A 59,822-nucleotide genomic window follows, 5' to 3' on the forward strand; every position below is an offset into this window, starting at 1 on the left:
TTTAAACAGTGGGCATGTACGCTGTGTCACTGATGAAATCATCTGCACACATGGTTGATATGAAAGGGCAACCTGAAGATGTTGTGTGTATGTAACGATGCTAGTCTAACACAGGACCCATTTCTCAGAATGGGCCAACAGTTGCCTTCAAGAACTGTGGAGAGTTTGGAATCAGGAACGTTCTGGACAGCATCAGGTCTCCTCTCAGTGCCTGATATGCAAATGAGGACACTGGGCCTGAGAAGGAGGTGACGGTGTCTGAACAAAGTCCTGAGGGCAGTCACAGTGAGCTGAGTACAGGCTGAGAGCATTCTCCTAACATGGCCGGAAAAAGGGAACTTTTGATGTTGGAGAACTTTATAGGTGGAAAATTTTTACCCTGTAACTCGTATATAGATTCTTATGATCCGTCGACAGGGGAAGTGTACTGCAAAGTACCAAACAGTGGGAAGGAGGAGGTGAGTCTATTCACTTGGGATGCTAAAACGGATTTACTGTGTTGACAAACTGTAGACGACTATTTTCTAAAAATAAAGGGGTGGGCTGAAGGGAAACGCAGCATTTTATAAGGCAATGTATCCTAGGACTGGACAGGCGTGAGCCAGGACAGCTCTCAGCTCACTATGTTCAGGAGGAAGCCATTAGCCGAGGACACAGTGCTTTTAATGTTTGAGGTTCTCAGACAGACTATAATAGTTATATAGGACAAAGTATTCAAAAGAATTCTTACTATATGAAGTTCATCCTTCTCTCTACAGAGTGCCTACTGGCTCTATGGATTTATAAAAATATGTTTTGAAAAAATACGTTTCAACTGAGAACAAAACAAAAACATAGCACACAACACTCTATTTTAGACCATTATCGGATAGTTCCTCGTATTTCCAAAAATACCCAGTGAAACAAAACCAGTCATTTGGGTGATAAAGCTGAAAAATTAAATTCTCATATTTTTTCATTATACTTAACAACTTAAAAAAGGATTGTTCACGTTCCTTTCTCTTTCCTTTTTCTTTCTTTTTTAGTTATGAAGAATTAAGTCACTTGGGGAATTTTGTAAAATGCCTGAAATATATTTGACTGAGAATAAAAATTGGTGTGCTAAGAGTGACTGATGTGTGCAGTTACCAAATACATGTTGCTTATTGTTTATTCTTAGCATGAAGAACTCAATTATAATATAATTTCAATATTCCTATATAAATATAAATGGAAAGTTTTTTTTTCTTCAAAATTCAGCTTTTTTCTTCACTATTAAACTTTAAATCTGTCTTCCAGAGGGGGGAAAAACCTTTAGACTCTGTACTAAAGTTTACAAATATTGGATAACTTGTTAGTTACATTGTAACCAGCAATTTTGTTTGCTTCCAATGACCCAAACTGTATGAGACCAAGGCTTCTCTCCTCCATCTCCTGGTGTTTCCAAAGTGAGGAGATACAGGTGGAGTGTGGTAACTTATGGCTGCCACTTCTTCAGAAAATAGAATAAAACATTTGCTTTTGCTTTTACAGTAGTACTATGTATGTTTTATTTTCTCAGCAATCCAGTTTGCAATTATTCTGTGTATTCCTCAAAAACTGTGTCTTTGTTGGCTTTACAGGATATGCGCCAAATTTTGTGTGTGTGTGTGTGTGTGTGTGTGTGTGTGTGTGTGTGTGTGTGTGTGTGTAGCAAACTGAGATATTACAGCCTGTGGACTTAGTCTGAACCATAGAGAAAGGCACAAAAGCACTCAGATGCATTCTGAGTGCATCACGTTTTGGCCACAAGAGGGCATCTGTTTTATCCTGGGAGCTCCACACTTTCTTTCCAACAAAGGCCTCTATCATGGGCGGGGCAAGGAAGCACACTCTAACAGTGAGGGGTTCAGTATTCGGGGAGAGGAGTTAGGAGAAGGGTTAAGTGCCTTGTGATTTTGGTTATATTCCCTCAGATACACAGATGAGTCTGTGAGTAACTGATGAGTCAGTCACTCCAAGTGCCAGTGGCAGCCGTAGGACATGATCACACAGCAGACACTTGACTTTATAAACCGTCGACTCTGAACTAAGAGCCTTAGAGGTTCGACATATTTAGATAACTTTCCTATCCCGCACTAGATCAAAACAGTCCATCCTCTGGGAAATGATTGAGAATGCTCATCTTTTAAAATTAAAATCACTCTTTCCAAATTACTTGACGGCTGCACTTTAGATACCTTGGTAGAGAGGATGCATGCTCCTCCTCCTGACCCTATCCTCAGTTCCTGTCTATGCCTTTGACTCTGAATTTGGAGATCGAGCATCTGATCTACCTGCTGCTGGGGCGGCAGTGTGTGTGTGAGTGTGTGTGTGTGTGTGTTCGTGCGTGTGTGCATGTGTGTGCAAGTGTGTGTGCATGTGTGTATGTGTGTGTGCATGTGTGTGTGCATGCGTGTGTCTGTGTGTGTGTGTGTGTGTGGTGGCTGCCTTTCAATCAGTCCCTTTTGAGATGCAGCCTTGTCCCCTCCTCGATCCCCATTCAGCCCAACTGGCTTAGTCCTTTGAGCCATGGTTGCTTTATCTGTAAAAGGAAAAGCTGCCCAGGTGAAGGCAGAGAGCTGCCCTTCTGTCAGCTCTGCAGACCCCTCCGTGGTAGGGCTGCAGCTTGCTCCGTTTAGTGCAGAGAAGGCTGCAGCTAGCATGTGTCTGCCACAGTGGCTACCCCTTACCCAGCAAAGGAGAGCTGGTCCCTTGCAGTCTGAGGCTCTAACTATCGCTGCTGCAAACGCTGGAGGGAGGGGAGGGGAGGGGAAAGAAGGGAAAGGGAGAGGCGTGAAAATAAACACTCCTTTCTCTGGGAGAAGTTCCCAGGAGGGTGTGACTGACTTGAGGGGTGGCTGCCTGACTGAGGTTCGGCACTGAATACCCGAATACCTGTTCAGGTATTTCCCCTAGGTCCAGTCATTCCGCCTATCCACCTTTAGGGGAGCCAGGTGAGCAGTTGTTCTGACGTCCCTGAGAGCTTCCATTCCATCTCTGGCACCACGACTGGCTCGCTCACAGGAACTGGCGTCATTCTCCGGCTTGCCTTGCACTGATGGATGTTCATGATAGAGCTTAGTCCAATCTCTCAGTACAGTGGCATGTGAGCCAGCCTGCTACTAGCTCTGAGATTAAATTCCTGAGGGAATCAGCGGAAAGGAAGAAAGGCTTTGGAAGAAAAGCTGACCAATCACTTAGAGCCCATGGTGCCTATGACTCGGAACTCGGATGACTGGATTTGCCTGAGGACAGTGGGAGGCAGACAGCAAGCACTCCTTCCTTCCTTTGTTTTAAGTCCTATTTTTGTTGGTTACGTGAACACTGTGTCGTCTATTCTGTGTGTAGTTCGGTACCAGGACCTGTGGAATCCCTGAAACTGGGCAGAATGGTCATCAGGTTTGAAGGGAACCATGGGCTCTGAGTGCTGCCAGCCCCTCAGGAACAATGGTGCTAACGTGACCATCTCTGGTTTGCTCCTCAAAGATCGAAGTTGCTGTGCAGGCTGCCAGAGAGGCCTTCCCGGCCTGGTCATCCCGGAGTCCCCAGGAACGTTCTCTCATCCTGAACAGGGTGGCTGATGTGCTGGAGCAGTCCCTGGAGGAGTTAGCCCAGGCAGAATCTAAAGACCAAGGTGACGGGTGTCTCTGGCAGGATCTGTCTGCCGTCCAAGATCTTTTGCCAACAGGGGTACAGACACGTGTGTCTCACCAGATGCTTCTGGAAACTGCAATACGCTACTTAGCTATTGGCTCTCAGACTCCCCCAATCCCCACCCTGTTCTAGTTTGTCAAATAATCTGCCTTTTAGTAAAATGGATCACACCAGGGGCAGGCTAGTCATGCCATCCTGTCTGAGGTGTCAAGGCGGCCTACACACTTGCTTCTCAAGGCAACCGGTAGCGATGGAGGCAAAAGCATGAGGGGTGCGGAAGGCCTTGTGGCTGACATGCTCTGCCCCACGGCAGCAAGTCAGTAGCTGAACCCAAAGCTAAATGGTGGGGGCTTCACTCTGTCTGTTCAACGTAAGGAGCTGCGAGGGTCTACAGCACAGCTTGGGCTGGGGAGACAGGAGGAACTAGGGCTGGCCATGCTATTGGCCTGTTCTAGTCAGAGGGCTCCCAAGGAAAGACAACAGGAAGACCTGCTTGTTTTCTGACGTATTCACCCCGCGTTTCCTCTCCCTCCCAAAGGGCAGAGGAATAGGTGGATATCTATACTTTTCATAATGTCTCTTAGGAAGGGTCATGCACTGTTGAAATATACCTGTCATGAGCCAACCTAAAGTTAGGAATCTGGTGACAGGCCCCTAGAGCAGATTTCTTCAAAGTCAACGTGGTAGTGCTTGCCTGAGATCACAGCGCTGGGGTCGGTAGCTGAGGCAGGGGGATTGTAAGTTCCTGGTAGCCTGACTCCCCTTCCCACTCTCCCCATACTGGGCACGCACAAAGAAGAAAGGAAGGGAGGAGAGGAGAGGGGGGAGGGGAGAGAAGGGGAAGGGAAGGACAATTTTTCTTTTGCTCTTGTTCTTGCGTCGGGGGTCACACTTCATCACTGAGGGGCACCTGAGAGAAGTTCAGGTCCCCACCCCCTGCTCCATGCAGAAACCCCAGCGTCCTGTGCTAAGGCTTCTCACGGGGAGTCTCCTCCGTGTGTTTGGAGGATGTTTAAGGACACACACAGTGATCTTAACACTCATTATTCCAACCCCGTCATTTCAAAGCTGTTAATGCCTCTGTGTGTGTGTGTGTGTGTGTGTGTGTGTGAGTGTGTGTGTGTCCCCATCCTCCACGTCATTCTACAACCTCACGCCTAAATAGTTCACTTGATCCACGCACGCGCGGTGAAGTGCCTCGGGCGGGCTGGAATTGAGCGAGCGTGGTGTCAGATGACTCCATTTTCTGCTGTTCATTTTCCACAGGGAAAACCCTCACGCTGGCAAGGACCATGGACATTCCTCGGTCTGTCCTGAACTTCCGGTTCTTCGCTTCCTCCATCCAGCACCACGTATCGGATTGCACAGAGATGAGCCACCTGGGCTGTATGCACTACACCGTTCGTACCCCCGTGGGAATTGGTAGGTGGCGTCCAGGGAGAACCTCGATCAGAAAGTTCAGAAAATTCTAGACACGGACTACTAGGGACAAAATAAGTAAACACAAGGGGTTGGTTTTTTCTACTTTGGCTGAAAATTCGTTGGCTTTAAAAATTTCTAGTTCGTTTTCGTCATGTCAAGTTCTTCCCCCTATGCAGAAACTCTGTCCCGGAAGATCACAGAGGGAGGGCATGTCGGGAGGGCTTTGTTGCTTGTAAATAGAGTAAGAAAACATCAAAACCAGACAGTGCCATTGCTTAGGCCTCAGGGTAGCATCCTCTGCACACTTCAGTACTCTGAAAAGCTGGGAAATTAGTTCCCCTTCATCTTTATATGATTCAATAAGGTAAGAAATTTGAGCAAATTAGTAAGCGTATAGTTCAGCGGTAGGGGAGGCAGGAAGAGAAGAAGAACGAGGTTATTCTTGGCTAAACGGTGAGTTTGGAGTCAGCCTGGACGACACACAAGACCCTGTCTTTAAAAAAAATAAACAAGTATGTGGCCCTTCAAGTAACGTCAGTTGTCTAGTAAATAAGGATTAACCGACAGTTATTTTATCTGCCTCTTGTCCTTTAAGCATCTGAAATGACTATAATCAGTAGATGTCGCTGTTGTCCTTTAAGCGTCTGAAATGACTAGGTATAACCAGTAGATGTCGCTGTTTCCCCCGAGAAGAGCAAATAAAACATTTCACTCCTGATTCCCTGAACCCTGTAGAAATTATTTCCCAAGGCACTGTGGGAAGTTTTAATTTCCTAAGAAGCATCTGAACATTTTTTTTTGTCGTGAATATATTCTGTTACTCTTAAAGACCAGATTTTTCTATGGGAAATTTAGTACAATAAAATATACTTCCTTCCACAGGGCAAATATATAAAATAAAATAAATCTATCTTTCAATTCATAAGGGAGACCTAATCTTTGTGTAGGCAGAGGATGGAAACTGAACAGTTTAAGAATACTTCAAAATTGGGGCTGGGGAGATGGCTCAGTGGTTAAGAGTGCTGGCTGCTCTTCTAGAGGTCCGGAGTTCAATTCCCAGCAACCATATGGTGGCTCACGACCATCTGTAATGAGATCTGACGCCCTCTTCTGGCACACAGGTGTACATGCAGATAGAGCGCTCATACACATAAAATAAAAACATGGTCTGTCTCTGAGGCAGACCGTGAGAGCTGTGCTTTTCTTCTTATCCTACAGCTGGTTTGATCAGCCCTTGGAATTTACCGCTCTACCTGTTGACCTGGAAAATAGCTCCGGCCATCGCTGCTGGGAATACCGTGATAGCCAAGCCCAGCGAGCTGACTTCTGTGACTGCTTGGATGTTTTGTAAACTCCTAGATAAAGCAGGTAACAGGATGTGGGGGCAGGGAGGAGACGTGGAACTAGGGCAAAACTGTTAGAAGCATTCCTCGCCCAAAGCTAAACTGGTTCTAGCGCTGTCTTGCCATTTTGTAAGCCTGATACTTCCTAGCCATGCCTTCATCAACAGTAGGGTTCTCCTTTACTGACTCGCTTGTCTCTTTAACCCCATATGGGTGTCATTGAAGAACAGCCTCACCCCATAGACTGAGAGCACTGTAGTAAATAATGCAGGCTTAGGGAGACATGGTCACATCAAAGGCGCCAACTACTTCAAGATAGTACCATCGACAGTCACTTTAAATTTAAGTTTGAGCTACTGGTCAGTCTTGGAAGTTGGGTATTCCTAGAGTTTGTATAGCCAAACCATGCCTAATAGAGTCTGCCATTTTCAAGGGATTTAAATATACACACTCCAGTTTCTCCCTGTTTTGGAACCCCACAAAAGTGGATGGGACATTACTTCTTATCAACATCCACCCATTTGTCTCTCATCCACTTTCAGCTGTCCACGCCTAGGTGGACTTCCTGGTTTCACGTGGGACATAACTCTGCATTGAGAAGCCTGACGTTGCCCTGGTGTTTAAACCCCGGCGAGCGACTTTTCTATTAGGATCCTCAGCTTATGAACCTCCTAGAGCTAGGATGGGAAAGATGACTAAGTTGTGGGGAAAGCGCTATCTCCCCCCTGTCTGTGTCAGCATGTGGCGTGCCTACCGCCTTTTGGCACAGAGAAGGCACTGTTGGGTGCTCCTGCCTCTGCTAGAATACGCAGGTAGAAGTCTATTTCTCCCTCTCTCCTGACGCTCTGCTTCTTGATGCCTCAGAAGCAAAAGGATGCATGTTGGCTTCTAGTGAGCCAGCTGTTCAGGATGGTGATGAAAGGTTAAATTCCAGCTTGTTTCGAGAGTGGCACTGGTCCTTATAGGCTTGGGAGTAAGGCCTCCCAACTGCAGTCTTTGAGGTGACCTATACAGATACCCTAGGCCTCGAGGAGCTGGGGACTACGTTATCTCTTCCATTTCCTATGATGTTCCCTTCCTTCCTTATAACACACGATGTTAATTCCATTCTTTGCAAAGCCAAGACTCTGGTGTGCACACAGGCCTTTTCTCGCCAGCTTGGTGACTGCAGGTTCCTAGAGTAGGTGAGGAGAGGAGCTGTGCCTGTCTGCTTCCTGTCATCACAGCACGCACCCGAGACAGGTTGGCCTCTGTTGATGTCCTCTCGCTTCTGCAAGTTTCATGGTCAGCTGACCCCATCATATCTCGGTCTGCTGTGAGGAAGCACGCCATGGTAGGAACATGTCTTGGAGGAAGATGCTTATGTCATGACAGGAAGGACAGAGAAGGAAGAAGTGCCAGCTGGGGCCACCAGATCCCTTCTGGGTCATGCATTTCTTCTAAATCCTTGCTGTTAAATGTTCCATCGAGTACAGCAGCACAATGTCTCAAGGACCAAGCCTTCAACCGTGGGCCTTTGAGTCTCTCAGATCCAAGCCGAGCAGGGCTTCACTCTGTTTGAATCCTAGGTAGGAACAGGGCCATGTTGGATATGTGTGTTCCTGTGCAGCTTTAGACGCACAGATCTTGATTTGTGATGGTTTTTCCTTCCTAATCTCCCCCTCTCCCCTTCTCTCCCTTCCTGTGTGTGTGTCTGCTGTCTGTCTCTCTCTCTCTCTTTGTGTCTGTGTGTCTGTGTCTGTTTGTTTTTCTCTCTGTGCCCATCTCTGTCTCTGTATGTATCTCTCTCTCTGCCTCTCTGTCTCTGCCTGTCTCTCTCTGTGTATGTGTCTGTCTGTCTTTCTCTCCATGTGTGTCTGTGTGTCCATCTGTCTCTCTCTCAGTGCCTGTCTGTCTCTGTCTCTGTGTATGTCTGTCTCTCTGTCTCTGTCTCTCCATCTCTGTCTCTCTGTGTGTGTCTGTCTCTCCATCTCTGTCTTTGTCTCTCTCTGTCTCTGTCTCTCTCTGTCTCTGTCTCTCTGTCTCTCTGTCTCTGTCTGTCTCTCCATCTCTGTCTCTCTCTGTGTGTCTGTCTGTCTCTCTCTGTGTCTGTCTCTCCATCTCTGTCTCTGTCTCTGTCTCTCTTTGTCTCTTTATCTCTCTCTGTCTCTCTGTCTCTGTCTGTCTCTCCATCTCTGTCTCTCTCTGTGTGTCTGTCTCTCCATCTCTGTCTCTGTCTCTCTGTCTCTGTCTCTCTGTCTCTGTCTCTGTCTCTCTCTCTCTCCCTCTTGTCATGAGCTGTTTCCATTTTCTGTGGTTTGCTTACGATTGCTCTCACTTCCTGGGAGCTCATGAGCCATCGCTGCATGGCAGCCTCCTCTCTCCTCGCTGTGCCGCTGTCACCAGTCTCCCCGATGAACCCTGTGCTGAATTGCAGCCTCTCAGCCCTTGGTCTCACGCTGGGATTGGACTGATGTGTGGGTCGAAGGGTGTTAGAGTGAGGGGTAGAGCGTGTTTTCTTGTTTACTCATGAGAGCTTCTACCAACGTGATCAATCATCATCCTGTAGAATAAAGCCATGGAGGAACACGCAGCAAAGATCTCTCTGGGAATTCTGAAACATTCCTTATTTTCTTGAGGCACTAAACCTTATTTCTGGAGAGGTTTTACGGCCCTTCCCACCGGTTTTAACCTGCTCCATTAAGTTTAAATTTCTTCGCCTCTGCATCAAGCCTCAGTTCTTAAAAAGTTTCGTTCTGGTGGGTTCCAGTGTTCCTGGCTTATCTGCTAGTCAGTCATTTACCCGTTTTATTTTGCAATTTCTGGGTTCCAACTAAACTGTTTGCTCTTCTTCTCTTGTGACTAGAGTCTCACGAGCTTAGAGGGCAGATGCCTGTGCAGATATTTTGTTTCTGCTGCCTCTTGCCACAGTAACATCAGACTTCAAGCAGAGTCAGAATGAGAATGTGTGTGGAAAGCAGTTGTCTGACAGAATGAACTCACTGTCCCGTGCTGGCATATACAGTGTTCCTGTGTTTTCTCTCAGCTTCTGTTAAAATATCACAGTAAACGTTAGACACAACTCAGTTCATTTTACCATTCAGGATTTACTAATATTAACAGACTTCCCTTATACCTTTAATCGCCTGTCCACCCAAAGATATGTCCCATCTTTAGAGCTGCAGGGCCTCAAGCAGGGATGGTGGGAAACACCACCTTGCTTTTGTCCCGTCAGTGATTGTCCTTCTAGACTCTTCTTCCACATAGCACATGGAGTTCTGTGACACTGTGACTATGAACCAATATTAACCTAGACTCAAAATATATGTACACTGAATATGGGCAGAGTGCTTAGATGTGTCAGTCTGACAGATTCATCACAATATTGACTTCCCAGCCGTCTCCTTTAGGGATCTGCCTGGTGATGGTGGGGAGGGAGAGGGGGCCACCCCCTCAAAGTGACCCATTCCTTTCACCATCCCCTCAAAGTGACCAGGCTTATGTTGTGGCTCCGTGGAAGTGAGTTCTGGATAATACTGGGTCATTAATGTGAAAGTATCATTTATACTTTAAGATCATATTCTTGAAGATTTGATTTGATTTGAAGAGAGATGTCTAACTGGGGAAGGGGAGGAGACAGGAGCTGCCAGGCTGTTCTGAAGGCTTCTCACGCAGGATTTCTGTACCTGCTGTAGTCACCTGAGGACACAGAGGGACCTTCTAGATACAAACACAGTGTGAACGTGTAAAGCTTCTTTACTTCTCAAACTTATTTCTGTGTGGATTCTGACTGCTAAGCATGGGTGAGTTCACTCCTCTGCTAACACTTGTTAACTTGCTCTGACCAGATTTCCTGATTATCATTGAACTTTACTTTGCCAAATTTCTCACCAGAAAAGCGAGCTAATAATAAATACTGAGTACCTTAAAGGGTTGTGAGGTCAAAACCCTGTAATCTCCCCTTGCAAGGGAGGGATGCTTTTCCAGATTGTGAACAAACACCTGAAACTGTGGATGACTTTGATCTCTCTATGTACACACACACACACACACACACACACACACACACACACACACACACAGAGTCTACCTGTGGTAAAGTTTAATTCATGAATTAGGCAAAATGAGAAGGTAATAATAAAATAGAAAAGGCATAGCAATATACTGCAATAAAATATGATGTCAGAGTGGTCTTTTTCTCCAAATGAAAAGACAAATACTTCAGACTTAAGTGACTTTGGGTAACAGAAACCATGAAAACAGAGAATGCCCACAGATTACAAACAACAACTAATGCTCACTAAACCGCCAATGTGTCACTTACTGGTGGCCCTGGGCACACAATGGAGAACAAACTTCAGAGTGTTCTTCTGCTTTTAGCCTGCAACTTGGTGCCCAGGCGTAGAGAAGTACATTCATAGGTCGAGAGGTATCTTAGTGAGTTAAGTGCCTGTCACATAGTGAGAGGATCTGAATTCAATCTGTACAGCCCAGGGAACAGGGCCAGGCGTGGAGGTACACACACGGGATATCTCGGTGCTGGGGACAGGGGAACAGTGGGTGCATGAATGCACGTTGATCTCAGATTCTCAGAGGCAATCAGTGTAACCCCCCCACATGTGTATGCACATGGACCCACACTCAGACACATTTGCATTCACATGAACACACACTCAGACACATGTGCACGCACGTGTATCCACTTGCATTCCCAAGAATATACACTCAGACACAAGTATACACACATGTGCACTCACATGAATACACACTCAGACACATGCACATACATGTGCCCACATGCATTCACGTGAATACACAGACACATGAAAACAACACATACACACACACACACACATACCCTAAAGAATTTAATCCTGAAAACAGGTAAATGTATACATATAAATTTGGGTCCAAAGGGTCTAGCAGTAGAAAAGATTGAGGCACCGAGGTTTGTATGCGCTTGGTGTTTGTCACGTGATCTTCAGTTGCGTCATCGCCCCCTCTGGGAAGTCTACCCTTGCTTCTCACCTACGAGAGTCGATCTCTTCACATTTCTGCAGGTTCAAACATCCGCTTCCATAACGCGGTCACCTTGGTCTGCCCTTCTGGGTGTTAAGTTGGAGCCTGCCCCTGCTCCACATGGAGTTTGATCTGCTCAATCTACATCAGCCCCAGAAGCTTAGTCAACGTCGTAGAGTTTCCTAGGATGTTCCCCACCCTGCATCTTTCTAGGCCAAAGCACCCAGAGAAACCCCGGCAGGTGGACTTTATAAACAGAGGTGACTTTGTGGATTGGCTTTGTTATCAACTGAGCTTGTCATAAGGTCTCCAGGTGGTCACACCAGCCTTGCCCATCCCCTCATGCCAGCTTTTGGACTCCCAGAGGAGAGTCTGCGTGTCCCCTTCAGGTGTCCTCGGTAACCCCGGGAGAATTACTACCACTGGTTTTACTTCCCGTCCAGGTGTGCCACCAGGTGTGATCAATGTTGTGTTCGGAACAGGGCCGAGGGTTGGTGAGGCCCTCGTGTCCCACCCAGAGGTCCCCGTGATCTCCTTCACGGGGAGCCAGCCCACAGCTGAACGGATTACCCAGCTAAGTGCCCCCCACTGCAAGAAGCTCTCCCTGGAGCTAGGAGGCAAGAACCCTGCCATCATTTTTGAGGATGCCAACCTGGAGGAGTGCATCCCAGCAACCGTGAGATCCAGCTTCGCCAACCAGGTATGAGTCTCGCTCACTCAGGCCCCGTCCGGTTGGATCTATTTTTATCATAATGCAGAGTCCAGGGGGTTGGCAATGGTCTGTCATTTTCCTGAAAATGGAATCAATTAAAGAGCTGTTCTAGCAGCGGGGAGTGCCTGGTACGGTCACGGATCCTTTCTGTCAAGTTCCTCCTCTTAAGTCACACAACTTTTCTCCGGTGCCAGCCACGGTAGAACCTTCAGCTTTGTTACTCTCAGTCACCGCTTTTATTTATTTGCACGGCTGCCTGTCTCTTCCATGCAGCCAGGCGTCTGATTGACAGTAAATTTCTTCTCTCCGGGAACGGGCCCTGGAGCCTACACAGGCCGAGTTCCCATTCCCGGTGACAAAGTGAGTTCCTGAGCCCGCAGTGACAGAACTTCAGGACATCTCTGCAGCTCCTGATATTAGTACCTCAGGGATGCTTCTGGGGGCTCTATCTTGTTTTCTCAGGGTCTTCAAAGGCACAGCCTGCCTCCTAGAGGATTAAGAACACTAGACCGGATGAACTAGAACTAGAACCAGATGAACAGCACCTGCTCACAGATGGGAACGATGTCTCTCTTTATAATCATTTGAACAATGCCGTGTTCCAAAGGGAGTCTGTGAATGTTTAATGTGAGAAACACGGCTTTCAGTATTCTCATGATAATTGGAATGATGCTTATTTCCTTTACCATCGTTCCAAAGGAAGATGGCTAAAAATTGATGGTTTGGGTTTTGAAAGGCAAGTTCACATTATATCACAACTGATTTAATCATCAAACCGAGCAGCTATCAAGCAAACCACTGAAATAACTGTACCAAGGGTTTCAGGACGAGAGGGACAGACCCTCTGAGAACTGAAATGAATGAACGGACAGGTTGACACATTGTATAAGGTAGCCATGTGCTAAGCAAGAAGACAGAGAGACTGTACGCTCTTCATCTACCAGGATTCTTTTCGGATTTGGGTTGGCCCATCAAACCTTCCTTTGGGAGGTGATGTTTTAAGGTATCAGTGAAAGAAAGGGTATGTTCAAGCCAAGGTAGCAGATGGATTTTAAGCAAACTGTCATGTCTCTCTGTATTTGCTTAGCTGATTGATGAGTCCCAGGCAGAACATATTTCTCTCCTAATTGAAGATACTTGGTTTCACGGGAGGTAGGGGTGTACTCTCAGGATGGCCTTGAGCATGTATGAATTCGAAGCTCTATTTCCTGAGCATGCACTGAGAATACGAACCCAGCACAGAGCTATCATGGAGAAAATATCCAAATCAGTGCCTGTTATGGCATGGAGATTCAGTGAATGAGGCTTTCTTTGGAGTTCTCGTTTCTGGGCTCTCAGTGGGACTTGTCTTCTCCTAGCACCAGCGATGGGAAGCTTGTTAAAACCTTCCTGTCTGTCCACCATGCCCTTCTATGGCCTAAGGAACGTATGCAAATGAACACAACAGGTGTTTGTCCATCTTCCATGTCACCGGGCAGGTGGTTCTTCTGATCGTTGTCCTGCTGGAGAAAGGATTTGTTATCTCAGAACATTAACTGCTTCTTATGAACAATTAACCTCTGACTAAATACCAAGATAATTAGAATCGTTCTGTTGCCCAGGACTGCTGTGGACATCAAACATAGATGTGGTGAAAGTGTTGTCAATACTTATGCATTCAGACACTTTCCTACTTTTTTTGAAATGTTTAGATGTGGTTCGGAAACTGCTGAATGTTATATTTAAATGGCAGCTAGGATTATTTTTTCTCTCCAAAACCTAGCAGGACCTTTCCCCTGGGCATTCAGCATCTCTATTTAGATGTCTAGTGGGCATCAGAATTTAAGATTCCCACAGCAAAACTCTTGATTCCCGCCTCCACCCACTGGAAAAGTGGCTCTTCTCTGCCCCCTTTTGCCTTCCCACAGAAAAGCATTCCATCCAAAGTGGGACAGGGCCCAAGGCTTGGATCAGCCCCGTTATGGCTTTCTCTTCTCCTTGTACCTATTCTGGTCTATAAACAAATCTTGTTGGCTCTATGATTAACACATATTCCAAACCATAACTTCTCTTATGTATCTATGTTGGTCTCCCACACTTTGGGGGTACCATGCTTCTTTAAGAGTTTTGAGTTCAGTGGCTTTTGGAATATTTTTCTTCACTCCTCACTCTAATTTTTGTTTTCTACACAACTTCAAGAATGTTCATCTAAGACTGTAACTCTCTGGGTCGGGGGAGACAGATCAGTTGGTACTGAAGTACTTGCCCCTCAGGTATGAGACCCTGAACTGAACCTAGAACTCACTTCAGAAAGCCACACTCTACAGTTCTAGGACTGAGGAGATGAAGACAAGCAGATCCTCTGGCTTAGTGCTCAGGCAGCTTGGCCTACTGAGAGAAGGCTAGGCCTCTGAAAGGATCCTGTTCCAAAACAAACGAACAAACAAACAAATAAACAAACAAAACCAAGCAACAACAGAAAGAAAACTCAAGGAGAACTGCTCCTGAGTAATGACACCTGGGGTTGCTTCTGCCTTCCACATGAACACACACACCACATACCTCTCACACACACACGCACATACACATATGTACACACATACCCATGGCACATGTACACATGCATATACACCTGTGCACACATGTGCACACATTTCACATGCATAAACATATGGCCACACATGCATTCACATATCACACACACCACACACCACACACACATATATACATATAACATACACCACACACACACACATGAAACACATAACACACAACATACCATGCACACATGCATACACATGTCACACATACATATATGTATCACACAACACACCACACACACATGCATACACATATCTCACACACCACACACACATGCATGCACATGACACACAATATACCATGCACACATGCATACACATGTCACACACCACGCACACACACATATATGTATCACACAACACACTACATACACATGCACACACATATGCATACACAGAGATTGTAAATCTGATCACATCACTCTGTGGCTTAAAAACTTTTCCTTTCTTCCCATGATGCTGAGTAAAGCAACCTCATCCTGAAGCTTTGAGAGGGTTGACCTGCTCCATTCCAACCTCATCTTTCCCCCTTCACACCTCACTCACATCCTTCATCACCCCACACCAACCTCAAGCCCACAGTAGGTTCCCTCCTCTTACCATTGAAACTCTCTCCTCTTGGTCCTTACTTCTCTAACTCCTTCATGTGGACCACGAGTCCCTTCAAACAGGCACTCTGCAAATAATTGCCCATGAATTCTTTCACTGAAATTCTTAATTTTATCATTTGCCTAATGTTCTTCTATTGTTTTGATAACTCTTTGAAGTCATATCGTGTAGTGAGTGTTTGTGTTTTTTGACTGTCTTCCTGTGAGATTACGTGGTCCCTGTGCTCAGGACTAGTCCTGTTGACAGCTGCATCTCATTGCCTGGACCAGTGCCTGATACATGGTAGGTGAACAGAACCATAGGGCATCTATCCGTGAAGAATGTCCCCAGCTTCATCACTGCCTTCATTTTTGACAGGGGGAGATCTGCCTTTGTACCAGCAGGATCTTTGTCCAGAGGAGCATCTATAATGAATTTCTGAAGAGGTTTGTGGAAGCTACCAGAAAGTGGAAAGTTGGCATTCCTTCCGATACATCAGCCAACATGGGTGCTTTAATAAGTAAAGCACATTTGGAGAAAGTAAGTGAATCTCTGCCATCTACTTTCCAGAAAGTTCTTAATTAAAGAGAAACTCAGAGGCTGGGTGTGGTGGCACACACCTTTGATCCCAGCAGTCAGGAATCAGAGGCAGGTGGGGCTCTGTGAGCTCAAGGCCAACCCGGTCTACATAGTAAGTTCTAGAACAGCCAGAGCTACATAGTGAGACCCTGTCTTGAAAAAGCAAGAGAGAGAGAGAGAGAGAGAGAGAGAGAGAGAGAGAGAGAGAGAGAGAAAGAAAGACTCTCAGAGAGAATCTTCCCTCAGGAGGGAGATCCTCAAGCCCCAATGACCAGTCCGAGTCCACAGGCTGCAATGTGCAAGAGGATTTTTATTGATCAGGAAACACAGGTATCTGTGGGCGTCCCAGTCAATTCGGAAGACTGGCGCGCCTAGCAGAACCAGGGTAGGCTTTTTATAGTATTTTGGGGAGCAGAAGCAGGCTTACAGAAGCAGATGCATAGTTACAGGGATGTGATTGGTGGAATAAATGAAACGTACATGTTCATTACCTATTTTGGCTATAATCATAACAATGAGTTAGCAAAAAGTACATGGTGGTCGGGTCTCCCGGGGGGTCAGGGACTGTTTCTTTCTCCCTGCCAGGTGGCCCATGGAGCAATGCCCATATTTTAGTCTAGTTTCTGCATTTTGTTTTCTTTTCGGGGCTATTTTGTCTCAATGCTGGGTCAGCTTGTCCCACAAAGCTTGGGACTCATATGAACTTCTTGAACTTTCTCATAAGGCTTATTTTAGTTTCAGGCCTGTGTATTAAAATTCATCTGTCATTTCTATGGTTGAGGGCCTAGGGATAGGCTTGTATAATCCCTTTTCTGGAAGGGGGTCTTTCATTCCCCCATTTTCTTTTTGTCCTTGAGTGGAATCTTTCACTCATTCATTGAGTCATTTAAGGTACTTTAGTCGGTTGTTGTTCTATTAATTGGTACTGTTGTCTTAACACAAAAGTTTGAATAACTGAAAGCCTATCTTTTATGAACTGTACTAATTTGTTTAGGATGCAGGGTCCAAATAGGAGAATCAGGAGGAGGATTATCAAAGGTCCCATCAAAGTTGATAGCAGGGTAGCAAACCATGGGGATCGATTAAACCACCCTTCAAACCATCCCTGCTGGGACTCAGACATCCTTTGCCTATGTGCTAAACGCTCACGGAGTTTGGCCATATTGTCCTTTACTATCCCAGTATGGTCAGCATAAAAGCAGCATTCTTCCTTTAGAGCAGCGCATAATCCACCTTCTTGGAGGAACATCATATCAAGCCCCCTTTTGTTCTGTAAGACCACCTCTGACAGAGATGTCAAAGACTTTTCTAAAGCACTTATAGATTCTTCGATTGCTTTCAAATCTGCATTCATAGCTGCTTGTAATTGACGGAAGTGGCCTGTCTCTATAAGGGCAGTCGTTCCTGTCCCTATCCCTGCAGCTACTCCTCCAAAGGTAATTCCTCCTATCAACAGGGCTAAAGTTAGAGTGATGGGCTCTCTCTTAATCCGTGGATGTTCCTCAAAATAAGAATACACATACTCAGGCTCATGATAGATGACTTTGGGCCAAATCTCTGTCAGTACACAATAATCAGATGTTTGATTTAAAATAATGGCTGAAATGCACGAAGTTAGTCCAGTATTACAGGCCCAATAAGTGCCTGGTGGGGCAGCCAAATAATATTTCCCAGTGGGAGCTTTTCTTGTGACATTGCAGAGTGCCTGATGAGTGGGTGGCACGGTTCCTATACAGAGCCCCTGTCCTGTGACCTCGGGCAGTGTCAATCTATGGTTGAGACTAGCAGAACATCTCTCTGGGGCTATAGTCTGGTTGGTGTAATTGCCTAAAACTGCTACTCCTTCATAGTAAGGTGGGCTGGAGACTAGACATAGCCAGCACTCTTGAGTTCTAAATGGATCTGAATAATTGAGAGTTAGATATGCACCCTTTACTAGATTAAGTAGCCGATCCCCTGTACCTGGGGCGTGAGTGGTCGGAGCGGCAGAATCTCTACTTGTGAAGGAGTGGGTTACTAGAGGGGTTTGAGTGAATCTAGGCAAATGGGCTGGAGCCGGAAGTAAGGGGGTTCTTTGATCCTTTAGGACTAGATTAGGTCCTACGGCTGGGGCAATTCGCTCTCGAACCAGTTGGAGAGAAAACAACAGGCCCGGATGGGTCTGCCCAGGGGTATTGAGGCGGAGACCCCACCGTACCCCAGATTTCCAATCATGTTTCTTTCCTGCCTCAGTGAACCTTATTTGGATGTTGGATTCCCCAGCTAAGCCAGTAAAAGTCACGAGATCTCCCCCTTTAGCTTTCCAGGGTCCATTAGTATGAGTCTCACACCCCCATTTAGCACAGTAAAAGGTTTCTGGCCCCCCACATTGGGCGGTCCTTTTCCCTCCCGGACAGACATACCAACTAGAATGTCGGCAAGGGGGGTAAGAATTGCGGGGAGATTTCGCAGTACGTCCCCATGAATCTTTTGCCAACTGACATAAATCAAAGGTTAGAGTAGGCCACCAGGTGCCTGGAGAGTGAGCACCGTTGGCTAACACCTGTGTCCACCCCGTCTCCAGGTTGCCTATAACCCAAGAAAGGTTGACAACCTGGTGAGGGCTTGGTTGTCCAGCAACCCCCTCCCTCCAGCACAAGCTCAGGGTGATTAGTGTCAGGAGTGTACGCGTGTGAGTCGCAGCTTTAAGGGGTTCCGGGTGCGTTGGGCTCTCCATGTCTGCTGTGCGGTGGCTTCCTCCGGTTGGGCTGCCTTGACGTGTGAAGAGTGGATCCACGCAGCAATTCCGTCCACCTTCAGGGCGGTTGGCGTCGTCAGGAGGACAGTGTAGGGTCCTTTCCACCGGGGCTCAAGATTCTTAATCTGGTGTCTGCGTACCCATACGAGGTCTCCCACCTGGAACGGGTGTGGCACAGTCGGCTGATCAAGTCTGTCCCGGTATGCCGCAGCTAGAGGTCTCCAGATGTCTCTTTGCACGAGCTGCAAAGCTTGTAGATGGGTTTCCAGGGAAGGGCTATTAGCAAGATTAGCAATATTGGAATTAAAGAAATCAATAAATGGGGGTGGTGCCCCATATACTATCTCAAAAGGAGTCAACCCATGAGAGCCCGGTGTGTTCCGGGCCCTGTAAAGAACTAAGGGGAGGAGGGAAACCCAATCCTTTGTGCCAGTTGCAAGCGTAAGTTTGGATAAAGTCTCCTTAATTGTTCTATTCATACGCTCTACCTGTCCTGAACTCTGGGGTCTGTATGCACAATGTAGTTTCCAATCAATCCCCAGTAATTTGGCCACCAACTGACTTACCCGGGAAACGAAAGCGGGCCCGTTGTCCGATCCCAGGACTTGCGGCATACCATACCTGGGAAAAATCTCTTCAAGAAGTTTCTTGGTGACTACCTTTGCAGTCTCATGTTTGGTGGGAAAGGCCTCGACCCATCCTGAAAATGTATCCACAAACACCAGCAGATATCTGTAACCATACATGCCTGGTCTGATTTCAGTAAAATCAATCTCCCAATGGATGCCAGGACGATGCCCCCTGGGACGAGTCCCAATACCATTTTTCACCTTCCCTGGGTTCACTTGGGCACAAGCTTTACAGTTTTCAGTCGCTTCTCGCAAGGCCTGACCCTGTCCCAAAAGGTAAAGACCTACTTCCTCTCGCTCCAGGAGAGTTCTCATCTTCTTGATTCCCAGGTGAGTTAGTTTATGTAAATAAGATATTAATTCAAAAGTCAATTTTGTAGGCATGACAATCTTTTTTTTATAGACCCATCTTTTTAGTCGAGGAGAGTATACTGCCCCCATTTTCTTTAGGAGGTTTATGTCCTCTGAATCATATGGCCATGGGGAAACTTGCTCATGGTCATCTGCACTGACCAGAGTCAGGATCTGTCCTTTCTCCGCAGCCTTTCGAGCCGAAGCGTCGGCCAGCCGGTTTCCCCGGGCTTCTGGACTCTGTCCTTTCTGGTGCCCTGGACAATGTATGATACTCAGTCCTTTTGGTAGGAATAGAGCCCTCAAGAGAGCTAAGATTTCAGCCTTATTTTTGATCTCTCTTCCTTCTGATGTAAGTAATCCCCGTCTCCGGTAGATTTCACCATGAATATGTGCGGTAGCAAATGCATAACGGCTGTCAGTATATACATTTAGTCTCTTACCTTCTGCCATCTTAAGAGCCTGTGTCAAGGCAATGAGCTCGGCTCGTTGAGCGGAGGTACCTGCAGGTAAGGCACTTGCCCAGATTACCTCATCTTCGGTGGTGATGGCAGTTCCGGCCCTCCGCTCCCCATCCGCAACATAACTGCAGCCATCCGTATACCAGGTGTAGTCAGCATTCGGAAGAGGCTGGTCCATTAGATCTGGTCTGGTTCCATGTGTTTCTGCTAAGATCTGCAGGCAGTCATGTGGCTCAGCTCCTTCCGGTAAGGGGAGTAGGGTAGCCGGATTCAAAGCCACTACTGGACCAAACTGGATCTTCTCCGTGTTTAACAACATAGCTTGGTAATGAGTCATGCGGGAATTAGAGAGCCATCGGTCAGGAGGTTGTTTTATCAGGGCCTCTACCGCATGAGGTGCCAAAATAGTCAGAGGCTGTCCTAGGGTCAGTTTATTAGCATCCTTAGTCAGGAGTGCAATTGCTGCTACCATCCTCAGGCAAGGTGGCCATCCTGAAGCAACGGGGTCTAACTTCTTTGATAAATAGGCCACTGGCCGCTTCCAGGGCCCTAGTCTTTGTGTAAGAACTCCTTTTGCATAGCCTTTCTTCTCATCTACAAACAGCTCGAAAGGCTTGGTAACATCTGGGAGGCCAAGGGCGGGGGAGGACAATAAGGCACGCTTGATGTTGTCAAAAGCCTCTTGTTGTTGTGACCCCCATTGGAACAATGTCCCTTGTTTAGTAAGCGGGTATAGGGGAGCAGCCATCTCGGCGTAACCCGGGATCCAGAGGCGGCAGAATCCTGCCGTGCCTAAGAACTCCCTCAGCTGACGGGGGCTTTTTGGAACCGGGATGCCAGCCACAGTCTGTTTTCGAGCTGAGGTTAACCACCTCTGTCCATCTCTCAGCTGATATCCCAGATAAGTGACTTGAGTTTGACATATTTGGGCCTTTTTCGCTGAGGCCCTATAGCCCAGGCGCCCCAGAGTCTGTAGGAGGGATTCTGTCCCCAAACGGCATGCCCTCTCAGTGGCACCTGCCAAAAGCAGGTCATCAACATATTGCAGGAGTATAAGAGAGGGGTACTGGACTCGAAAATCAGCCAAATCTCGATGTAAAGCTTCATCAAACAGAGTGGGACTATTTTTAAATCCCTGGGGCAGTCTAGTCCAAGTCAATTGACCTGAAAGTCCCAAATCTGGATCTTTCCATTCAAAAGCAAATAAAGGTTGGCTTTCCGGGCTAAGCCGGAGACAAAAGAAAGCATCTTTCAGGTCCAAAACCGTATACCAAGTATGTGTGGGGGGCAGAGTACTGAGTAAGTTGTAAGGGTTTGGGACAGTCGGATGGATGTCTTCTACCCTTTTATTGACCTCCCTTAAATCTTGTACTGGCCGGTAATCTCCAGTTCCTGGCTTTTTGACAGGTAGCAAGGGCGTATTCCATGGCGACCGGCAAGGGACTAAAATGCCCTGGTCTAGAAGCCTTCTAATATGTGGTCTTATTCCCTGGTAGGCCTCCTGTGACATGGGATACTGCTTTATAGAAACTGGAACTGCCGTGGCCTTTAGTTGAATAATCAAAGGAGGCTGCTGAAGCGCTAGTCCCATTCCCCCAGTCTCTGCCCATGCTAGTGGGAACTTCGTGACCCAAGAGTCTATTTCTGTAGTTTGTGGCTTGTCATGTCCTGGTTCATATAATCTATATTCGTCCTCTAATTGAAGGGTCAAAACTTGGAGAGGGGTCCCCTGGGGACCAGTTATCCGGGCCCCTCCTTCTTCAAAATGAATTTGTGCTTTTAGTTTAGTGAGCAAGTCACGGCCCAGTAGAGGGTATGGACAATCCGGAACATGTAGAAAAGAATGAGTCACCTTACCAGTAGCCAGCTGAACCCGGCGGTCTGTTGTCCATCGATATGTCTTGCCACCAGTGGCTCCTTGCACCCAGGCTGTACGGTCACTGAGCTGTCCATGAGCCCGGGTGAGGACTGAATGTTGAGCTCCAGTGTCCACTAGAAAGGTAACGGGCTGCCCCCCTACTTCAAGAGTTATCCTGGGCTCAGGGGGGGGCTCCTGGCCCTGACCTCCCTAATCTTCATCTAGGGTCAAAAGGGAGGTCTCTGGCTTCTTCCGGGGTCCACGGGAATTCTTAGGGTTCTTAGGGCAATCTCGGGCCCAATGCCCTTTCTCCTTGCAGTAAGCGCACTGATCCTTGTCCAGCTTCAGCCCCTTTCGATTTCCCTTCCTGTCTCCCTTCCTTCCCTGACTCTGAACTACGGCGGCCAAAATCCGATTCAGCTCCTTGCTCCTCTTTTTCTCCCTCTCATCTTTCTCCCTACGTAATCTTTCCTCCTTCTCTTCTTGGGTCTCTCTCTTATTAAAAATCCTTTCTGCTTCCTTAAGCAAGTCCTGCAGTGTATAACCCTGTAGGTTTTCTAACCTCTGTAACTTAGCCCTGATATCTGGCGCAGCCTGCCAGATAAAGGACATAGAAACACTCGTCATCTGCCCTGGGTCATCTGGATCATAGGGTGTGTACATGCGATAGGCCTCTTTTAGTCTTTCTAAGAAAGCTGAGGGGGTCTCATCGGCCCCCTGTAATACCTGCTTCACCTGAGCCAAATTGGTTGGGCGCCGGGCAGCCCCTCGGAGACCCGCTAAAAGCAACTGGCGGTAAAGGCGTAGGTGTCCCCTACCATCAACCGTATTGAAGTCCCAGTTTGGCCTTGTGAGTGGAAATGCATCATCAAGTGCATCAGGCAGTTGAGTAGGACGCCCATCATCCCCCAGGACATGCTTCCTGGCTTCCAGAAACACCCTCTGTTTCTCCTCCGAAGTCAAAAGGGCCTGTAAAAGCTGCTGACAATCATCCCAAGTGGGCTGATGTGTAAGTAAAACAGATTCTATTAATTCAGTAAGGGCCACTGGGTCCTTGGAAAAAGGGGGGTTGTGCTGCTTCCAGTTGTAAATATCGGCCGCGGAGAAAGGCCAATACTGGGTCTGCCCTCCCGTTCCCTGTCTAAGGGGAAAGGCCTGCGAAGTCGAATCCGGTACTGTTTCCCGCTTATGGCGTAGTCTCCCTGCTATTGGAGAGGATGCTGCCTCAGACTGGGGTTCAGCTTCTGGGAGGGCAGACGATCTTGCTTCTGCCTCCTGAGGTGACCTGGTAGATACAGGGTATGGAGGAGGCTCCTCAGATAAGAGATCTATAAGGGGAGAGTTAGAATCTTCCGGAAGCACCGGCTTAGGTTTAGATGTAGTTTTAGGAGATTCCTTCTTGGTCCGGACAGGAAAGAGAGAGGAAGGGGTTGAGAGAGGAGCAAGTGGGGCCGAGGGAGTAGGGGGCCAGCTTAAATCTACAAATGGTTGCACCCAAGAAGGGGGCTCAAAGGCAAGGCTTTCCCAGGTGATAATGTAAGGCACCTGGTCAGGATGTCCATGTAGTCCTTTATGGAAGATCTGATCCTTGACCTGTAAAATAACAGTTTTGTTAAAAGTACCATCCACCGGCCATCCGGCTCCAAAAGTGGGCCACTCAGAAGTGCAGAGAGTCTGCCACTTCCCCTTCTTAATTTCGACCCCTTGTTCATCTGCTCGGTCCCGGACGTCCTTCCAGTGGTCGAGAGTGAGACTCAACGGCGTTGTTAAAGACTGTCCCATGTTAGTTTCAAGGTAAATTAGAGAGCAAACAAGACAAACACACCCAACAATCAAACAAGCAACAGTCAAGCGCGCCACTCGGCTATGGCGCAAAATTGAAAGTAAAAAGTCGGAGGGACGCACTGAGGGTCCGGATCCCTCACCCTCCACCAAAACTACATATCCTTCTGATACGGACTGAGCTCCGACAAATCGGGCTCCAAACACCCTTGGAACGTCTTCCAGGGCTGCGGGGGAGAAGTCTGAGCTCGTCAGCTCCTTCTCTGGCCCGCCCAAATACAAGCGGTCTAGACCCAAGCCAAGTAACTAAGCATTTACAGAACAAGTCACAAAGCGAAACAAGACAAGACAAGACAAATGCTGGCCAGCTTACCTCCCGGTGGGTGGTCGGTGGTCTCTAGGCAGAGGATCTCCGATCCCGGACGAGCCCCCAACTGAAAGACTCTCAGAGAGAATCTTCCCTCAGGAGGGAGATCCTCAAGCCCCAATGACCAGTCCGAGTCCACAGGCTGCAATGTGCAAGAGGATTTTTATTGATCAGGAAACACAGGTATCTGTGGGCGTCCCAGTCAATTCGGAAGACTGGCGCGCCTAGCAGAACCAGGGTAGGCTTTTTATAGTATTTTGGGGAGCAGAAGCAGGCTTACAGAAGCAGATGCATAGTTACAGGGATGTGATTGGTGGAATAAATGAAACGTACATGTACATTACCTATTTTGGCTATAATCATAACAATGAGTTAGCAAAAAGTACATGGTGGTCGGGTCTCCCGGGGGGTCAGGGACTGTTTCTTTCTCCCTGCCAGGTGGCCCATGGAGCAATGCCCATATTTTAGTCTAGTTTCTGCATTTTGTTTTCTTTTCGGGGCTATTTTGTCTCAATGCTGGGTCAGCTTGTCCCACAAAGCTTGGGACTCATATGAACTTCTTGAACTTTCTCATAAGGCTTATTTTAGTTTCAGGCCTGTGTATTAAAATTCATCTGTCATTTCTATGGTTGAGGGCCTAGGGATAGGCTTGTATAATCCCTTTTCTGGAAGGGGGTCTTTCAAGAGGAAGAGGGAAAGAGGGAGAAACAGAGATGGGATGGGGGCAGAATCTAGGTCTTGGAAAAGTTGCTGAGTGGTGGGATTAGGTCCAAATTTGATTCTAGGACCCACACTAAGAAGCTTGAAATGCTTGTAACTCTAGCTCTGATGGATCAACACCCCCTTCTGATATCCACGGACATGCATACCTGCACACACATACACATATGTGCACATACACAAGTAAACAGAATAAATCAAATCTTAAAAGAGAAGCTCAGTATAAGCAGAGCACTCTATCAGGATTTGAGATATTATTGCTATGGGAAACTTTTTCATGGACCGGGAGCAGAAGGGAACCCTTCAGATGCTTGCTTGATCCTATCCTCCCCACCCTTAAGCAAATGGTTCCTTCTGAAAGGGAGCTTTCCAGACTTTATAAACCTACATCCCTGGAACTCCCCCAACTCTGCAGCTCTTACTTTCCTCACGTTTCTTCTTTTAGATTTGATTTATGTGTGTGAGTGTTTTGCCCGCAGGTGGGTCTGTGCACCATGGGTACACGTTTTGCCCAAGGAGGTCAGGGGAAGGCACCGAATACTAGAAATGGTGGTGAGCCATCACATGTGTGCTGGGAACTGAACCCAGGTCCTTGTGCAGGTCCACATGCTTCTAACCACTGAGCCATCTCTCCAGCTCTCTCCATGATTCTTATCACTGCCTGGTGCATAATGTATACTTCTCTTAATGACCATCTGCCCTTGAGCAGAAAGTAGTCAAGTTTATGCACTGTTGTGTCCTGAGACTAGACAATGGCCAGAAATATATCACTTGTCAGTATTCATGACAAGAATACCATGAAGAGTCATGTTAACACTATGCTCTGGATTTCAGAACTGCATGCCTCAAAACTCAAGGTACATAGTTTTCTTGAAAATTTTCTTTTTGGTGCTTGGCTTGAAGAACTTGGAACTGGGTCTGAACACATAGGTTCTGGACATGAATGGGGTGAATCATCACAGATTCCAAATGGAAAACAAGCTCAACTACCCAGGCTCTGTTCAAAAGAGTACTTGTGTCATCTCCGAGTCACTGGCCTAGCTTATGGGCTAATTTATTTTACATTGTAATTAGCTACACTGCTTTACCTACATTTATTTGTTTTTAGATTATAATCAGTAATAAGACTGAAAATTAGAGACCTCCTCCTCCTCCTCTTCCTCCTCCTCTTCCTCCTCCTCTTCCTCCCCCCTCCTTCTCCTCCTTCTCTTCTTTTAACCTTATTAAGTCTTTGAGGAATTCATTCAGTAAATTTTGATCAGATTTACCATGTCCCTCCAATACCTCCAAGGTCCATCCCCATCCCACACCCACCACCCAAATTTGTTTTCAGGCTTTACCACATCAGGTGCTGTGTGCTACCTACGTATTCTTGCGTGTATGGCTGTCCAGTGGAGTATGGCCAGTCTACCAGGGGCTATGTCCTTAAGAAAGATAATTCTCTCTAAAGAGAACTCTCTCTCTCTCTCTCCAAGAAGCTATCAACTACCTATAGCTACTTAGCTAGGGGTGGGACCTTGTGCCCACGCCTCTCTCTATGCTGGAATTTTATCTGTTGAGCTTGTGCAGGTCCTCTGAGTGCTATTACAGCTTCTGTGAGTTCATATGTGAGTTGCCTCGTGTTATCCAGAAAACACTGGTTCTGGCCGTCACTGTCTTTCTGTTTCCCTCTTCTGCAACAATCCCAAGGAGATGGTACGATGGAGATGCCCATTTATGGCTGAGCACTCTTCAGCTTCTTACTCTGTGCACCTTGACGAGTTGTGGATCTATGTGTTAATTATCATCATCTTGGGGGGGGGGAAGCTTTTCTGATGAGAAAGTCAGAAAGGGTTGAGAAGTCTACTAATCTGTGGTATAACAATACATCATTAAGAGTCAGTTAAATACCGTGTTATGTCTCCTTAAGAAAATAATAGTTGTAGGTTGTCCACTGTCCAGGCTCTTGACTCTGGTAGTGGTATCAGATAAGGACTCCATCCATTTTGTGGAGCAGACTTTAAATCCAGCCAAAAGAGAGTTGGTTACTCCCGTGATATTTATGCCAGTACTGCACCAACAGACATATCTGTCAGTGTTCGTTGTTATTGTAGCTTGCAGAGTTCACATCTGGATAATCGTGACAATTACCTTCCTCCTCTTGAAGTGGGCAGAGTTTCCATGCCTGTGAGAGCTAGTCAGTAGGGAAGACGTTTCCATATCAGTAACAGCTTCAGCCCTCCATGTTCTGTGATGTTCTTAGTAACAGAGTCACATTCTAGAGGGTAAGCAAGAGCAAAGGCAATAGTCTGTTACAGTAAGAGTAATATAAGAGCTCACTGGCCAACAGCTCCAATAGATGTAATCCACTCCTGGCACTGGGTGTTTTACTTTTAGCCTGTGGTTTCTAATAAGGGCATTGCCACCCTATTAAAGGGCAAATTCTCACTTCTTACGATGACAATACTCCTGTCCCTTGCAAAACACATAGACACACAGACACACAAAGACATACACACAGATTATGAGTGTGAATTACACTTTGTTGTTTATTAGCTACATGGGTCCTATATACTTTTGGAAGCACAGTGATAAGGTGAGCAACTTGGGGATAAAAATAGCCCATTGAGTTACAAGTGACATGTGTAAAGCCACTTGTGTTAGTGCCTGGCCCTGAGGCATGAAATGATCTGCCTTCCACCTGAGGGCTGAGTGTGAAAACTCTGATGAGAGTTGTTCTCCTTTAGCTTGGCCACCGTGGTAAGATAATCCCAGGATCCCTTAGCACTGACCTTATGTTGCTTTCGATCATTAGAAAATATTGATTTTTCTACTGAGATGTGTAGAATACCCAATGGTAAGAGGTTTGTAACGATGGTTTTTTTACCTCCCCAGGTCAGAAGTTATGTAACAAAAGCTCATGCTGAGGGTGCCAAGATTCTGTGTGGTGAGGGCGTGGACCAGCTGAGCCTTCCACTCAGGAACCAGGCAGGCTACTTCATGCTTCCCACAGTGATAACGGACATTAAGGATGAGTCCTGCTGCATGACAGAAGAGATCTTTGGCCCCGTGACATGCGTCGTCCCTTTTGATAGCGAAGAGGAAGTGATTGCAAGAGCTAACGGCGTTAAGTATGGGCTGGGGGCCACAGTGTGGTCAAAGGATGTGGGGCGCATCCACAGGGTAGCTAAGAGGCTTCAGTCAGGGCTTGTCTGGACCAACTGCTGGCTCATCAGGGAGCTGAACCTGCCCTTCGGAGGGATGAAAAGCTCTGGAATAGGAAGAGAGGGAGCCAAGGACTCATATGATTTCTTTACTGAAATAAAAACCATCACCATTAAATACTGACCTTCCCTGTGGGCACATCAGTCGTCAGCCATGGCAGAGAATCACTAGTCAGAGCAGTCAACAGAAATCCTTCTATGTTCAGTCACGTCATGACCTGCCAGGAGACTGGCTCTCACTCACCTTGGCTAGTTGGTGTTCTTACCAGCTTGTGAAAAAAAAAAAGGCAGTTTTTATGAATTCTTGAAAATCCGCCAAAATAGGGTATTTTTATTTGCAAATATATGGTAAAACCAAAAACAAAACAAGGACCTATAGACCTGGGAGATGATGGCTCAATGGGTAATGTGCTTACTGTACAAGGCTGAGGGCCTGAGTTCTGATCCCAAGCATCAGTGCAAGAGACTGACCTAGTGGTATACAACACAACACACACACGCACACACACACACACACACACACACTCACTCTCTCTCTCTCTCATACACACACACACTCATACACACATACACATGCTCGCACACACATTCACACACACACATACACACACTTATGCACACTCTCACACATACTCACACAAACACTCACACATATACACACATATACACATATACACACACTCTCTCTCTCTCTCTCTCACACACACACACACACACACACACACACACACACATCATCATCACCACCACCACCACCACCACCACCACCACCACCACCACCACCAACAACAACAACAACAACTGAAGAGAAATGATGCACCCTCTTTTTCTGCCTTGACAAAGCTGTGGAGATGAACCTCCCGACCCCGTAGCCACTACCAAACTGACAGACAATGGACTGAGCCCATTAATATTGGGAAGGGTTGGTTGTCTGAAGAGCTTGTGTCACACATGATAGATCTTACTAAATATGTCTGATATGAATGAAGGAAAACAAGTTAGTTATTACTTTTTAGAGTAAACTTGGAACACAAAACAGTCTGGTCCATTTTCACTGTCAAGTCTAATCAGCTCTGATTCTTCAAAGAAACAATAAATTGTTCAGCAGTATGGCATATCCCTTGAGTTGTCCATCATTCTCCTTTTCCTCATTCTCTTGGAAGTACAGACTTTTTAACTAATAAAAGTATGTCTAATGCCCTGTTGCTGTATCCTCTGAATACACTGAGAAAAATGCTGAAGTTTACAGAAATCCCATAGCAACCTCAGGATTCCACAGAAGGTACGGGGCAGAGGTGGGATTTGAACCTCAGATTCTGCAGCTCAGGATTTTTGGCAGCCTTACTGCTGCCATGGGTTCTGCTCCAGAAGTGGAGAAGCGCTGTGATCCCAGCACTCGTTGTTCTGGGTCTCCCACCTTGCATTTCCCCTCTTGTTGGCTCCATCCCACACGAGTGAGGGAGACCTACAGTAGCTGTGTAGCTAGGAGCCTCCTCCAGGTCTTGCCTCTCCTCACAGATCGAAACTGTTTATTTGCTGTCTGGTTCCTCAAGGCCCCAAGCTCAATTACTCCCTCCTCAACTCTGAATTTATTCCATGATGCTTGGCACTACAGAAGGGGCTCAGAATGAGCTCAGAGAATAGAATGCCTTGGTTGCACAGTGCGAGGCAGTCTTTGTGGGGTGGTAAGATTGAACTTCTTGAGACGTCTAAGGTATATTTTCTCACTTACGATGCTGAGAAATTGCTAGTGATGGCGTTGGGCTCTGTTGATTCCTAGCTTTTACCCCCTCCTCCTCGTTCCTTGTTAGATTTCTTGTTTGTCTCAGGCCTGCAACCTGCTTTACCTCAGATCAAGACCAATTCTGGGTATTAGCAGAAGAGAGTCAGTAGCCCTAGTCTTTAGGGATCTCTATCTTCATGGTAGATATTGATCAGCTGGCTAGTTGGGACAGGAAAAGTACGAGGGTTCACGGCTCTGGGCCCTTCCTTGTCTTCCTGACTAGAATTGGGTTGCTAATGGCTACCACAGAGGAGTCAAGAAAGGAAAGTTTAATGCATATTTTTAAAAGGTATCTTTAACTAGTAAAACTCTTAATATAGTGTTCCTAAAATAATTGGAAGGTAAAAATAGATGTAATGGGGTCAGGAAAGTGTGCTAGAGTACAGGTCGTTACTGTAGGAAGCCAATACTTTAAAACAATTTTTTATTAATTTTTATTTATATGAGCACATTATAGCTGTCTTTAGACAAACCAGAAGAGGGCATTGGATCCCATATAGACCATTGTGAGCCACCATGTGGTTGCTGGGGATTGAACTCAGGACCTCTGGAAGAGCAGCCAGTGCTCTTAACTGCTGAGCTATCTCCCCATCACCAGGAAGCCAGTACTTGTTACTTGAAGTCCATAAAGCCAGAAGCACACTTGTAAATGTTGTTTGATGTCATTGGAGACGTAAAAGCAGAGCTACTTAAGATTGATTGCTCTGAGTTTGATGGACCTGCTTATTCATAATCCTAGCACTTGGGAAGCTGAGGCAGGGGAATTGCCAGGAGTTTCAGGTTGGCCTGGGCTAAAAAGTGTGGAAGTATCTTAAAGAAAATTTTCCCTTCTGGGAAAAGAACTGAGGGTGGGAAAGGAGATGTCTGTCCTCAGAAATGGATACATCTTCTTGTTTTGTTTGTAAACAGTGTGTCCTCTTTGACTGGTTTGTTTGTTACCATGTTGTTACCAGCTTGCTTTAGAAAGTGATAAATTTCCGTACTCCCCTGTGACGCTTTTTCAGGAAGTGGAAGTAGGGAACCATGTTCTATGCTGCTGTGGGATATACCAGGTCTCAGCTCTGTAACAAAGCTATGTTTAGAGGGCTGAGAGTGCCTAATATCTTGGGAGGCCAGCACAGGCTACCGGAGAGAACACTTTCCCCCACTGACACCTGCCTGGGTCAAGCCCTAGGTGTGTTCTCTGCTGTCTCAGAGCGTCTTTCTCTCATTAGTAGACCTGGTAGACAGACTTGTTCCCTCCTGCCCTGGCTGCAGTGGCAGAAGGCTGTTTTGGGATCCCAGACCTTTAAGACCCTTAGTCTTTCTCCCTTTGGCCTGAGCCTCCTGTGAGTTTCCGATGTCCTCTTCCTAGGGGTCCCTGCGGCTGCTCATGACTCTGCACAGTGCACCGAGTTACTCTTGATGGGCAAGCCTCTCAGCTCAGGCCTGCTGGTGAGGGTTCAGGAGTGCCTTCTTGGTGCTTTTTGTTTGTGGGTACCTGAAGGGTGGCTTCTGGAATGCTCCTGGCATTCACTATCTCTCTGTCGAATGGTCTTGGCTGCCAAGCTGAGCTGCACCCAGGCACTGCTGATCACCCCAAAGCCCGAGCCACCATCACCACGACTCTGAGGCTTCTGACAAATGAAAGGTAGGCAGCTCTCATAAGACGCAGGTTTCTAATGGCAGCTGGCCGTGCGTCCTGTGACAATGAATGTGATGATGGGTTTCTCATCCCACGACTCCTCCCATCCCTCCTCCACACAGCTCAGTCTACTCTTACCCACGGAGACACCACTATAGTGCAATCCCATAACTGCATTTAATTCCAGCGTGACTCGACGATCTGTCCCAGAGTTTTGGAAATTACTGGAATATTAAGAACTAGCTACATAAAGTGAATGAATCATAACGAATCAGATTGCCAGAGATCTTGAGGCCGCTTTCTCTCCTACCCTAGATGGACAATGAGGTGCAAATGAAGTCACCTGCCTGCTAAGAATCTTAACAGCCAAAGGGTTCTGTAGGTAGCACTCGATGTAGCATACACAGGACACGCCGAAGTACACACCCATAAAGGCATTGCGAGGACAATGAAAAAGTAAATGTGAATATTCACTTTGCTAGCATGGAATCTGTACACCAATTTTAATTTTCCAATTTTTAGCTAAGCATGACTTTCCTGGGTTAAATAATCACATACCCGAGGGCACGTGTGTTGTTACGAACAACACTTGTTTTTTAATTGTCCTAAAGGTCTTTTGTTTATAAGTTGCTTTGTTTGTGGGTCAGGGTTTACCTTAAATATGTCGGCATGAGGTTTTAAAGTGCAAATTCTGCAAGGCTACCATTTACTGAGCATGGAAGTGATGTCTATATCTGAATAGATGGGTCTGCAGCCATAACTCAAACCTGGTTAAATTTAGACTTACTTTGTCTTTAGTGCTTTCTCTGCACAGAAAATGTTAATGCTGAGGGCTGTCTGGTGCTAAGTTCCTTTACTCCTCAGTTGGACAGTGCCAAAACCTTAGGCAGGAAACGAATAAAAGCCAATGAGAAAGCAGAGCCCTGGGCTGAGGATGCACATCAGTTGGTAGACGTGCTTGCCTAGTGTGCATGAATCCCAAGATTCAACCTTAGCACCTCACACATCAGGTGTGATACCACACACATGCCACACCAGCACCTGAGAGCTAGAGGCAGGGGATCAAAAGTTCAGAGTCATTCTTAGCTGCTTATGAATTCAGAGCCTGCAGGAGCTACAAGAGATCTCAATTCAAAGATAGGAGAACACCAACCAACCAGTCAACCAACCAACCAACCAACCAACCAACCAGTCAACCAACCAACCAACCAACCAGTCAACCAACCAACCAACCAGTCAACCAACCAACCAACCAACCAACCAACCAACCAACCAATCAACCAGTCAACCAACCAAACAACAACAACATTGGAATCCATTAGTCCAAGGAGCTACGAGAGACCTCACCTCAAAGATAGGAGAAAACAAACAAACAACAGCAACATAAGAATCCACTCTTCCCAGCTCAATGATCTCAATGAACTCCATTTAACATGGTTCATGGAATGGGGGACAGATGGTCTCCACTCTCACTTGCCTTTGCGTTCAGACCTTTTTTGTGTTGTTCTGAGATAATTTTTTTGTTACTCTGGCTGGTCATATGTGTTAGCTGTTGTGCATATGAAGACCCACCGAGGGATCCAGTGAGAGGTTTCCATCACGTTGTCTGCCTCTGCTCCCCTCAGATGTGATTGGGGCCTGTAAGCCAAATAAGCCCTTTCCCTCCTAAGTGTCTCTCCATTGTGGCTTTTATCACAACATTAGAAAACAATTGTTTTTCTTTCCCTCATCTTCCTTCTCCTTTTTCCTTTTTCCCTTTTCCTTTTGCCCTCCCTCCCATTTCTCAGTGTGTTTTATGTAGCAGATTTATTAGGGTGCAGATCCGTGGAGTTTTAAAATATTTGCATCACAAAATGTCCTTCACCTTCTTCCCTTCACCCTCCCTCCTCCCTCCCCCTTCCCCATCCCCACCCTCCTCCCTCCACTCTTCTCCCTCCACCCTCCTCAACCCCCTGCCCTTAGGTATTTCTCAGATCGGTCAGAACAGCCTGTGCTCAGAGCTCAGATCTTGTCTCCCAGAGCTGTGCTCATGCTCTTGTGTCACTGAGTAAGACTAAGTAAGATGGGGTGTTAAGATTACGAATTCATATCAGCGTCCCCTTCTGTGACACCATGTGAGACAGCGTGACAACTAAAGCTCCCTTTGTGGCCTTTCTACAACCTTGGTTCTTAAGGAAATGGCTGAGTGGTTTTTTTTGTTCGAGTTAGGTGGCAGGGAGTAGGGAGAGGTTAGGGGATACCCCCTTTACCACTGTTGTAAATTGGGCCAGAAACAGAGAGACAAGCCCAGTGTGGCTGGCTGGTGTCCTGGCCCTTTACCTAGCACACAGCTCATTCTGAACTACCCGTTCAGAATAGGACACAGAAAGCCTGCAGCCAATTACAGCCTTTCCCCTGTCCCTCTAAGGGGAGGGAGAGCAGGTGAGATCTGGTCAGATTCACTTGGACATGCTGATCTAATCACTGTGACTTTTGGTCACAGCCCTGGCAGTCTGTAGATGGAGTGAGTTTCACCAGGGTCAAATGTCCTCATGACAGAAGTGTCTGGATCACTCAGGGACATGTCATACCATGGATGACAAAGCTTCTCAAATAATGAAGATAAAATAAAAACACTCCCCACCACAAATGAATTGTATATTCTCATCTAATTGACCACCACAAATCCCAGTTATGAGTGCTGTGTTATTTACTAGTTGCAAGATTTGGATAGAGTTTTTGAGCCCTGAGCTGGGGGCTAGAATGGATTGTTCTTCTGCCTAGGATCATGGATGGCTGGTCCTGCTTACCTGTGGCAGACTAACTAGTAACAGCTAGAAATCTGTAGTGGATACTCTGAAAGGACTAAAGCAGGTAGCTCTTGAAGGGTTAGCCATTCAAGAGATGAAACAGGAAATGCCCATCTTGACGATGTGGTCACCAGATCCACTGGAGGCTGCTGCTGGAGTAGCCAGAGGCTTAAGGGTACTTCCTGAACCACCGGGTGGAAAATGATAAAATGGAAACAAGCAGAAGAGATTCTTAAATTCTGGTACATGGGTTCCAGAAGTCTGTTGGAGACAACTGAGCACTGCTGGAAGCCAAGATGGGACTCTGAATCCACATCGGGAGATAGGAAGAAACCAGTGCTAGACAGAGAGTACAGCCCTGATGACAGCATTGGGAAGGTCATCCTATGAGGTCCTGTCTTTGCTACTTGAGTATCAGAGCCAAAAGTTAAGTGAGCCACTTTACTGGATCGCCTGGGAATCCTCCAGGCCTCCTTTCTGTATCAGGGGAATGATACAGGAATGTGAAGTATTTGGTGTGTGTACAGAAGGGAAGGAGGCGGGGGTGACATTGTCTTAGGATCACTATAGCTGCAATGACACATGCAGAGGCCTTGGAGGGGTGCTGCTTACTGGTTTGCTCCTCATAGCTTGCTCAGTCTGCTTTCTTGTAGAATCCAGGACCAACAGCCTAGGGATGGCACCGCCCACAACGGGCTGGGACCTCCCATATCAACCATTAATTAAGAAAATCCTCTACAGGCTTGCCTACAGTTGGATTTGATGAAGGTATTTTCTTAATTGGGGTTCCCTCCTTTCAGATGACTGTAACTTGTGTCAAGTTAACACAAACTATCCAGTGTCACGCCCACCTCGGCCGGCAAGGAAGATGCAACACGGTTGGATTCTTCTCAACAGCCTTTACTGCAGGACACCTTCATTGTTGACACTGGGACCACGAGTGGCAAATTCGCTCACCTTATATACACAACAGTATGCTAATAATCTCTCAGGGATTGGTGGGGCACGGATCACCCCACTATCACCCCACTATCACCCCACTACTTGCCCTCCAGGGATTGGCGGAGAACGAATCGCCAGCATGGTACCGCCCCCCTCATTAGCATATTACCGGCCAACTGACATCTGATGCAAAACCCGCGCATGCGCAGTACTATTGTTCACCACAGGAGGGCGCCAGATCATACAGCTGCCCTGATGAGGGGACAAGCCTGCGCATGCGTGGTAAGTTGTTTACATTCAGAAGGGGCTGGCTGTCGGCGCCATCTTTGTTTTGCCGCGCCGCTCCCTACAATCCAGTACAGACATGAACTGTAGAAGTGTGCCCTCTTTCAAGCCCCATAGCTCTTACTCTAAAGGGCCGTTGTGCATTGAACATTGATAGCATGGAGTTAGCCAGAGCCAGGTTGACTCCGTGACAGGCTGCAAACTGGTAGTTTGGGAGACTAGGCCTGAGTTTCTGTTTCCCGGAAATGAGAACCCAGATCCATGGGCAGCCAATCTGAGGACACCTTGTCATCTGGCCTGAAGCAGGAATATGTAGCTAGAATGAGTAACTGCCCTGTGGGAAGTCTCCAGAATCTAACCAACTACAGAATCAGCCAGACACCTAGAGATAGAGCTCACCAGTCAAGGTAAAGGGGCAGGTACGCCCTCCTGGAGTTCCCCTAACTGACAATAAAAAAGGAGTCCCATTCCCAAATGGTTGAGACGCCTGCATGTAGAAATTCGGCTGAATAAATGCTTTTTGCTTTTGCATACTATTTAAGTCTGCGGTATCAGTCTTCAGCGAATTACAGATTCTAACTGAAAGACCCCCTCCCAGAAAGGGAATTGTACAAGCCCAAGGCCCTCAACTATAGAAGTAAAAAGTAAGTTTCTAGATACACAGACTCAGAACTAAAATAAGCCTGGGAAAGTTCAGATGTGTCCAAGCTTTGTGGGACAAGCTGACCCATCATTTAGACGAAACAGACCATAAAAGAAAACAAAATACAGAAACCAGTCTAAATTATTGATATTGCTTTATGGGCCACCTAACAAGAGATAAGCCCCTAGCCCCTGACATTCCGGACGCCCCAACCTGCACGTATTCTCTTGCTGTGTGACAACCTCATTTGAATAGCCAATTGGGTGTAACCATACATCCGCGCCTCACTTGAATCCACCAACCATGCATCTGCTTCTGTAAGCCTGCTTCTGCTCCCCAGTGCCCTATAAAAACCCGTCCCTGGTTCTGCTAGGTGCGCCAGTCTTCCAAATTGACTGGGACGCCCACAGATACCTGTGTATCCTGATCAATAAAAATCCTCTTGCAGATTGCAGCCTGTGGACTCGGTCTGGTCATTGGGCTTGAGGATCTCCCTCCTGAGGGAAGATTCTCTCTGAGAGTCTTACACTAACAACATGATGTATGGCATATCAAAAATTTCAAGAAGAAAATCCCCATGAAAAAATGAAGTGAAACTACAACAGAAATACTGAACTTTGAGGAGACAGAGATGTTGGGCTATCTTCAACCATGGAACTATTGCTATGTTGTCTGCTCTGGATTTGCCCCACTCGACCTCCCCTGGCCTATGCAGGAAATTCCTATTTAACCTACTGTTATTTGAAACGCGTCTTAATTCATCTTTGTGGAAGGAAGCTCTCTCTGCATCCCTGACTGGCGACATCCTCCTTCAAAGCTTCCAGGGTTTGGGCTAAAGCTCACATTTTTGCCTGAATGTTAAGTCCAGCTGGTCTTCCAAGTGCATCCTGTGAGGGTGGACAACTTGCCTGTCCTATTTGTTGATGGGCTCCTGGATCTCAGTGCGTTATACATTTTAGGTGTTCAGTCATTGCTTAATAAATGAGGAATATGGGACTTCTCTTTTCTATAGAGGAAAACAGGAGAGAGACTTGGTATTTAGAACTAGAGAGCACTTAAGAAATTAGTCCATTCTGGAAACATATTTCAACTCTCTCAATGAACTTTGGGAGACCAGAATTGACAGTTATACTACCTAGTAAAACTGACTGGGAAATCTTTATACCTTGACTCAGATTTAATATAAAATAAAATGAATATACACACATTCACAAAAGAAATCCCAGTTCATCGATAGGACAAATACATGGGAAAACAATTCAATCCTAATTATCCACTTCCTACCCCTTATACTCTGCATCCCACCTTCAAATTGATGTAAATTAATAATAATAACAATAATAATAGCCAGACACAGCCCATTCTGTAAAGGAAAAACATCATACCCATGAGTTGTAACTTCTAAAGCCATGAGCATCTTATTCTCTAAGTGGGTTTTTTAGGAATTGGTCCCAGCAGTGTAAAATGAAGACAATCATTATTCATGGGCATTTTGCACACTCCATAATCTACCTATTTCTTTATATTTTTATTGGCGTTTATTAATTTTATGTAACTGTGAATTTCATTATGACACTTGCATCCATGTATATAATATGTTGTGATACTGTTCAAATTCCCGGTTTTCTATCTTGTCTCCCCACCATCACTCCCACTGACTGCCTTCCTAAGGAACTCTCTTTCTACTTCAATGTCTCCCATCAATCTTTATGGGGTGATCCGTGGAATTTAATTAAGGTTTATGCATGTTTAAGCATAAGGGGCTATTTACAGTAACACAGACAACTTACCAGGGGCTATGACAGTGAAGGAAACGTTTCTCCCTTCCCCTATGGCCATTAACTGCCAATAGTATTCAGGGAGCTGTGGAGTCTCCTGAGTCCCTCTCCTCTAGTGACCCTGAACTTCAGGAAGGGGTGAAGCCTCTTGAGCCTCTCCTTCATTCCCTGAGGAAATGTTGACCAACAGGATCTTGTGCAGCTCTTGTTTGGCAATCATAACTTCTGTGAGCTCACTTGTGCATGTCATGTCCAGAAGACAAGGTTCTGAAATTCCACATAAACTTTCCTTCCTTCTTCCTGCTCTTGTATTCTTAGTGCTTGCTCCCTCTTTCACAATGTCCCCTGAGCCATCAATGGGACAGGGAATAGATGTCTCATTTAGGACTGAGCACTCATTAATTCATGAATTCATTCATTCACTTAAAAAACAAAACACTCTCACCAGTCATGGGTCTCTGTAGTAATGGGAAAGCAAAGCAAATAAATAAAATAAAAAACTCACCACCTACAAAGCCCTCTCCTCAAAACAAACAAACAAACAAACCAAAAAACAAAAACAAAAACCCCCCAAAACCCCCCCAAAAAACCACCACCACTACCAACAACAACAAAAAACAAACAAACCAAACCAACCAACCAAACAAACAAAAATCTAAGAACACCACTTATCTGTGGGCACAAGAAGAAATATTTAGAAGGCAGGCAGGTGGACGGACATAAAAGTTCAGTTTAGCATAGTTTCTACACCGTGGCTTATAATTTGCCCAGCCATGGGCTTTTGACCAGGTTGTAGTACCAGGCCTGAATTACCTCCTACTACATGAGCGTTACCTTCCGCTGGAAAGCTGGTGTCCACGCCCTTGCAGTTAAGCCATAACGCACAGGTGAGACCATCGTGTGTGGCAAGTGGAGAGTGTATCATGCAAGGTCCACAGCTGAGTAAGATCTTGGGAAGACAATTCCCCCCCAGCATCCCGAGTAGTACCTTCGCCACTGTGAAATGAGCCAGCAGGAATAAAAGTTCCCAGCTTGATTTTTCTCTGTCCTGTAACCAAAGCCTATGGTGTCTTTGGCAATGGGGTCTACCATTATATCTGCTGAGCAACCAAGGGCAGCATCAGTGTCCTTTATTGTTTTGGGAGCCTCAGGCCTTCCTGACCAACAAGTTAGCAGGAAGATACGTTATCCATGGTTCTGGAATGCCTTCTGGGGCCACTTTATCCACCCACACAGGGTGCTGCCTCAAAAATACCTTTAGAATAGATGCTACCCAAAAGATTGTCAAATGTACATGCCTGTGTTGAACACCGTGATAATTATCAGGAGAGTGCTTTCCTTAGTGTCCCCGAGGTAGCTGTATGTAGTTGTTAAATGTATATTTAAAAAAGAAAACATAGAATGTGATTTTTCTTGGTGAATTCCTTATGTTCTGCTTTGGAATTGCTTTCTTTTTGTAAATGATCAAAGTAAGTCATTTTCACATATACATTTCAGAGAACACAGGGCAATATGTTTTACAGGAAATAAATTAACTTTAATTTAGACGCTACCTAAGACACAGTAAAATGTGCGAGTCTGTGTTTTACTCTGTGATAATTAGTGAAGAGCTCTTTTCCTGGTGTTCCCATGTACAGGTAGCTTTATGTAGGCATTAAACATATGTTTTAAAGAAGAAAACACGAATTTTAACTAGAATAGCGCCATTTTCTCAATGAATTTAGTGCGTTCTGCTTTGGAATTGGTTTATTTCTGTAGAAGAACCAACTAAGTCATTACTTTCATCAATTTTCACAGATACATTTCGCAGAACGCAGGACAAAAAGTTTTACCTGAAATAAAATTACTTTATAATAGATGCTCCCCAAGAGATAGTAAAGTCTTCATGCCACAGTTAACAGAAGAGTGTTTTCCATAGTGTTACCCACACAGGTCACTATATATAATTAGTAAATGTATGTTATTAAGAAGAAAACATCAATTTTTACAAAACGTCCATGATTTTTCGTAATTATTTTCTTATGTTCTTCTGCTTTGGAATTGTTTTGTATTTGTAAACGAACAAAGTAACTCATCACCTTCCTGAATTTCACATACATATTTCACAGAAAACAGGAAAATACATTTTATCAGATGTGAATTAACTTTAAACTAGACTCTACCCAAAACATGCTAAAATATGCATGCCTGTGTTTTACTGTGTGATACTTAGCCAAAGAGTTCTTTTCTTAATGTTCCCATATATAGGTAGCTATATGTAGGCTTAAACATATGTTTTAAAGAAGAATACATGAATTTTTACAAAAATAATGTCATTTTCTCAAAGACCAGTGAGTTCTGCTTTGGAACTACTTTATTTTTGTAAAAGAACAAAGTCATTACTTTCATAAACTTTCACAGAAACATTTCACAGAACACAGGACAATACATTTTAGATGAAAGAAAATAACTTTAAAACAGATGCTCCCCAAAATACAGTAAAATGTGCATGACTGTGATTTACTCTGTGATAATTAGCAGAAGAGTGCTTTCCTTAGTTTTCCTATATACAGGTAGCTTTATGTGGGTGCTAAACATGTTTTAAAGAAGAATACATAAATTTCTACAAAAATAATATCGTTTTCTCAATAAATTCAGTAAGCTCTGCTTTGGAATTGATTAATTTTTGTAAAACAACAATAAGTGATTTCCTTCCTGAATTTTCACATATACATTTTTTTTTCACATATACATTTAACAGAGCCCAGGACCATACGTTTGACCTGAAGTAAAATAACTTTAAAATAGAGCTTCCAGGGACTAAGCCACTACCTAAAGACTATACATGGACTGACTCTGGACTCTGACCTCATAGGTAGCAATGAATATCCTAGTAAGAGCACCAGTGGAAGGGGAAGCCCTTGGTCCTGCTAAGACTGAACCCCCAGTGAATGTGATTGTTGGGGGGAGGGCGGCAATGGGGGAGGGTGGGGAGGGGCACACCCATATAGAAGGGGAGGGGGGTTAGGGGGATGTTGGCCCGGAAACCGGGAAAGGGAATAACATTCGAAATGTAAATGAAAAATACTCAAGTTAATAATAATAAAAAAAAAGGATGCTCCTCAAAGGACATGCCTGTGTGTTACTCTCTGTAATAGTTAACAGAAGAGTACATTTTTAGTGTTTCCATGTACAGGTTGCTTTATGAAGGGTCTAAACATCTGTTTTAAAGAATATGGAAGAATATGTCAATTAAAAAACACGTCATTTTCTCAATGAATCCAATACCTTCTTGGATTTTTATTAAATGATCATTTCATTTAGTTTAAACATCATTTCAAAAATAGCTTGAGATCAAGATCTCTGCTGCATATGAATTCTGACTCACCAGAATTTTGAGAGGTCGGGGGAAGAGGAGGGGAGGACAGAGGGTTAATTTCAGCTTACAGTTCCAGGTTACAACCCATTCCTGTGGGGTAGTTAGTGACAGGAGTTTGAGACAGTGGGTCACACTGTCATCCCATTCAGAGTTCATGAGGCAGACAGGACAGTGAAAGCTTTTGTACATCTTCAGTTCTCGACTGGCTTCCCACCTGTATGCTTTCCCTCAGGTAGAATGAGCTAGGCCTTCTTGGTGAAAGTTCTTCTTCATTCTTGGTACTCCTGGGGCTTCCACACTGCGCCCAGCCACATGTTGAATCACAGTCAATTTAGGTGAAAGGGTCCTGTTTTCTGACATCCCTTACATTCATAGACTTTCGCACACATGGGTTGTCTGACTCTTGGATCTCTGAAACTCATGGTGAAATCTTACCACACATGCTTTAGAGTCATAGAAATTTATCTGTTATTAGAGTTTGGGTTGGACCTTCAGTGTTCGATCATTTCTTCCTTGGATGAATGGCAGTAGGTGATTTCTATTTCAAATTCCAAGAATAAACGAGGTAAACAAGCAATCATATTTCTGTAGAGTCCTCTGAGCAAGCCTCTTCCAGTTCTCGCCTCTCTGCTAGCTATCTCTAATACATTAATGTTGAAATTAGGGTTTTATTGCTGTGAAGAGACACCATGACCAAGGCAACCCTTAAAAGGGACAACATTTAATTGGGGTTGGTGTTGGGAGCGATGCCCTTGAAGCCCTCCATTGTTGACGTTGTTATTATGGTTAGAATTAAGTATGACTGGGTTCATGGAAAATCCCCAGCCAGTTGCAGAAGATTAATACAAATCTGGTGGTCAAGATGAATAATCATATGATAAAGATACCCAATGTGATGACCTGTAACCTTTCTGAAAAACCAACATTCTGCTGACTAATAGATATGGCAAACTTGTGACCTTTCTAACATCCCATCAACATCAGTTGATTCCCTGACCACATGAATATTGTGTCCTTGGCCTGTGTAAATGTTTCTTACTTACCCCCTCCCTCTGTTACCCCTGCTATGGTATAAATTCAGCCTTGGGGAAAAATAAAATTGTCGCCTTAATCAAACTCTTGTCTTGGCGACCTTCTTCGTGTCCCTTGTCCCCCATTCTCTTCCAGGTACCCCCAACACCCTTCGCTTACAGGCTGGCTTTCATGTTCAGAGGTTTAGTCCATTATCATCATGGCAGGAAGCATGGCGGTATCAAGGCAGACATGGTGCTAGAGAAGGAGCCAAAAGTTCTACATCTTGATACAAAGGCAGTCGGGACAGAGTGGCTTCTGGGCAGCTAGGAAGATTGTCTCAAAGCACACCCCCACAGTGAGATACTCTCTCCAAGAAGGCCACATCAACTCCAACAAGGTCATACCTCCTAATAGTGCCCCTCCCTGGGCCAAGCATATATAAACCACCACAATTCAAGAAGGCGTTTCTTGTATCCCTGTTTATTCTCAACTTCAAAGGCACCCATCACCACCCACCCCCACTGTGGATCTCCCTGCAGCAGCATGTTATATGACTATGGGATGCTATGGAGGGCTTCTGGTGTATCATCAGAGTAAGTTTCACGGTTCCTAGCTTGCTCCAGTTGGCATTTTCATAACTGAATATACAAGTAAAATGTTTAAATCTTGTTTGAAAGCTCAGATTCTTTTTGGAAAAATGATGTCTGTGTTTGATTTTGACTATATAACTGGGATGTCATAATGAACTGACTTTTGTAGAAAGATATTCAATTTGAGCTTCATTGTATTAAACTTACCTGCCCATCAGCTGCCCACAGAGATACACAGGTCACCTCCATGACTTCCCACTCTTCAACCCTGGATGGATACATTCTATAGATGTTAATTTTCCAACATAAGCATATACACAACACAGACACACACATATGTACATACATGCATACATACATACATACATGCATACATACATACATAAATACATAGTAGAAATGTAGAGTATTACAAGAAGACTCTAGCAGTACAGTGAGCACAAGGGTCCTAGATACTCACTTACATTCCAGTGTCTTTACTCTTCTCAAAGTCCTCCCTTAACTCTTACTGTAAATATGTATCTTTCTGAATGCGTTGTTTTTAAAACAAAATCCCAAATCGTTCAATTTTACCAAATGAAGATTCAGATCCAGATGCTGGGGTGAAAGCCTGCTAGTTCAGAGAGGCAGAGAAAGCACCCAGTTGGCCTTCCTTCTCAACCAATATCCCAGAAGGAAAGAACCTGTTCTCCACACTGTCTTAAAACAGCTTTCAAACTGAATGTCCCTGCTTCCTGCTTCTCTACTTATCTGTCCTTCTTAGTTCCTCTCACTCACTATGGTCTTTACCTATGTTCACTCCCCATCAACTGGCTGTTTACTCCACCACTTGAGCTGTGGCTGACTTTAGTTAATCTTGTTTACAACAAATGGAAAGCTCTGGAATTAAAGGTGTGCCCTAGGGCTGAGCCACACTACAACTACAGACAGCCTTTTCCAGTATGTGATCCCAGAGCTCACAGCATAATCAAATGGGCTGCCACACAGCTCTCTTCTTAATTGATGTTCATTTTTTTTTCTTTCAAACATTTCCATGCTTAGCTAATTCCTCTCAGAAGGTCCTTTCATCTAGCTCCCTGGTGACTTGGTGCCACCCAGCTCTCCTAGTTTCTCACACCTAGCTTTTTACTCACACGCCAATTGGGTGAATTCTTCTGTTTTCATATATATGGAATATATTTTCTTATTTTTCCTGTTTCCTTCTAGTGCTTTGTTCACAGCATTATAATTGTGTGTTTCCTATGAATTTATTTTTAAGCACCCCTCCTTGTCTGGTTCTTCTTGACCTATTAACATTATATTAGTCCAGAGGAATGATTTTCATAATTCTACCAACTTGTCTAATTTGTCAAAATCTTTCATCTTCATATAAACCAGAATCATTTAAAATTATATGACATGATTTTTTCCCACAGCTCTTAGATCTTGTTTCATTGGGAATGTTTTTTTTTTTTCCGGAGCTGGGGACCGAACCCAGGGCCTTGCGCTTCCTAGGCAAGCGCTCTACCACTGAGCTAAATCCCCAGCCCCCCATTGGGAATGTTTTGAGTCTTCACTTGCCTACTATTTTCTTTTAAATCCATTTGAGGCCTAAGGATATAACTCAATAGTACAATTCTTGGCTAGCTTGTTTAACACTCAGCAACACCTTTAAAACAGAACAAAACAGTTGAATTTCTTGGCTTTCTGAGAACATTTGCTTTGTTCTAAATTCTCACAAGACTCTGCTTAGATTTATTTTCTGGTCCGATTTTCACAATGTTCCTCCATGCATAAATTCAAGTGATCTCCATAAACCACTGCTGGGCCTAGGTAGTCATTTGTTTGCCTTTTTGAAAAGGAAACCCTTATCTTTCAGGTCGGCCCCAGTAACTCCTGCCAGTTCTCCTTTCTTTAGAGTCAACTGCTTAATGCTCTCCGTTTTTGTCCTTCAGGGAGAACAAAAGCCTTCCTTTTGCCTTCCGATAGGGGAAAAGGTTATTAATAAACTTTTCCACAATTGCATCTTGTTATATAAACAATTTTAAGAATAAAGTTAATACTTTACTTCTGGCTACTCAATCTGATATTCCTGTCCCAAAATTATCCTAATTTGTAGCATTGCACTAGATATGATTTTTTCCCTCCTTTTGATTTTTTCATACATGGTACAGTAATTTCAATTTTTTTATCTCATTCAATATTGTTCTTTCTGGATTACTTTAATTTTTAGTCATAATTTTTTTGTTGTTTTTAAATGCACATCAGAATTTGTTCTAGACTCAGGCTTTCTTTCAACTGTTAGCACTTTCAAACCTTGACATTTTTTACCTGTGTTCTTTGTCTTGCTTTGTTTGTTAGAACACACACACACATGCGCGCGCGCGCGCACACACACACACACACACACACACACACACACAGAGTCTCTCTCTGTCTCTCTGTCTCTCTCAGCCTCTCCTCAAGACTCAAAGAACCCTCTTTCTCTCTCTCTCTCTCTCTCTCGCTCTCTCTCTCTCTTTAATATATGAGTATACTAACTTGAAACACACCAGAAGAGGGAATCTTATTGAAGATGGTTTGAGCCACTGTGCGGTTACTGGGAACTGAACCCAGGACCTCTAGAAGTGCAGCCAATGTTCTTATCTACTGAGTTGTCTTTCTCCCTGAGGCAATTTCTTAATTATAGCCCCCATATTTTGCAAAATTAGAAAGCAATTACATAATTCCAACCCGTACAAGCATATATAATACACATTACTATTCCAAAGGGTAGATTAGAGCATGGTAAAAAAAAATAATGGCCCAAGGACCATTATTTCCCCAAAGACAAAAATCTAGAGGGGCAAGTTCCATTTGTTCTCCTGTAGGGCAAAACAGTGGCTACTGAGCATGTGGCTAAAAAGATAGCTGTACTGTCCAGCGTTGGGCAAAGCGTGATGGGAACAGCTCCTTAGCCACCAAAACAAATGTTAAGGTGTGTCTTAAACCCAATTTTAAAAAAAGAGTGGTCGGTTATTCCCATAATATTTGTGCCACTATTGCAACATAGACATGGTTTTATTGTATTTTTATTATTTAAAATTATTTCTAAATTTAAATATATCTTGATCATGTTCTTCAATTTCCCCATATCATTCCAGATTATCTCCCTTTCCCTACCCATCCAACTTTAAGTTCTTTTTCAACAAACAAAAACCCAATACAACAGCAAGTCCCCCTCATACTCAGAAAACAAAATAAAATCACACCTTAACACACAAACAACAACAAAAAGAAAAAGCCAAAACACCCCACCAAATAATAAGAAAATTAAAGGATCCCCCCAAAATTGTGGAATCTGTTTTATGTTGATCAGCTACTCCTGAACATAAGGCCTGTCCTGGAGTGGTTGATATACTCTATTGGAAAGAACTGTTTTTTCCTATTTTACTGAACGACAGTTCAGTTGCTAACTTTTACTCTTATTGGCTAGGTATGCGCACACACACACACACACACACACACACACACACACACACACAGAGAGAGAGACAGAGAGAGACAGAGAGAGAGAGACAGAGAGACAGACAGAGACAGAGACAGAGAAAGACAGAGACAGAGAGAGACAGAGACAGAGAGACAGAGACAGAGAGAGACAGAGAGAGACAGAGAGACAGAGATAGAGACAGAGAGAGAGACAGAGAGAGACAGAGAGAGACAGAGAGACAGAGATAGAGACAGAGAGAGAGACAGAGAGAGACAGAGAGAGACAGAGAGAGACAGAGAGAGACAGAGAGAGACAGAGAGAGACAGAGATAGGGACAGAGACAGAAATGTGTGTGTGTGTGTGTGTAAAATGTAATACTATGATACAAAAATGATCACATCAAGATTGGGCAAGACAAAAATAAGAAGGAAAAGATGTGTGAGAGCCTGCAGGCATCATGTCCAGCAGCAAAATGATCCACAAAGAGGTGAGTTGAAAATTCAGTTCAGCTTGACTTTGTCAGGCTGGATCAAACTTCAGGAGACTAACACAAGGTAGTTTGTTGCCAATATATTTAAACACAATATAATTTGAAATAAAGTTTCTTGGTGTAGTACAATTCCTCATGCACAAGGTGGCATAATTACATCCAAACTTAATTTGAAGTACATTTCATTTGTCCCAAGAAGATAAGTTCTAGAGACATGCTACGTGTGTTAGCATAAGGGCCTAGGGAAGGATTTGGTATGGTCTATACAGATGTCGTAGAGGTCATTCAGTCTATGAGTGACCTCTGGTTCTGGTTGTGGGAGCTCAGGGGCGCTCCTGGCTACAGAGATCTTATAAAGGTCATTTAAACTATTAGCTATGTCTGGTCCTAGTTGTGAGAACTTGATATGGCCCAACCCAGCAGAGAATACAGATCATTAGGATGTTCATTACCTCCAATTATCTGAAATGTAAGTGGAAAAGCAGGTTATATTTTTTCTTTGAGAAGATAATTCTGTGTACATAACATTTCTGGTTTCCCTGTTGATCTGTGGACACAAGGACCTTCATGCTTCTAACAAAAAGAGGGCAAGAGAAGGCACAAGAATCAGAGACCTACTCATTTACTCACTCAGGAAGACCATAGAAACTGGAAGCTCTATAGACTATAGAAACATAGAAGGCCTAGTACAGTCCTATGCATGATGCCTCAGTCTTTGTGAGTTCATATGAGCCTTGCTCATGTTGATTTACAGGGCCTTGTTTTCTTGGTGTCCTCCACCTCCTCAGGCTTTTGCATTTCTTCTGCCTCTTCTGATACTGATGGGGTCCCTGTGGCTTGAATGGAGGCATCCTATTTAGAGCCGTGTATTCCAAGTCTCTCACTCTCTACATATTGTCTGGCTGTGGGTCTCTTTATTTGTTCCTATCTGCTTCAGGAGGAAGCTTCTCTGATGATAGCTGAACAAGTATAGCATCGAGTCATTAGGAGTCATTTATCACTAATTCCTCCCCCATTTTTTCAGACCAGTAGTAATTACTTTTACTCTAGGTCCCTGGGCTGTCTATTCTCAGGTTTTTTTGGTCATCCAAGCAGTGCTGCTTATATAGGTTTCATATTATGTAGTGGGACTTAGGTCACATCAGTTATTCATTGGTTACTCAAACAAGCCTTGTGCTACCATAGCTCTAGCACATCTTGCAGATGATACAACATTGTAGAAGAGGGTATTATGGACATCTCGATGTTTATCTTTCTCTTTTAAAAGCATGGAGAGTACATTCCTGAATGCAGATGATGCAATATAGGGGTGAAAGCTCAATGTAGGAACAATCTCATCATCTCCATGTTCAATTAGTTGTGTAGGTCTTATCTTCAGCAGTCGGGTCTTGCTGTCAATTTATTGAGGAAACCCTGTAGTCTTAACAACAGCCTGGCTTGTTTGGGTATTCCTATGGGACCCCTTTGGGCAACAACTCAATGGGATGTAACTCAGTTCCAGTACTGGATAATGGAAGCTTGGTTTGGTTACAAGAGATAGCCATTTGGATCTAAGTCTCCCCCATTTTTGGTGATTTAATTATGATTACCTTCAAATATGTTTGTATTTTATGCAGTATCTACTAGTGGCGTATCTTTCAGACAGACAACAACTGTTATCCACAAACTTTTTAGTTGGGAAAGATTATTACTTTTCTCCTATGGCAGTGTGCATAATAACTTCAAGCACTATAAATTCTTGTTAGAAGTGGTGAAACTTCCATTCGAGCACCAGCATAATCTCTCCAGGTTCAATGACATACATACATCTTCAGTGATAACTAGGAAGAGTAACCAATAGCGTTTGCTCCCACCACGTAACAGTCAAAACACCAAATGCACGAAACAAAGAAAGAATATTAAAAGCAGTAAGGGGAAAAGGTCAAGTAACATATAAAGGCAGACCTACCAAAATTATACCACACTTCTCAACAGAGACTATGACTGCTAGAAGATCTGGGGCAGATACAACAGAGATCCTAAGAGAACACAAATGCCAGCCCAGACTACTATACCTAACAATATTTGCAATAGTCTGCTGTATTTGGGGGGAATCTACAGAATAGTTCCAGCCTAAATTCCATTTAAATATATGGATATATATATATATGGAGTACATATAATGGCTTATATATTGTGTATATGGAATGTATATGTATATATAATATATGTATATATAATATATAATATGTAATATACAATATATATATAAAAGCATCTGCAAAAGCAGGTTTTGCTGTGGCTTTTAACAAAGCCTTTAACGTTAATTAGTGATATCTACATCCCCTATCTTCCCATACTCTTTACCATTTAATCCTCTCACTCTAATTTCCCCTGTATCCCCTTATAATATCATATTCTATCCTCTCTGAATTAGCTATCTGAATTCTATGAAATTTTCTTTGGACTAATGAAAATTGAAACAATATCTGCCTTACTTAGAGTTTCTATTATTTCTATAAAATGCCATGACCAAAACAACTTGGGGAGGAAAGGGTTTATTGGCTTACATTTCCACAGCAGTGTTCATCATTGAAAGAAGTCACAACAGGAACTCAAACAGAGATAGAACCTGGAGGCAGGAGCTGAGGCAGAGGCCATGAAAGAGTTTTGCTTACTGACTTTTTCACTCCGATTTTCTCAGCCTGCATTTTTATAGAAGCCAGAACCACCAACATAGAGATGGCACTGCCCTTAATAGGCTTGGACATCCTCCATCAAGCACTAAAAAGAAACACACTTCCGGTTTCTGTATGCACCCTGGAGCTAAGGCTGTCCCACAGCCCACCATACCCACATCCCACCTGGAGGGAGCATGTCTCCCAGGAGGGCTGTCACTCATAAGCCCACTTGGGAGATCACTACTTTTGATCCAGTAACTGTCCAAAGAAGGACCCACCAAGAGCACACAGGGCACAGGAAACATGGAGCAGCCAGGGATAGGACACTACCAGTTTCCAGCTGCACTCTGAGCTCAGGCTGCCCTACAGCCCTCCTTACCCAAATCCCACCAGAAAAGAGCTATTCTCTCAGGAGTGCTGACACACCTAAGATCACAGATTCATAGGCCCACAGGAAGGACAAGCTCCAGTCAGAGACAGCAAAACCAATTAACACCAGAGATAACCAGATGGCAAGAAGCAAGTGAAAGAACCTAACCAACAGAAACCAAGGCTACTCGTCATCATCAGAACCCAGTTCTCCCACCACAGAAAGTCCTGAATAATCCAACACACAGGAAAAGCAATAATCAGATTTAAAATCACATATCATGACAATGATAGGGAACTTTAAGAGAGACATAAATAACTCCCTTAAAGAAATATAGGAGAACATAGGTAAACATGTAGAAACCCTTAAAGAGGAAACATAAAAATCCCTTAAAGAGTTACAGGAAAACACAACAAACAGGTACAGGAATTGAGCAAAACTACCCAGGATCTAAAAATGGAAATAGAAATGATAAAGAAATCATGAAGAGAGACAACCCCAGAGATAGAAAAACTAGGAAAGAGATCAGGATCACCAATAGAATACAAGAGATAGAAGAGAGAATCTCAGGGGCAGAAGACAACATTAGAAAACATTGGTACAACAGTCAAAGAAAATGCAAAATGCAAAAAGCTCCTAACATAAAACTTCCAGGAAATCTAAGACCCCCAATGAGAAGACCTAAAGATAACAGGTATAGAAGAGAGAGAAGATTCCCAATTTAAGGGGCCAGTAAATATCTTCAACAAAATCATAGAAGAAAACTTCCCTAACCTGGAGAAAGAAATGCCCATGAACATATAAGAAGCCTACAAAACTCCAGAAAAGAAATTCCTCTTGTTACATAATAGTCAAAACACCAAATGCACAAAACTAAGAAAGAATATTAAAAGCAGTAAGGGGGAAAGGTCAAGTAACATATAAAAGAAGACCTATAAGAATTACAGCAGACATCTCACCAAAGACTATGAAAGCAAGAAGATCCTGGGCAGATGTCATACAGACCCTAAGAGAACACAAATGCCAGCCCAGGCTACTATATCCAGCAAAACTCTTAATTAACATAGATGAAGAAACCAAGATATTTCATGACAAAACCAATTTTACACAATATATTTCCACAAATCCAGACCTAAAAAGATAATAGGTAGAAAACTCCAACACAAGGAGGGAAACTACACCCTAGAAAAAGCAAGAAAGTAATCTTCTTTCAACAAACCCAAAGGAAGATAGTCACATAAATGTAATTCCACCTCTAACAACGAAAATAACAGAAAGCAACAATCACTTTTCCTTAATATCTGCTAACAACAATGGACTCAATTCCCCAATAAAAAGACATAGACTAATGGACTGGATATGTAAAGAGGACCCACATTTTGCTGCATACAGGAAACACACCTCACTGACAAAGACTACCTCAGAGTAAAAGGCTGGGAAAAAATCCAAGCAAATGGTCCCAAGAAACAAGATTGAAGAAAATCAATTTTCAACCAAGAGTTATTAAAAAAAAGATAAGGAAGGATATGTTATAGACATCAAAGGAAAAATCTACAAAGATGAACTCTCAAGTCTGAACATATATACTCTAAATGCAAGGGCACCTACATTCATAAAAGAAACTTTACTAAAGCTCAAAGCACACATTGCACCTGACACGATAATAGTGGGAGACTTCAACACACCACTCTCATCAATGGACAGATCATGGAAACAGAAACTAAACAGACACACACTGAAACTAACAGAAGCTATGATCGAAATGGATTTAACAGTTAATAGATAACTTCATCTTAAAACAAAAGAATATACCTTCTTCTCAGCACCTCATGGGACCTTCTCCAAAATTGACCATATAATCGGTCACAAAACAGGCCTCAACAGATGCAAGAAGATTGAAATAATCCCATGCACCCTTATCAGATCACCACAGACTAAAGTGACTTTCAATAACAACATAAACAACAGAAAGTCCACATAGACATGGAAGCTGAACAACGCTCTATTCAATGATAACTTGGTGAAGAAAAAATAAAGAAAGAAATTAAAGAATTTTAAAAATTTAATGAAAATGAAGGCACAACATACTCAAAGAAATGGGACACAGTGAAAGCAGTGCTAAGAGGAAACCTCAGAGCTCTGGGTGCCTCTTAAAAGAAACTGGAGAGAGCATACACTAGCAGCTTGACAGCACATCTGAAAGCTCTAGAATGAAAAGAAACAAATATACCAAAGAGGAGTAGATGGCAGGAAATAATCAAACGCAGGGCTGAAATCAACTAAGTAGAAACAAAGAGAACTATATGAATTATCAACAAAACCAGCAACTGGTTCTTTGAGAAAATCAACGAGATACATTAACCCTTAGCCAGACTAACCAGTGGGCACAGAAACAGTATCCAAATTTAAAAAATCAGAAATTAAAAGGGAGATATAACAATAGAAACTGAAGAAATTAGGAAAATTATTAGATTCTACTACAAAAGCCTATACACAACAAAACTGGGAAATCTGGATGAAATGGATAATTTGCAAAACAGATATCACTTACCAAAAGTTAAATCAGGACCAGATACACCATCCAAACAGTCCCATAACTCCTAATGAAATAGAAGCAGTCATTAAAAGTCTTCCAGCCAAAAAAAGCCTAAGACCAGATGGTTTTAGTTCAAAATTCTATCAGACCTAATACCTAGTACCTAATACAAAACAGAAACAGAAATAACACTACCCAGTTTGTTCTATGAAGTCACAATTTTGCTTATTGCTTAAACCATGCAAAAACTGTACAAAGAAAGAGAACTTCAGACCAATTTCCCTTATGGGGAAATTCCCAATTTCATACAGCAATAGGGTGGTGGACCTTATGGACTACATGGCCTTCAAAGAGTAAAACCCTGGGCCACCCACCCCACCCCAGCAAGGATACTGAGAGCAAGAGAGAAGCCATCAGTTGGTGAGGAGTCCCCATCCCAACTCGGTCCCCAACACTGAATATCTCCCTCACAATTTCCATCCCAGACCCGCATAATAATAGGAGGGACCTAGAGAGCCCTCTCCAATCTCTTGAATACTATCAATAAAGTTTGCTACACCCACAAAGAAAAAGAACTTCTGGGGGAATCACCATCCCTGAACTCAAGCTGTTTTACAGAGCAATAGTGATAAAAACTGCATGGTATTGGTACAGTGACAGGCACTAGATCAATAGAATAGAATTGAAGCTAGAAATGACCCCACAGACTTATGGTCACTTGATCTTTAACAAAGGAGCTAAAGCCATCCAGTGGAAAAAAGATAGCATTTTCAACAAATGGTGCTGGTTCAAATGGTGGTCAGCATGTAGCAGAGTGCACATCAATCCATTCTTATCTCCCTACACAAAGTTCAAGTCCAAATGGATCAAGGACCTCCACTTAAAACCAGACATACTGAAACTAATACAAGAGCAAGTGGGAAGGGCCTCAAAACCATTGGCACGGGAAATTTCCTGAATAGAACACCAATGGCTTAAGCTCTGAGATCAAAAATCAACAAATGGGACCTCATAAAATTGCAAAGTTTCTATAAGGCAAAGGACACCGTTAGTAGGACAAAACGACTACCAACAGATTGGGAAAAGATCTTTACCAATCCTACATCTGACAGAGGGCTAATATCCAATATATACAAAGAACTCAAGAAGTTAGACTCCAGAGAATCAAATAATCCTATTAAAAATGGGGTACAGAGTTAAAGAATTCTCAACTGCAGAATATTGAATGGCTGAGAAACACCTAAAGAAATGTTCAACATCCTTAGTCATTAGGGAAATGAAAATCAAAACAACCCTGAGATTTCACCTCACACCAGTCAGAATGACTAAGATAAAAAACTCAGGTGACAGCAGATGCTGGCAAGGATGTGGAGAAAGAGGAACACTCCTCCATTGCTGGTGGGATAGCAAGCTGGTACAACCACTCTGGAAATCAGTCTGGAAGTTCCTCAGAAAATTGGACATAGTGCTACCTGAGGACCCATTTGTACCACTCCTGGGCATATACCCAAAAGATGCACTGATGTATAACAAGGACACGTGCTCAACTATGCTCATAGCAGCCTTAGTTATAATAGCCAGAAGCTGGAAAGAGCCCACATGTCCCTCAACAGAGGAATGGATACAGAAAATGTGGTACATTCACACAATGGAGTACTATTCAGCTATTGAAAACAATGACTTCATGAAATTTACAGGCAAATGTAAGGAACTAGAAAATATCATCTTGAGTGAGGTAACTCAGTCACAAAAGATCACACATGGTATGCAGTCACTGATAAGCGGATATTAGCCCAAAAGCTCAGAATATTTAAGGTACAATTCACAGACCATATGAAGCTCAAGAAGGAAGACCAAAGTGTGGGTGCTTTATTCCTTCTTAGAAGGGGGAACAAAAGGAAGGTAGAGGGAGGGACTTGGGAGGAAGAGAGGAGGTAGGAGTAAGGAGGGCATGATCAGGTATGGGAGGAGACAGGGATGATGTACAGAGGGTCAGGAATTTGAACAGAGATGTGTAGCAATGGAGATGGGAAACTGGGGGTAGCCACCAGCAAGTCCCAGAGGCCAGGAAAGCAAGAGGCTCCCAGGACCCACCAATTAGCTAAAATGCTCAACAAAGGGGAGGGAGAACCTGTAGAAACCATATCCAGAGGTTACACAAGGCCCCCAGTTGGAGGATGGGATCACCCACTCATCTCCAAATTCTTAATCCAGAAGGGTGCCTGTCTAAAGAAATTATAGTGACAAAGAGTTGAGCAGAGACTGAAGGAAAGGCCATCTAGAAACTGCCCCACCTGGGGATCCACCCCATATATTAACACCAAACCCAGGCACTATTGCGGATGCCAAGTGTTTGCTGACAGGAGCCAGTTATAGCTGTCTCCTGAGAGGCTCTGCCAGAGCCTGACAAATACAGAGGAGGATGCTTGGAGCCAACCATTAACTGAGCACAGGGTCACCAATAGAGGAGTTAGAGAAAAGGCTTAAGCAGCTGAAGGGGTTTGCAACCCCATAGGAATAACAACAATATCAACCAACCAGACTCCCCAGAGCTCCCAGGGACTAAACCACCAAAGAGTACACAAGAACAACAATACCAGCCAACCAGAGCTCCCAGGAACTAAACCACTACCCAAAGATTACACATGGAAAGATTCATGTCCGTGTAGCAGAGGATGGCCTTCTTGGGCACCAATGGGAGGAGAAGCCCTTGGTTCTGCCAAGGCTGGAATCCCCTAGTGTAGGGGAATGTCAGGGCTGGAAAGGGGTGGTTGGGGAGGGGGAACACCCTTATAGAAGAAGAGGAGGGGAATAGGATAGGGAGCTTATGGACAGAAAACCGGGAAAGGAATAACATTAGAAATGTAAATAAAAATATTCAATACAAAATTAATTAAAAAAAAAGAGTACACATGGAGGAACCTGTGGCTCCAGCTGCATATATAGCAAAGGATGGCATTGTCTGGCATCAGTAAGAGTGGAAACTCTTGGTCCTGTGAAGGCTTGATTTCCTCAGTGTATGGGAATGCCAGAGTTAGGAGTGGTTGGGTGGGAGGGGGGCACCCTCACAGAAGCAGTGGGAAGGGAATGGAAGAGAAGAGGTCTGGAGAGGAAACCTGGAAAGGGGATAACATTCGAAATGTCATAAAAGGGGGCTGTAGGTAAGCATAGAGGGTATTTTCTTTTTTTTTAAAATTAGATATTTTATGTATTTACATTTCGAATGTTATGATGTCATAAAATGGGGCTGTAGGTAAGCGTAGAGGGTATTTTCTTTTTTTTAATTAGATATTTTATGTATTTACATCATTTTTTAAATTGAGGTACCCTCCTTTTAGATGGCTTTAGCTTGTTTGAGGTTGAAAATATCAAACACTATACCCCAATTTTTTTAATAAAAAATTGTATTTACTTAGAAGCATTCAGAAGGTCAACAAAACAGCTGCTTTTTTTATTTTGCAATTACAGAGTGGTATTTAGTTAGCAGAACAACAATTATCTTCATATAAGCTACATCAGAGACAACTGAAGATGGAAAAAAAAAGAAAATCAAAAGAAAAAAAGAAAACTACAGCAACAACAACAGAAAAGAAACCAAAAACCAAACTACTGTCCCCATATGTAACTAATTTGTGCTGTGCGCCAACAAGAACCTGCTTTAATTTCCATGCCAATTTACAACCCCCAGACTGTACCAGGCAAGGTTAGTGGCTATTGAAAATACCACCAGGACAGGGCTAGCTAAAGACACATTCGGTAGTGTGTTAACTATACAAAAACCGACACCGAACATTTTAAAAACAAATCTTACACAGCCTTACATTTCAATTTTTTTCTTTAAAAGGAGTGAGTTGTGTACAGGGGGGTTAAATGCTTTATAGACAAGAAAAAAAAACTGCGCTAGAACCAACTTCTTCTTCTTCTTCTTCTTCTTCTTCTTCTTCTTCTTCTTCTTCTTCTTCTTCTTCTTCTTCTTCTTCTTCTTCTTCTTCTTCTTCTTCTTCTTCTTCTCCTTCATCTTCATCTTCCTCTTCCTCTTCCTCTTCTTCCTCATCCTCTTTATCCTCCTCATCGTCTTCCTCTTCCTTCTTTTTCTTGCTCTCCTCAGCATTGACCACCCCGTTTTTCGCTGCATCAGGTTTTCCTTTAGCTCTGTAGGCAGCAATATCCTTCTCATACTTCTCCTTCAGCTTGGTGGCCTTCTTCTTGTAGGGCTGCTTGTCATCCGCGGCAGTGTTGTTCCACATCTCTCCTTGTTTCTTTGCGACATCACTAATGGATAAGCCAGAATGCTTGCCTTTGATTTTGTGGGGTACTCAGAACAGAACAAGAAGAAGGCCGAAGGAGGCCTTTTGGGGGCATTGGGGTGCTTGAACTTCTTTTTGGTCTCCCCTTTGGGGAGGATGTAGGTTTTCATTTCTCTTTCATAATGAGCCTTATCAGCCTTTGCCATATCTTCGAATTTCCCCTTTTCTTATCATACATGGTCTTCCACCTCTCTGAGCACTTCTCTGAGAAGTTGACAGAAGCATCCGGGTGCTTCTTCTTGTGCTCCTCCCAGCAGGTTTGCACAAAGAATGCATATGAGCACATTTTGCCTCTTGGTTTCTTAGGATCTCCTTTGCCCATGTTTAGTTGATTTTCCTCCGCGAGGCACAGAGTTGCCCAGTGCCTGTCCCGCTCTCACTTGCCCGGCACCATCTCTATGGAGCCCATTGTACTGCTATGGCTGTGAGAGCGGGGGCCAGACTCCTATACCCAAATTTAAAATAGTAAAATAGACAAAAATCAGGCTAAAGAAATTAGGGAAATGAAACCACAAATAAATATTGTAAGATATATTCACTTGTAATTCAGGCATTCAATACAATCAGTTAATTTTTAGTTAAGTATGTAGCTGTTGGGCTGAAATTATTACTACCCAATAAATTGACATATAAAGGCACAGAATGGATAGAAAAGCCAGAAAAATTATAGAATAGTGACTATAACATTTATTTGCTTCTCAGTATGGATTTAAAATTTCCATCTTGTAATGAAATCATTTCAGACTAGTTAAAAATGGGTTCTAAGAGTAGCCTATTAATAATGAAACGTCCTAAAGCATGACTTTTCTCTGAATAAATCATAGTCGTCTTCCAAAAGAATAAAAACAGGCCATCTGCAAAAATTGAAACACATATATGAAGTTAGTTTAGAAATTATAAACACTATCAGAATATCAATATATATATGAATGAATTATTTTTCTAATTATTGAATTTGCAATATATTACTCATACCTGACTTAGATTTGACAAAGTATTTGAGTATTGGTAATCTGACAACCCCTTAACTGAGAATCATAACCATTACAAATTTATCAAGCAACACTTTGCTATAATATTGTATAGAAATTATGAATAATTTCTAAATGTGATTGTTTTATTTTGAAAAACTTCAAGACACATAGTGAAATTCTTTCTGTGCCTATGTAAGTCATTGCCTTATCGTTTGAACACATTCTGAGAGGAGAATTTGCTTCTACCCAACTAATGTCAGAATGAGAGCAGGACAGGCACTGGGCAACTCTGTGCCTCGCGGAGGAAAATCAACTAAACATGGGCAAAGGAGATCCTAAGAAACCAAGAGGCAAAATGTGCTCATATGCATTCTTTGTGCAAACCTGCTGGGAGGAGCACAAGAAGAAGCACCCGGATGCTTCTGTCAACTTCTCAGAGAAGTGCTCAGAGAGGTGGAAGACCATGTATGATAAGAAAAGGGGAAATTTGAAGATATGGCAAAGGCTGATAAGGCTCATTATGAAAGAGAAATGAAAACCTACATCCTCCCCAAAGGGGAGACCAAAAAGAAGTTCAAGCACCCCAATGCCCCCAAGAGGCCTCCTTAATGTCCTTGAGCCTTACAGTCAGTCTGTGCAAAAATAAGTAGAAACCCATGAATCTGCACAGTTTTCTCTAACATTAAATACATTTAAATGTTTAAATGCATACTAGTAATGGAATTATTAATAGTTTAATATTTTATTTACGAGGATTTGCGAGCCCGAATGAATCTAGGCATGCCATATGTATACAAGATCCCGCAGAAGCTAGAAAAGCACCTTTGATCTCCAAGAACTAGAGTGAAAAGTGTTTGTGAGCCATTGCCCTCACAGCAGTAGAGATTGTTCTTAACACCGAGCCATCTTTCTGGTCACAGTAATTTAGTATGTTTAATGAAAAGGATTTTATGTAGTAGATACGGAACATCCAGAGGAGCTGGATGTTAAAGAGTTCCTGAATCTGCATCGGATTTGATAGGATGTTGATAATTTGGACAGTTATTTAATTTGACTGAGACTTTTAAAACCAAGTGCTGATGGCATTACTTATTTGGCACAGACAAGGAATAGGTAATGCTGAGAAATTGAGAGTCTTCCTTAAGGAAGAGCACACTGATTGGTTATCCAATACCAAATGGACAGCCCTGAGAACTTACATAGAACTATGTAATATATTCTCATATGTTAATAATATTAATGTAATAATAATTAATAATAATATTTGTGAACAAAGAGGTCATGAATGTGAGAAAGCGAATTAAAGGATGTACAGAAGGCTATTCTTCTGAGGAAAGAGGAGGTTATTTAATTATATTAACCTCAAAAATAAATCAGTCATTATACAAACATTTAAGAACTAAGGAAGACTGAGGAAAACTTGAATGATCAAAATAATCATTCTGCGATTTATTTGGCATGGAATACATGCCATCTACTTGCCATCTGCATTTGCGATTTGATTTTTACATTTTACTTAGTTGTGAATGCGAATGTGCCATGTCACATACATGGAGGTTAAAGGACAAGCTGGGGAGCTCATTTGTCTCTTCCTACCTTGTGATCTTGAGGTAGAGCTCAGACTACCAGACTTGCACAACACACACTTACGACTCCATAGCTTTCTTCCCACCCTCACACACTTGGGCTTCCAAATCTTTCCACAAATGTTTGAATATGTAACTATATTTATATCATTACATTGATGAAAATATACCACAATGGTTTGTATGGGTATTTTATTGCTTAATTAATGAGATGCTAAGCTTCTTCAAATTTTATAGTTATATTCTATTTATCAAAGACAGAGTAGAAAGACAGTAAGCCCTATTGAGTGAACTATGAAGCATTCAGATCTCATGTGACTTTGACACATTTGGTTCCACTTGTTTCTCAACATCATACCTGTGATTTTATTTAGCTTAGAAAAGAGTTACTGAAGCATAAAACGCTTTTTCCCGTAGGCTGAAATCCTTTTCCACAACTGGATTCTCTCTGTCTTTGAGCTGCCTGTGTGGGAAACCTACAAGGAATTCTTTTGAACTATTAAAGTGTGAGGGGTATATTGTGGCCTCACAAAACTCCATGGTGGTTAGGAAGTCCAGGGCGAATTTTCTCTCAGAGTCGGAAGAATACCAGGACCTAAAGAACAATTTAAACAGGGTGTGTTTAAAAAAAAAATCCATTCTAAATGAAAACTAAAGACCAA

At 43.8% G+C, this 59,822-nt stretch overlaps 3 protein-coding genes and 1 pseudogene across 3 annotated transcripts in view; 1 reads left to right on the forward strand and 3 right to left on the reverse strand.

Annotated features, from left to right (window-relative positions):
- The first annotated feature begins 285 nt into the window (after window positions 1-285).
- Window positions 286-28,343, forward strand: Aldh8a1 (aldehyde dehydrogenase 8 family, member A1). Its single transcript, NM_001191088.2, is given in 7 exon segments — window positions 286-458; window positions 3,487-3,634; window positions 4,921-5,076; window positions 6,295-6,444; window positions 11,861-12,117; window positions 15,675-15,836; window positions 27,655-28,343. Coding segments are annotated over 7 exon segments (1,464 nt in total). The 5' UTR covers window positions 286-320; the 3' UTR covers window positions 28,108-28,343.
- Window positions 17,225-20,643, reverse strand: LOC148006861 (uncharacterized). The gene is made up of 2 exons (XM_087604803.1): window positions 19,179-20,643; window positions 17,225-18,888 (listed from the first exon to the last, which is right to left on the reverse strand). Exons 1-2 carry the CDS (start codon window positions 20,523-20,525, stop codon window positions 18,799-18,801), a joined length of 1,437 nt encoding a protein of 478 aa, XP_087460929.1. The 5' UTR covers window positions 20,526-20,643; the 3' UTR covers window positions 17,225-18,798.
- Window positions 28,344-56,168: 27,825 nt separating the features above from the next.
- LOC148006862 (high mobility group protein B1 pseudogene) lies at window positions 56,169-56,922 on the reverse strand (annotated as a pseudogene).
- The window catches only part of LOC134484852 (protein LEG1 homolog), an 11,479-nt gene continuing 8,270 nt past the window's right edge, over window positions 56,614-59,822 (reverse strand). Inside the window, exons 6-7 of the mRNA XM_087604812.1 lie at window positions 59,519-59,755; window positions 56,614-57,454 (exon numbers count right to left, since the gene is read on the reverse strand). Of these exons, the coding sequence (XP_087460938.1) occupies window positions 59,536-59,755 (220 nt within the window). The 3' untranslated portion in view covers window positions 56,614-57,454; window positions 59,519-59,535. The remainder of the gene's footprint in view (window positions 57,455-59,518; window positions 59,756-59,822) is intronic.

Source organism: Rattus norvegicus, chromosome 1 (genome assembly GCF_021556685.1).
Source record: "Rattus norvegicus strain SHRSP/BbbUtx chromosome 1, alternate assembly SHRSP_T2T, whole genome shotgun sequence".
In the NCBI taxonomy this organism is placed as follows: Eukaryota; Metazoa; Chordata; class Mammalia; order Rodentia; family Muridae; genus Rattus; species Rattus norvegicus.

Bases quoted from the DNA above. Each gene is read 5' to 3' on its own strand.
- LOC148006861 (XM_087604803.1), bottom strand. From the start codon at position 20,525: ATGGTAGCAGCAATTGCACTCCTGACTAAGGATGCTAATAAACTGACC. The intron at 18,889-19,178 runs GTAAGTCAGTTG...TCTTGCTAATAG, and splicing joins GGCCCGCTTTCGTTTCCCGG to CCCTTCCCTGGAAACCCATC.